General features: G+C 29.6%; 1 protein-coding gene across 1 annotated transcript; it reads right to left on the bottom strand.

Annotated features, from left to right (window-relative positions):
* Positions 1-4329: 4329 nt before the first annotated feature.
* On the bottom strand, positions 4330-55289 carry LOC129959877 (homeobox protein EMX1-like). Its single transcript, XM_056072773.1, has 3 exons — positions 54573-55289; positions 37356-37528; positions 4330-4578 (listed from the first exon to the last, which is right to left on the bottom strand). Exons 1-3 carry the CDS (start codon positions 55030-55032, stop codon positions 4330-4332), a joined length of 882 nt encoding a protein of 293 aa, XP_055928748.1. The 5' UTR covers positions 55033-55289.
* Positions 55290-60948: the final 5659 nt, after the last annotated feature.

The raw sequence follows: 60948 nt of genomic DNA, 5'->3' as shown, positions 1-60948 counted from the left end.
TACCAATATAGCAAGTTAATTGAAGAAACTGCAAATGATTTTCATTTACTGCTATTAAATTTATCACAACCAGAGAATGGAACTGAAAAATGGATATAATATCCAAGTCTATCAACGCAATGTATATTTTGCTGATAAATAAACTGTAAACTCTTTAATAACCGATAATTTTATAAAATCTCCAATTTTTTTTTTTTTTTCTTTTTGCTTTGTCATTCCGGAATCGACAGCTATCCCCAATGATTATTTATAATGCAACGCTTGCAACTAAATCCAAATAATTTTGCAACGAAGCTAATTGCATTCAAGCGCTGAGTTATAATAGCGACAGCTCACGAAATTGCAGGAAATAATCGAGACGCGATTTTTTTTTTTTTTTTTTTATGTTGAAAGAAAGGATTTAGCTTTTTACCTTCGGGCATAATAAAAACCATCAAATATTTTCTTCAAAATTAGATTAAATAATTAGTGAAAATCATTTCTACTGAACTAATTTCTTTTAAATATTATAATTACTTCAAAATAAATTACATAAAAATATAAAAGGCACAGAACAAAAGCTTTCATGTAAAATCTGTGAGGAGTGTTTACTTTAACAAATCTAGATGACGTCTTTACTCGTGTGCGTTGGTGACAGATTCAAGTTCAACAATAGTCTCCCAGGAATTTTTTACATCGTAACAAAATCTCTCATAAATAGTCAATTGAAAAATATAGAGCCGAGTCATATATTTACAGTCAATAGTGACTTATACCATATACAGCAATGATAAGCGATCAGATGACTATTAAATAGCAGGATTGAGCATGATAAGATCTCAGATGTTTGAAAAGCGGCGTCTATTGTCACCCCATCCCCTCCAAATCCTGCTTCATTTTTTTCTCTTTCTATATAGAAATCACATAAAAGGGTAGCCCCTAAAGCCAGGACTTTATATTCATACCGTATAAAAGGTGCTCAGTTTAGGTGAGTGTGTCTGAGATCCGTTATCTAAAAAATATGATATTAGGAGAATATAAAGAGTAATAGACATGTTTAGAGTAACTTACGCTAAAATCGCTTCTACTGAATCTCTTTTCCCCCCTGTTTAAGGAGGGGTGTAGCATTTTTGTATTGGAGTTGCGCTTAATGGATGGAAGTATATCCTGCGTGAAAAATGGGTATTATAAAAATAGCAGATGTCGTAAGGTAGGTGAGATTTGCACGGGCCTAAATGTCACTAGTGTTTTAAAATATGTTTGGCTGAGTTGGAGGATTGGATGATTTTTTTTTTCTGGAGGGGGGGGGGTCAGATTACTGGATCACTGTTTAATATTTATACTCATAAATAACCCTTTCGTAAATGTATTTTATTCAGTTTTACTTTTTAAGATCTTCTACGAAAAGTGCAATGATAGTGAAGAATTCGCCATGGTACTTGGCCTGAAGTACTTTAACACGTTGACTGCCACGTGACTCGTTCGTGACTCTCATTTAGCATCTAATTAGTTCACACCTACTAACCTACTATCTGATTAAATGACCCCTTCTCTAATAAAGTTAAGAGATAGCGAAGAAGAGATTTATTTAATTAGACAAATTATCCGAATGACAGGTGTAAATGATGGCCAAGAACATATCATTTGTGTTGGTGGGACATTGTATTATTCAATATAATGCAGTTTCCATGTCATATTATATTGAAGAATATTGTTTGATATTATATAATATTATATAGTACTGTACAATATCTCAAATATTATTCAATACCATACAATATTGTATAATTGTGCTACTAGGGTACGGAATTTTGAAAAGTAGATCATCCCTTCCTAGTTACCTACTTATAGCTTAAAACCAGAGTATAAAATGTATAAAAAATGTAATAGAATTCTCTACTATACAAAGAAAGAAATTGCTTAGAAAACGTAGCAGGTCGAACTTGAAAAGAATTTGATTTGAGCTTTAAATTATAAATTAATAAATAAAAATCTCACTTGATATTCTGTAATATTGATATTGCTTAAATTTTATAAAAATTAATTAGGTTCAAATTACATTTAAGATATGTTTTTCTGTTTTGTCTAAAATGAATGAAAATTTGTCGTCAAGTAGAATATTCGGTGAAGATATTTTATAACATTTAAAATACTGGCAAAAAATATTTTTTAGCATCATTTTTATTTTTAGAGGATGATATAATATATAAATTAATTTCTATAGGTCTAATTTTTTAATTAAACCTATATAAACACATCTAAATTTTAAAACTCTAATATTAAACTATTTCTCATTATCAATCATATTTTATTTTAAAATATCGAGAGTTTTTCTTTTTCCTTGATTTCTATGCGTTGTCTGCGACATTTAAAAAATCAAATAAAATATATAATATAATCCAGCAAAATGCTTCGAAGCAACCTAATAGAGACTAAAATTATTGAACAGAGCCGAAAATAAAAAAATAAAATAATGATATTAAGTCTATATATCTTTGAACTGAAAGAAATGACAAACAGAAACCTCTAAGAAATAACGTTATAATATTTTATTTACATATTTTTCTTTGTACTCGGTCATCTTTTGCAACATACATTTAAAATGAATTATCATGTAGTTTATAAATAATTAAGGAGTACATTATGATACTGAACAGTCTTCACAGAAGGTAAAAGTCAACTTTCTACATAAAGAAATATAAATAAAATATAAAAATGCACAAAGATGAACTTTGACTTTAAAAGAGTAAAAAAAAAAAAAAAAAAAGTAATGATGTGCTGACTAAATATTTGACGATTTTCATGATGCTGAATTGTTTCAATATGTTGAATTTTCTCACCCTCCTTGTGTATGATACTGTGCATTTTTTCATACATTTTAAGCATTCTGCAACTAAAAAAATCAGTTTGCTTTCTTTTGAAAGTACTTTATTTTTGCATTAGGAACTTGGATCGCGATTTTATAATGAGATACTGAAGAAAACACATATGAGAGTTGAAACAATATACACAAAAAAAATGTAATTTTATCAAGTAGAATATTAACGCTCGAGCCTCGGGAGTTTCATACTTTTTCTGTTTAAAATCGTGGGCTGTTACGAACTGTTCTTCTGTATTACCTCTTTATAAGTAACTTTATAATAACTTCGACTTCCAAGTTAAATTGGAAGTTGAATGGAAAATTCAGACGCAATTTTTACGTTTCCCGAAACAATAAAATTGGAAACATTCCTCAAGAGTTCAATTACAAAATTCCTTATGAGCTACCATGTTAGTCCTTCATTTTTCTTACTTATAAACCGCATTATGAAGAAGCAAGATAAATTAGCACCCTCTGATAATATTTTTTCGACACATTCTCTTTCTAAAAGATGCTATTTTATAAGATTAAAATTGAAGATCTTATCAATTGCATTATATCTTTGCTACATAAATGTAGATGATACGAACTTTTCAGCTCTCAGATGCAATACCTAATATTTCATTGAGATATTTCATTTATAGCGTGATAATGCAAATATCAGCATTTCATTCACCACAATACAATTGCTTGAAGTAACAGCCGGGTTTAAAATGAAATATGCATACTTCTTATCTCTTACCTTTGAAATAAACTTTGAAAGTATTTTTTAAAAAATTTAAATAGTAGTATGTCATGAAGAAATGACATTTAGCTTGTGAAACGAAATGTCTGCGATGTCTCTTTTTCAATGCGCTGATAAAAAGTTTATTCTTGTATGTGAATCCTTTTCATATTTACAAAACTCGAGATAAGAGCTCTTCAAAAATGGCAAACGTAACAGACGATCTCAGCAATACATTGGTGCTGATGTATGTGCAGTAGGATTTTACTTCAAGTATTGCCTTCATCGCTTGAATCCAGATTCAAAATTACCAAGTTCAATCCATATATATATATATATATATATATCGTGGCTTCAAAATGAGACTGTAAATTAACAAGTAAAATCATAAAAAAATTATGAAGAATCATAATTTCATCATTTTTTACATAAAATTCATTGACGTATTTTGTTATAATAGAGTCAATTCATCTCCACGTATGCATGTCAATGCAAGATGTGCGATGCATTCGAATCCATCTTGCAGAAAAGATAAGGAAGCGACGTCATACTACGGCGTATATTTATGCAGTTAGATGGTACGCGTATTTGCTCTTGGCATATAACATTTATATTTATATGTGCATTGGCTTGTGGTTTTCATGTAAATTGACCTCAATGCCAAATCGATCTGTACAGTAATAGATCCAAAAAAGATTTGAAATCATCCTATCAAGACAAAAAATCCATCAAATAAAATCATGTGATTTCTATAAGGATTCTATTTTCAAGGAATTATTTCTTCGTCATTTCTGTCTTCCATGTTATATGATGTGTCACTGTCATCGTCATCGCATAAACTAACACTTTCGCTTATTCCAGATGGTGATAAATTAGATTCTGATGCGGATGATTGTCTGTACTGTGAATCTACATTTTTACTTGCAGGAAGGACATTATTCTTTTCGTCCCTTTCTCTGTCTTCCATAACTTGTCGTTTTTGTTTTGTTCTTCGGTTCTGAAACCACACTTTCACCTGTAAATAAAGAAAATGTTTTTAGATATAAATTCAAACGTCAGAATTCATTACAGTTATCAAGGGTTGCAATTTTCTTTCTTTTACACTTTTCTTTTTAAATTTTGATAAAGAGAGTCGGTCCATACTAAATTGATATAGGTGAAATTTACTTCGTTAATTTAATATAGACCACCATGCATCTAGCAGGCGGAAAAAGGAAGTGACATCAGAGCACAGGGAAGTCATTTTGCGGCTAAATGTTAGATGAATCGATCAGTTACATTTGACATATGAATGGGACGTCAAATGAAATCATTTTGTAGACTTACAAGAATTAGAAATAAGTATCATTTCACATATATAAAATGTAAATTGTATTTTTTCTTTTTTGTTCCTCGAAAATTTATCATTAATAAAATCATTTTAATAATTATTTTTCTTATAAAATATTGATGTATTTGCTTGTACTTCTCTAATCTGGAAAATGCCACATATTTTTTTATATAAAAAATAAAAATACCAGCATCACTCAATTGTAGATGTAAGGTATTCTCGATAGCATTCTCTTCCATTTTTTTTAAAAAAAGTTTCTGTTATGAATTAAAATTCATCTTCATTTCCAGGTAATACACGATTGTTAAGTACATATTTGCATTACAGGCTTCAAACTTCGAATAAATTATTAAATATATGCAATTTATTGTGCAAGAAATAATAATCATAAAAATTTTCAAAAATTCTACTATAAAGATTACCATATTTGTAAGCAGTAGCGGAATTTTCTTTTCCCTCTAATGACTTTTTTTTGCTCTGGAGTGCTGAAGCTTTTGCTTGATTTAAAAATAATTCAGTACAAAGGTATTGAGAGGAATATATGATTTGATGTATTAGTTTATTTTCAAATGTCGTAAATTTTTTAAAATCATCATTGATTTTAAAAATACTTATTCTATGACAACTCCTTTCAAATTTTAATGTTTCTTTCAGGCACGTAAATTTTTATATTAAAGGATTATCCCTTCTTGTGACATAGCGGGATGTCTTTTTGTTAAAGCGGAATAAGTAATGTACCTGAATCTTTAGAAAATCTTGGGATGAGTGAAAATTTATCCCATTTTTATGAAAAAATTATTTTGGAAGTAAAAGAAAGTTTGAGATAAAATTTCACACTAAAATTATTTTTAAAAAATCTATGTAAGAATATTTATCGATAAAAATATAGTTAAAAGCACAAATTCTATGGTATATCAATAAATGGTAGGTGTTTATTAATGCAAAGGAATTTTTTTCACTATTAAAAATTAAAAAACGCCAAATTTAGCAAAATGAAATATGCATGCTGCCTTGAAAGACCAAAATTAGAGAATGTAGATATTCTCCGGTGAATGTTGATGAAAAATCAAATATTTAGTTATAACCTTTTCCATTCGAATCATCGCTAGTGAATGTCGACTAACACGGATGAGATCTGGTGAAAGGTGAAACGAGAAGCCAAGAATGCACAGTTATAGAGGTGAACAAAACAGTTGAAGTTGTTACAATAAATAAGACTGTATAATGTTAATAACATAATTTTTGTGTAAGTTCATTATTGATATTATATTCTTTTCTCATTTAAAGTATACTGTTTGTTTTAGGATCAACAATTTATTTACGTGTCCAAATACTTAAGCACACGTAAGCATGTAAATGTGCTCCTGTTCTGATAAATAATGTTTCCTCTACTGTATTATTTTTCCAGTCCTGATAAATAAAAAATTTCCGGTAAAATTTCTCCTGTTCTGATAAATAACGTTTCCTCTCCTGTATTATGTCTTCAGTTCTGAAAAATAAAAAAATTAAGAAATTCGTGTAAAATTTCTCCTGTTTTGATAAATAATGTTTTAAAAATGAAGTTTAATTTAAAATTTGCAGTTTTGTCTTAACGTAACAGAAATATTTTTATTCAATATTCACCATTAATGAATGCTGAATGTCGACATTTACCGGTGTTAGTGGAAATAATATTTAGCAAATATTTCCCACATACACCAAGCAATTATGAGAATGCTGACATTCACCGGACAATATTGACATTTGCTAGATATCGGTCTTTTACAGAAATATGTATAATTATTTTTACAATTAACTCTTATCAAATATTGCCCAGAGATGCTTTAATTTTGTTCTAAAATTAATCAGTATTGAAAAGAGGAATAAACATTATTCTTTAAATGTTTTACTAAACATATAGAGCGAGAATATTTTAAAAACAGAAATATTAGCTTGCATAGTTCAGACAGTATTTTCACTATTTCAAGAATATATGATCTAGCTATTATAAATCCTAGAAAATCTGAATTTTTTAAAAAAATAAAATGTAATTGCTGATGTAAACGAAAGAAACTAAGGTGGGGATTTTAAGAATGTGTATTCATTTATGATCAAGCTTTGCACAAGGTAAGCATATTTTGTTGGAATTCTAAAAAACAAATAAAGATAAACTGTCTCAAAAAAACTATAGACATTTTATTGCTCAACAAACTAATAGAATAAACATTATAAAACCCGGTTAGTTAGTTATATTAATGTCCCATTTAAAAAGCAACGCTAGGGCTATTTTTGGACGGACTTCGTAGTGTTGAACCGCAGTCAGATGACGAGGACCAGTTGTTGCCAGTCAGATGACATCTGAACTGGAACCCCTCCCTTCTCCAAACTTCCGCTCCATATTAACGTCAGGACATTTGGACCCGACGGATTTAACGTGCACCCGACCCTCTTTCACGACGGTTCTTCGGTGGATTCGAGTCTCGAACCGGGGCCTTTTAGTTCCGATGATGTGCCTCCCGAAAGCTCGGACACAAATGTTTTGGATCATTAAGCGTTGTATTCAAATGACGTTTCATATTACTAGAAATCGTGAGTCTTTTGCGCCCTTGAAAATTTGGAAGTTTATTTCCCAGTCGAAAATAATTCCTAGTTTGAGAAAAGCTATTTTAGGGAGGGGGGGGGGAGGTCGTTTTCTACCAATATTTATTAGGTGTCTAAATCCTCTTAGAATGCCCACGTTCTCGCTTAATTTAATAGTTTCATCCTCGAATATGCTGACCATTACTTCTCATCTGCCTGTTCTGTAAATCCAACTAACAGAAGTTTTACAATTGTGAGGGTTGCCATATTGACTTTTAAAGACGAAATTCGGAAAATGATGCCTTTTTTTTATCAATAAAAGTTTAGTCTTTAAAAAATGCTTCATTTTGCTTTGATTTTATAAAAAATGTGTAAGTTTGCTTAAATTTGCCTTTTTTAAATGCAATTTTTATTTGGGAAATTTTTGCTTCAAATTTATTGAAATAATTCTTAACTTTAGTATTTTTAATTGATTCTAAAGGAACTCATTTTCCTTATTACGATACTGATATAATATATATTTTATTCTATCATGTGATCAATGTCTAGCCTTACGTTCGATTTGCTCGCATTTATATTAGTCATCTAAAATGTTCTTATATATTTCAAATAAAATATAAATTAGCATATACAATTCTTATAGATTTCTCTTCTAGACTAAAAAAAGTTTCTCTTTCTACCTCTAGAATGCAAACAGATAGGAAATAATAAAATGCATCAATGGGTAACGATAAGTGAAAAAAAAAAATTGAATTTAATGCAAATACACAGATTTAGTTTTTAGCAAAAACTCTGAAAGCTCTACATTATATTCTCTATTTTTATTTTGTATATTCAAGATGTATGAGTTCATTCTTCTCATCCTTTTTAAAGTTCTAGACTTGTCAAAAGATGATTCAAACATATCTAAAGCAAAGTCTCTCCAACGTTCATGAATAATAATTAACAAATAAAGTCAGCAGGAATGAATTGATCTTTTCTTGTTTTTATGTAATAGTGTTGTTATCATCCAAGTTCCCGTTTTATTTATCTATCTATTTATTTATTTTTGAATAATACTGATAATTCCAGATGTCATTTTCACCAAATTTTATTCAGCAATTCGAATCATTTTAAACTAAATATTGTTCGCCCTTAAAAGATATTATTATGTTCCCTGCTTTATAGGAATTTTTTTAATTTTCAACTCTTTGCTGGAATGAAGTCATGTTCTATGATTCGAAATTCTGTATATACAGAAGACCAGAATTTTTTAAGAATAATGAAGCTGCAACCGGATTATTAGATTTTATTTTGCATATTATTTTCATCATTAATATACATGATCCATTTTATAAGTATTCATTGAAGTACGGTGACTAAGTTGAAAATTCGATTCTGGGAGAAAATAGGGAATATTATTTTATTCAACACTTTTAAACTTTCTTTGTGTTCTCCTAAGTTTTAATACAACCCATTTAATAAATGGTCAATATTAAAATTTGCAACTTTTAAGCATTAACTTTTTTTCTTTAAACTACGTTTAAAAAAATTGAATATTTTCCATGGCACTGTTTACTTAATCTTAAAAACGCTACTAATTCTAATTATGCATATAGATTACTTCAATTTTTAAAATACTTTTGGCTTTTAATTATACATTTTTTTCATAGGTTTTTTTAAAATTTATTTTATGCTAAAATTAAAAAATATAAACAGTTTATAACATTTTCCAAAATACATCTGAAACGTAGTCATGTAGTCACCTTAAAGAAAAGCGTCTCTATTTAATGAAATGCAGAGAAAAGTCAACGTTTCCATTAAATGATCAATATTTATTCTTTTTTGGTCTTATTTCCCCATTCTACTCTGGCAAGCCTAACGCCTGTTTAAAACATCCGACCCCCTACCCCCCCCCCATAAGCCACGACGCACGATTCTCGTCGTAAATAAGCATGGATTTGTGTAATCCAATTTATTCAACACACCACTGTATGAAGGAAGGCTCCGAAGTTTCGCCCAGAATAAAGAATAATTTTTCATCACGTGTATTTGTCACTACACTCTCAAAGCTTGCTTACAAATCTTAAAGATATTTGTTAAATGATTTATATAGTAATCTGAGGGGGGAAAAAGAAAATAACTAGATTAAAAAAACTAAGATGAAATGATTTTAATTTTATAAATATTATTGTAGTCGGGATTCTTTGTAAAGTCTGCTCATTATGCGCAAATAAGAATTCTGAATTCTTTCTGTTTAAAAACATAGTCGGCAGAGTCCAACATTAATCCAGAAAGCAAAAGCCTTAAGATTGAACAGTAAGTAACAGTTGCTGAAATTTCAAAATATTATTAATGATTGTGTGAAATTTCAAATGTTTAAAAGGTCAAGATTGATAACCTCCTCAGAAACAGTATTTTAGAGATGGTGATATACTGAGAAGATATCGAAAGAGACGAAAGCAAAGTAAAAGTGTTTTGCAATTTCGAATTTTTAAAAAAATACTTTATGATTTTGAGATTTTTATCAAAATTCCTTTTTTTTATTGTTCATATTCTTTAATTTCTGTTTAATTTATAAATCCAAAACTGATTCATTCGTTTATGTTAAAAAATATTCTCAATGAATTTCGTGATAAAGATTTGTAAATAGCACACAATTATGCAAGAATTTCTAATTATCTTTCTTCTCTCAAAATAACTTCAAATATCTAAAAATAACTTCAAATATTCAAATGTTGATATGTCAAATTACGCATAAATTTCCCCAAAAGGTGTAAATTAATTAATTTTATTAAGATTAATGGTAATAGATGATTTTCAAAATGAATTATTTGTATATTTTTTCTGCAAATTTCAATAGCTATCAACATAATAAAGCTTTATAAAATTATTTCAGCCTGATTAGATCCTCTTTTATTTTTATATTAAATCAAATCATCACGAAAGTTTCTTAAGAAAAATTAAATTGCAAATTTAATTCGAATGTGAAAACGTAATCAAATATTTACATTACTCAAGAAAATTATTGAAAGTATTATAAAATAATTTAAGTACATTTTAAAATTTTATTTATTAGCTGGTCCTTAAAGCTGTCTTTTAGAAGTAAGTCGATTAAAAAATACGGCTGTTTCGAAAAGATCAATTTTTTATTTCATTCAAAAGCGTTTGAACTAGGGATATTTTCCTTTTTAATGATTTTATGCGCAGTATGAAACTGTTTATCTTTCACAGTATCTGTCAAGTTTTAAAGCTGCACTTCCCTTTCCTTCATTTTTTTGCATAAAAAAATAATTTCAATCATTTTTTTTTACAAATCCATATTATTTCTAAGGGTGTTTTTCCCTTGTAATGATATTAGGTTAGATAAGGATGGTAGAGGAACAGGAATCAGAAGAAGATGGGTTTGAGTTCTATAATCTTTCTGGTCAACAGTAAAGATTAAAGATTCTGTTCAACTGTTCTATAATCTTTTTGAACAACAGTATTATTTAAAAGCTCGTAGACTAAGCGCTACATTACTGAATTGCCGACTCCGAATCAATTCAGTTTTTCTGATTTCTCCGAGTGAAACACAAATTTGGATCATTTTCCCTTGAAAGTTCTTCGGGAAGGAAACTTTCTCGAAAAAATTGGAACCAAGTCTTAGGTGCTTCCTTGATGCTCCTAGGTCACTTTGACCAATAAACCAATAAAAAATGCAGCATTTATCCTTTACAATGTACCCTTGACTAGCTATATCTCACGAAATAGATCCATTACTAATTGTCATATTTCGTAAATATATAGCCGTATATAAGAAGACCAAATTTTAAACTCGAAAAAATTATAGTTGAAAGCCTATACACAAAAAATCGAGCTCTTTTTTTTTTTTTTTTTTTCCCTTCTTCTTCATTTAGCAAATCATCTTTTTACTATCAACTTAACATCAGATAGCAAATATACAGATAGTTTTTATCAAGGCCACCCAAAGTGCCAGATTCCTCGCTTGGAATGCCCTTCTAGAACCCTTAGTTTTCGAGAAAATTGCGAGAGAAAAATATGATGTCATACTTGTGTCATACTGTCATACTGAGCCATATTTAAAAAGCTGCACCTCATAACTACTGCTATTCTTCGCATGGTGATAATGTAATCGTTTCGTGAATATTGCGGCATGTACTTTATCTAACTGGTATAATAATACGGAATGCCTGGAAGTACCTTGGAACTATTTTACGAACTGTCTTGGAAGTATCCCTTCACTATCCATTGCGCCGTCCATATCTATCCCAAAATCATCCGGAAGTTAGAACAATAGACTGAGAAATACTGGAAATATCGACCCGACTCACATCTCCAGGATGTTGGCGGAAGAATTCGCGACTGGCGTATGCAATACAGAAAAATGCAATACTCCGCAGGCGGAAGAAACTCCCGAATTGTGCATGGGCTCACTAGTCAGAAAACCGAATGCGAGTGGCAGTACTATGTAGAAACTATTACAGGCCGAGAGGCTGTATCCATTTTCTGCACAACAGTGAAGACCAGTGATTGAATGGCTATTGCAATAACATGAAATGCTTTCATTGCACTTATCTTGTGAACGGATGAAGCATTCTTCACACGTGATGGGGTCTTCAACAGTCACAATAGCCATTAAATGGTCAAAGTCCAATCCTCAGGCAATTCGCCCGTAGAGATATTAGACCCGCTGATATGTAAGTAAGTGGGTCGGCATACTAAGTAATCGCATAATTGGACTATACTTGCTGCCCGAATGATTCACGAGGCATTCATACTTAGTTTTCATGCATGCATGCTCAGTGAAGTAACAATCGATTTCGTGGGTGACTGGCACATCTCAGCTCTCTTGCATGTAATAGCTAGATATAGACTAAACCAGGTCGATGTATTAAGCTTGAAAATCCTGTTATAGGGCCGCCACGATCGCCAGATCTGGCCCTTTGGACTTCTTTCTATAGAATCATCTAAAGGGATTGTTCTATAAGGACTTAATTACTGCAGAAAGCAGTTGCTCATCTTCATGCTGCATGTACTTTTATGGACAATATGCCGCTGCAGTATGTGCAGTCAGCTATTTCACGGCGCAAATATGATTGCCTCGATATATTTGGTGGACATTTTGAATATCCTCCTATGTAAACATATTCAGATAACGATGTTAATGCTTCCAATAAAGTTTTTCCCCTACACCGTATATAATGTTAGTTTTCTCATTCATTTTTCTCCGAAATTATGAGTCGTAGAGGTATAGTTCTTCTAGCAATTTTTATGTACTCTTAGGCGAGAAATTTGCTATGCATAGTTCGGATGGTTTTTATGGGACATCCTATATAAATTACAAAAAAATCTGAAATAAATTTTAATCAGCTTTTATCTCTCGATGTAGCTCCAAATATCCAAAAACAGCTGAATACTGCACTGTCATATTATGCTCAAAGAAGACTTAATGCTTTACCATAAATAGTAACCTCTCAAGCTGGCGGTTATAAAATAATTACAAGAAATCATTTCACCAGTGATTGTTTTATAATGCTTCAAGTCATCTAAGAAATTTAGGAAAAAGTCGCTAAAACTAAAAAAATTTCGTAATAACTATACAGTTTTATTATTACAAAATGGTACTACATTATATGTTAATCATTATTTAAACACTCAAGATATTAATGACACTAATATACCATTTACTCTTAAATGTGTGATGAACATATTCAGGATTGTATATCTGGATACAATGATGCCCCGCAAAGCTTTCTCCGCGCTGTCAACAAAAATTTTCTTCGAGTTTGGGGCATGCTATTTGCGTGATGATAGGTTGAAAAGGGTGGGACGTATCTCCAAAGAAGAAAGTGGAAAACTGGGAATGTTCTTGATGTTTGTCAAAGTTAACTCAAAGCACAAAAGGAAAAGCCAGGTGACAAGGGATTACTTATATTCTGTTGATGGTGGTATGTTCAAGAATGACTTGTTAAGCTAAGTATCGTTAAATCTTGCGAGCTACTTGTACACTGTGGTTTCAGACTGGGTGGTCTTTTTTGTGAATTACAGCTGTCTAGAGCTCTAAAATTTGCCCATCTTGGTTTGAGTCAAGGACCAGTCACAACAGCCAGTATGACTTTTTATTAAAAAAGTGATATTTGTTTCAAAACACTATAAAACGTGAAATCGATTTTTTTTTAAATGGAAGCAAATTTTTTTTTACTTTAGTGTCTCCGAAATGACGCAATCGAGCAGTATCAATTTTACACCATTCAGTAAGATATTATTATTTATCGACGCTATCATCCTTTACGAGATCAGGAACATTTTTCTTTCTCGATTTTATTCAATTAACACTTTTTATACAGGATGTCCATCATTCCAAAAGCACGGGATAAACTTTATGAACAGATCAGACATACAGATACAAGTAATTTTCATTAGTTAGCGAACTAAAGAGGGAACTTTTGGCAGTGAATTAACGATGAAAGAAACGGATGCATCGAGAGCAAACGGATACATTAATAATCAAATAATCAAAATAGCCAAATGCTTAGAATCCCCTCAACTTTTGGTGGGTCCAAAGACTTGAGATTTGTTTTGAGGAATCTTCAGTTATTTAATTTTGTGTTTTTCTTTTTGTTTTATAAGAGCGATATGCTAGAACTTATTCAAATTAAAATAAAATATTTTTTTAAAAATGTTATTCATAGAATCTTTTAAGGCTTTTTTTTTTTTTTTTTTGTCATGATTGAAGATCAATTTGGCTTAATGTGTATGTGTGTGGTGTTTTCCATCTTCTTCTTTTTGAAGTTAACTGATTGTCAACAATTCTGGCAAACTTTATATTTAATTATATCCATTTTGTTGAAAAAACATTTTTAATTGTTTATTTAATTTCTAAGCGAATTTAAAACTAATCATTATTGTTTTACCATTTTGTGTAGAAGGCTTTTTTAATTAATTTTTTAATATGCTAAATACTGTAAACAACCCCTATGAAGTTGAGTCAGATTCAAATGTTTTGTGACTGCAGTTTGACAGAATATTTTTGATTAAATGCTGATACTTAAAGATTAAATTGAAATCACTGAAAAATATCTGATCTTGAAAGTGGGGGAGGGGGGACAGAGAAAGAAAGGACTCAGAAACTTGTATTGTTTAATTGCTTTAGGGTCCCTGTATGGTTTAATCAGACTTTGAATATTTTACATAAAGTTCGCATTATAGGTGTAATGAAATCCTAGCTTACAACAGCACTGCAGCCCAGCTGCACATATGAAGCGTATATAGCTTCGGATATCAACTCCTTTAAACATTTAGGGTATTGAAATCCGTTGATATTAACAGAAATCATACACTTCATTATTTAAACAAAAGAATAATCAATATTGCTTTTAAAATGTTTATCATTTTTTTTTTTTCTAATTTCATCTCATGTCTTCATTTCTGAATTTTCAATGGCTCATTTATTTATGTCCACAATTATTCATAAAAAAAAAAAAATACTGAATTTCTGATGTTACTTCTTACCTGTTGTAGCATAGCTATGATAGGAAAAAATATATTTTTAATCCGATATTTATTTAGGTTTATAAGTCGAAGAAAGGTTTGATCCATATTTTATTTTAACTAAACAGGCGATACAATAGTCACCATCCCGATTATTTATGAGCTTCCGCCGGAGTTAACAGCAATAGCATTTCTTCTCTTTAACAACCCGTAAGGTTGAAGCACCAGCTGCGCTCGGATGCTTCTTTTATTCCTCCCCCACGAATTTCAGCGTTTAGAGGACAAGGATCAGAGTTGCCTAACCTCTGGCACGGTGTTTTTTAATTGCTTTAATTGAATGCCCCTCGCTAGGAATAGGAAGTTGAGCGCTTCAGATTTCATTGCTCCACTGTCTTTTTTTTTTTGTTTTGTTTTGTTTTGTCCCAGCAATCCTAATGGTTCGAAAAGTGTTTTTTTTTTAAATGTTTTATATTAGTTGAATTTGTTGACGTTGAAAATCAAATTTTTCTTGCTCTAGACTTTTTGCGTCAGTATAAGACTGAGCTGCATGTTAGCTCAGTGTTTTAGTGTCGTTGTCTTCAGTGCTACTTCTTATTTTAATTGATCCATAGATACTTCGTGTTTAGAACAAGGGTTCTAGAATCATGATCCCCAATCCCAAATAAACCGCCGGATTATTAAATAGGTAAAGTAACCTACTGCCCAAGGGCTTCGTAACTTTAAGAGCCTCCAATACCCTGTGATTTCCCCCCTCACCATTATCTTTAAGGTAATTTAATTTATAGGTGCAGTATGCGCGAACTTATTCAAACTAAAATCAAATATAATTTAAATTTCAAAACAATATTCTTAGATTTTTTTTTCTTCGAATTCTTACCATCAGGAAAGTTTTCAAATTTTCTTGTAGATCAGTGCCATCCAATTTGTTCTGTAGTTTCAATAATTCTAACAAATTTTGTATTTTGATTGTTTAAAAAAATTAATTTTTTTGTATCATATTTGTTTTAAAAAATTTTACTTTTTAAATGTAATTTTTTTCACTTGGTGAGATAAATGAAACACCCTCTTGAAGGTGAACCGCGGCTAAATATTTTCTTATTTCACTTACTACTTAGAAACTTAATTATTGCCAATTGCAAACTTCTTATTAGAGAAATCAACAATAATAATAAAAAAAAAGTTTTGAAAATTAGGAAGCGGAAAGGGGGATTGAGTCTGTACAGTACACTCCCGATTATCCGCGAAATTGGGTGGCACGGTCGCCGCGGATAACAAAAATCGCGGATAATCCGAAAAAGCTAAAAAAGGGTATAGCAAAAGAAAAAACAGTCATTCCAATTTTGAAAAATCGTTTTATGTACAATGAAACGTAAAATAAACAGCAGGAAATGTTTAACTAACGCTTAATATTTTAGTATATCCCTCAAAACTAACCTAAAATGCATTTTGTTAATGAAAACAGAAAAGTGCTTTGTACTTACGAGAAGCGTCAAGGAAAATTAATACATATGTACTGTTTTTAATACTGTAATATATTATGTAATTACAAAAGCATAACTGTAAAACTACACCTTTTTGAAGAAATCAGTCATTTGTGTTTGCTTCTTGCTTTGGAAGCATCATTTTCTCTTTGCTTGGAAGCAAAAAAAAAAAAAAAAAACTTGGTGCGGCAGGCGCGGATAACCCGCCCGCGGATAATCGGGAGTCTACTGTATTTTCTTTTGAACCATCCCTTCCCAAATGCCATTCTGCTTCATAACTTTAAAGTAATGAAAGCTTCGAAATCTTGATCTTTTACTCGATTCTTAAATATCAATAAGCAGAAATAAATGAGAAAACACTCATTTTGGGGCATTTATTTAGATATATCAAATAGCTACAATTCTTACCTTTATTATTTATAAAAATTGCATTCGTGCACCCTAATTTCCATTGTAAATCCATATTTAAAGACGCCGAAAAATTTTCAGTTAAAATTTTGTGTTGGTTTAAGAATAAAGTCATGGTTTGTTTTGTTTTTGTTTTTTTCCTTTCATTCATTTTTTTAAACTTTATATTCTATACGAGTGTAAAAGCATTTAACCAATTCTTTACAGCGAACTTATTCCTAAAGAAAGATAGGAAATGATCTGCAAATAGTTACAGAAATTAATAGAAAAATCAATATTTATATTCAAAATTAATTATACGGCACCCTCACCTTCGTGATAAAGAGGATGAAAATATTTAAGCTCATGTAAGCGTATTTAACATTAAATTAGGTTTACATATTTTTTCCTTTTATTAACCAAGTTAATCATCTTTAACGGGTAATATGTTTACTAAAATTATTAATAAAATTCATTTTCAACTTGCTAATGAAAAATATGGTTCATTTTTAATAAAATCGATTGAAAATTTAAAAACAAATTAAAAAAATAAACCGTGCAAGACCCTTTTTCGTCTCATAGGATCATGTAAATATTATCATAAAGAAACTTGCATTTGCCCTTCAGAGAGGGTAACTTAGGAATTTTATTAATCACTAATTTTTATTTAAAAACTAAGAAATATAGCCTTATCAATTCTGTTTATGTATTTATCTTATTTCAAAAGCAGTAAAAAAATTGAATTTAATATCGAAGCATTACAAAAAATCAAAAACAAAAGAAAAATACTATGTTATTGGTGTGCTAACTAAATGTAAACTCTGTAGATGTTTAACGCGATATGTGTAAATGTTTAGAAGTTGAATAAACAAATGAAAATACTTAATGAAATAGTTAGCCAATACTTTGAAGTGCATCCTAATTTCAAAACATTATAAATATATAATGTTGAATGCGTGATTTTGTAGCTCATAAAATTGATTTTTAAACATTCTTGTCACTTTGCTTCACAATGAAAATGGATGCTATTACATTCACGTTTGCGAACGTGCTAAGAAAGTTCAAGGGTAACTCAAATATGTCAGCATTATTTTGCTTTCAAATTGCCTTCTTTACTTATAGAAGTAAATTATTATTTCAAAAGTATTAGCTTCAAAATTATCTACAATTATTCATTAATTCATGTGAATAAAAATGCTAACAGCAACTTCAAAAAATATTCTTAAGAAAACCTTTTGTGTGTATGTGACTTACGAATGTACATAGAATCACGTTTTTAACTATCCATCAAGACAGAATGTCAAATGTTTATCTTAGAGTTGTTTCCATTGGTGCACTCATGTAAATTCTTTATATTAACTGATAAATGCTACATATTTCACTGATTTTTTTTTTTTTTACTATAATCATTTTCTTTATCTTACCACTTTACACTTGGACGTATTCCAGTCCATTATATATATTTATACTTATCTTTGTGCATTAATTTTCGTTTTAAACCTCCTATTTTATTAAAGCACTCATTTATATCGTATTTTTACTATTTTTCTTTACTTGTTCGTGTTTTTCCTATTTATGCAAGTCCAAGAAACAAGAAAAGAAATCAAGAATTTTTTCTGCCATTAAAAGTAGATAGGAGCACTTCAGAATTTCAAAAGCATCTTTAATAGCATTGAAATGAACAAATTATGATCAAATAAGCTTATTTTTAGAGCTTAAATATACGACTGCATTTATATTAAGCAAAATAAAGCTGTTTACTTTAAGATTAATCAAATGGGATAATTTTGCATAGAATACCTAATGAGAGAACAAATTTTTAAGATTCTCTTCCTGTTGGAGTTAGTTTATTCTCCAATAATAAACTGAAATCAAGAAGGATAAAAAAAACTTTCGAGAAAGATTTCAACCTCCTGTTTCTTTGAACTTTATAATGAATCAATTTGTGCTCATTTGACATACTTCAGTTGCATTGAAGCAATATAATTTGAGGACACCTTATGTTTCTTGCTAAAAAAGTAGGGGAGAAACTTGATGTTATGACACAGTGTTTTTTTTAATTATTTTTTTAATGTTGGATAATGTTCATAATTCTATTCATCGTGTGATTGAATTTCGATCACATAATAATGATTGATTTAGATTAGAAATTGCGTTCAAGAAATCGGAATATGTATTGATACATAATTTTTTCCGTGGGAGTGGCGATTTGCGATTAATTTTATTTAAAAACGGCAGGAAGGCAATTTAAAAGGAATAATTCACAAATAATGTAATCAAAATAAAAGAGATCTGACAGTGAACTAGCACATATTCCTCACAAATATCAGTGTAATTTACACAAGCCGATACAATCGCTTTTAAAGAAGAGACATTATCACAAAATTCAAAATAAATGTTAATTATACAGTGAAATAGAAGCTACTGCAATTTATATGTTGACTAACAATTCATGACTGAATCAAAGTTATTTACCTGTTGTTATTTTACTTCGGTAACAGAGAAGATATTTTCAACAGTTTTCTGGCAAAAAAAAATATATTATCATTTCATGGAAATAAAATCAATAATCAGATTTCTTTATCATTCTTATGTTACCAAAAGAATTTGTTTGATTTGGGGATCGGGGATAAATGATGATGACCGGGATAAATGATGATGACCTTTAAAAAGACGATTGTAAGGTTGAAGGGGAAAAATATAATTGATTTGTGATTAGGGACTTGCAGTAAAAGTAAAATGGAATTAATGATAAACTAATCATAATTTAAAACAAGCAAAAAAAGCATCTTTTTAAAAATAAAGGGCTTTTAAGTTTAAATTCAGGGGTGCAATGTAGCCGGCCTCCACGCGGTGCACCCTGGTTAACACTAAATCTGCTACGGCTTTGCCTCCTCCCTTGTGTCTGAACTGTAAAGTTCGGAAATATTGGAAGGATAGAGATCTAATGGCATCATAGCCAATCTTCTGGGCATTTGTAATAAATAAATGAATAATTCAAATTCATTCAGATGGTTAAATGTTTTATATTTTCTATCATTTTATTGCATTTATTATTTCTACAAGTGAATAAAAGAAGCGGGCAGACAAGAATATGTAAGCGCGGAAATCTAAACAGTTTCAAAGATGATACATACTTTAAACAGTTCATTTTTAATTGTTTATGGGACTATAAAACTGCTTTAAAATTTGATCGGCCAAGGATGGTTCTCATCTTTTTATTCTTTTGTTTACCATTGTAAACCTAAACTTGACTAAATTTGAATGTAATTTAGGCAAGTTTCTTTCAAATAAACTTACCAGTGTCTTGCCTTAAGACTGTTATTTTTAAAGGACAGAAGTTAAAAGATAGAGAACCGAAAATGATTTATATTATATCGCCTCTATTTAACAAACATATTTTTTAAATCATGATTTTACAGGTATATATAATTTATTTCAATAAAAGCAGTGATCTTTATTTAGAGAATTATTAAAGAACCTGTTATAATACACCCTAATGGACATTGTATATTTGCTACAGTGAATAGTATATCATTAGAAATGAGTCGTTTATGTCTTCTTATGTTCTATTCGCCCCTTCGAATGGGTTGAAAAAATTTGTATGCTCTTAATTTCAAATTTCTCCACTCCCTCTTCAAGCTTTATATAGCTCTTCTCAAATCATAAATGTTGAAATTTCGTATCCAAACTAGCCATAAAAGGTTTAATACAGAGAGCAATGACGGAATTGAAATTTCGCAATTATATAGTTTTTCAGGAACAAAAGGTTTATGTTCTAATTCAAGGGCCAAACTGAAAATTGGATCATCATTATAAATTCAATTAAATGCCCACTAGATAGATTCACTTGTAAATGAAAAGGGCGCGTGCCATTGCTGTAAAATATTATCCGATTATATCTAGATGGGATGTTAAATTCATTCAGACCGGTTTTTAGAGGCGATTCACTCGTGTGAAACAGATGTTGCAGTTTATCAAACACACTGCAGGGATTCACGTTCTGTTGCTTAATGAGGGAAGTGTCTTTTGTATTCCTCCAACAAGTTATAATGATTCTCACTTTTAAGCGGAAGACCATAAGCTGAGGTCATGGGAAAAGGACAATCAGGGTCCCTTCGCTGCCAAATATCACTGAAGAGATTGTTTGATCTATTTGCTGTCCAATTTATTTATCTATTTTCCTTTCAGTCTTTATTTCTCACCAGTTAGATTTATATTTAGAGCGAGTTTTGAGGATTCGGGGCTCTTTAGGACAAAGTTCTGACATTTGATTGCTTGTATTTGGGAATAACCCTCAAACTTCCACCCAAAAAAAGCAATGCCAAAGACCAACAAGAGTACAAAGCAACCTTAAATAAAAATGAGTGGCAAGAAAGGCGTAATAACTTTTTGTGTCACTTTTTTATAAAAATTAATTTATTAATTAATTTAACTTATTTTTGTATAATAATGATTCTTGGAGATTCCCCAAAACATTTCGTAAATGTGTGCAAATTTTCTGAGAATTTTAGATGAACATAAATCAAACTATTTCTTCATTTATGAATTTCATCTTCAGACATCTTTCTTCGTGCCACTGTTACTTTGATAGGTTATCTTATGAAAGATATTAAATACTGTAAAGTATTATACTCATTTATTTTTAAAAATTCAAAATCCATGCATTTTGCTTTTCACTCACAGAACTTTGAACTCGTTAAATTAATTTTTTTTCTATTTAACTAACCAAAATGCATCCAATTAAGCATGAAAGCTAATTAGCAAAATGAAATGGAACACGGAAATATAAATGGAAAAAAAATTGTTCTCTTTATGATTCAAAACCAAATGCAAACTTATGATGCAGTTTAACTCTTATACTTACAACTTAAGTGGTAGCTTTGTGATTCTTCTATCACATAACAAACTACTAAAAGTAATCTGCTTTTCTTAATATTTTATTAACCATTATCCATAGATAAGAAGTTCTCATTCTAAATTTCAGCATTATAAAGTTTAAAAATTTCAAGATTAAAAATCTTTTGAGGTGGATAAACAACAAGTACGTAACAAAAAACAGAAGTATAAAAAAACTTTTAAAAGTGTTTTATTTTTATTGAATATTATTCTAATAATGCATTCGCATCCGAAAGCAAAGCAAATGAAATCACATTCTATATTTTACTTTTAATAAGCTTATTTATTAACTTGATCCTATGGACCCTTTTAGTCAGTTGAGAATTGAATTAAATGTACCTTTAAATAATTCAATAGAATCAGTTATCTCCTCTCAACTAAGCTGTTATATACGATTCTTCTTATTTTACTTTAGACTTCATTAATCTATCACAACATTATTTATTATATTTCAAACCTAAACATACAGTTTAAAATGAACCTTTTTAAATAGCAGATACTAGCATAAAATATGAAACGACTTTCTTTCTTTCTTTTTTATTTTTTTGGCTATATTTTTATTTTCCTAAATATAGTTCCTTTTTATCTTACAGAGTAAAGTAGAAACTAAACTATGCAGAAATCCAATAACATTGCATCATTATCTAATTATTGAAATCATTCTATGACTGCATTATAGAACGATACTTGTAATAACAAATTACATTTAATAAAGTGTAAATAATACACATCACTTGCAATTGCCATTTTTTTAAATCTTAGATCTATTTACATCATATGCATTAATTATTAAATGACAATTGAATGTTCATAGCATGTTTAGTATGTATCACACTCTTAGACCATTTACAATTTATAATTAACATGCATCATGGGCTAGGACTGAATTAATTTCATACTAGAAACTGTTTGCTATCTGTCACTATTCGTTCTTATCTATCTTCCGCTGTCTTTCATCTTTGGGATGTATATAAATTATTCTTTAAGTCATGTTTTCTCTGAAATGACGCAACTTAGCGTTCAACCAACCTCTAGATTTCTCATTACCGCTTTGTTTTAGGATGCTTTAATTCAAATCAATTCTAACCGCTTGATATTGAAATTATCAGTTATATAGTAAGCATTTAAAAAAAAAAAAAAAAAAAAAAAAACCTTTCTTACAATGCAAGACGGCTGAAACACGTTCGTCTGATGTGGAAAGCGAAATCACAGTCCCCTTCAGAATGTGAGGAAGAAGAGATGGGGGGGGGGGGTCAGTTTATATTCATTACAGAGGGGACATAAAAGTAATAGAATGACGCATCACTCTTATTCAAAGCACATTGTCTCCTTCCCATTCCATGCGTTTGGACTATTTGCGGCTGGATATCAAGTGTAATGTCACTCACTGAGACTGAAATGTGCCAGCAAGCTCTGATGATAACGGCTAATAGGATAGATAACAGATCATTTACGGAAAAGCTTCATTTGTTATTCCTCTTGTACAGGTTGTAATTAGGGGTCTTTGAAGCGTCACCGCTGTTAAATAATGACACCTATCTATTTACAAAGGGTTATTTAGCAGATAAATTCACTTGTAATAAATGTCATATTAACGGCTAATATGAAAAGAAGGAGAAAAGGGGGCTTCACTTCCTTTTTTGTTTAATAGTTATTAAAAACAGTTTAATGATGATATTTTTTTCATAACATTTTGTATTATTAAAGACTTGAAACATGTAAAAAGTAAGCATACTATTTAGTGGCTGGTGAAGACATGCAATGAGTTCTGACGAATCGTTAAGATGATTTTAAAAAAAATCTTCATTAAGAAAGTTAAATTATTTACTGATATTCACAGAATAGGATTTAAACATAAAATGTGCATACTTTTTAAAATTTAAAAAAAATCTTTAAAAAATACATTAAATTGAGTAAAATGATATTTTATTGTTATAAGTGTAAGCTAGTGTACTATTAGTTTTATAAATAGCCATAGAAAAAATTAAACTACAACACTGAAACAGCCAAGAAAAATTTACTCTAAGATCGAATTTGAAATATTACTACAATATTAACGTTTATTCACAGACTCAATATAATTGTGACATTAAAAATGAAAATGAGGAATTTGAAAAAAAATTTATTCATTGTAACATTACGGTTGATTTAATAATTTTGCCAAAAATAACATTTGCAACAGATATACTACTTATGATTATATATTATGCCTATCTTTTCCAAAATTTTTCGGCTCAAAATGCCTGACTGAATCCATAATTTTCCAAGGCACTAAACTTAACTATAACTTAAATATAACTTAAGCATATATTTTTGCAAAATAGTTAGTAATTTTTATTTAGATAAAAAAAGTAAAAAAAATTATGAAAATTATATAATTTTACTCGATGCCTCTGTAAAGAAATCAAGGCACCCCAAGGTGCGTTGGGAACCAATATATTACCCTAAAAAAATTGGTAATATTTCCAGAAAAAAAAACCCAGAGTATTAAGCAGGTGTTTTTTTTTTTTTTTCTTCTTCTTCTTTTTCTTGCTTTCTTTCTTTCTTTCTTTTTTTTTTTTTTTTTTGTTGTTGTTATTAGAAACTTATCATATCCCTCAGCTTATTTTCATGAATATCCATAAAGATTTCCTAATGCTATTAATTAAAATTAAATACTATTGATTCAAATTCAATATCTGTACACATTTCACAACTCTTTATTACGAGTATACCATCATCTTGCGACATTTCAGAACAATCAATAAGAATTGTTTGTCTTGAAATGCCAAGCTGCAGTCTCTTTCTAATTAGATTCTTCCAAAATTATAATTTTTTAAAACATTTTTCGCAACCTCAAACATTTTTCCACCCATGAAAGAACGTCTCATTTAATTTAGATGAAATTAGGAAATTTTTAAAGTTTTCCAAGAATCTGGGACATACTTTCCAGAAAAATTAGGAATGATTCCGATTTTTTTTAAAGTATTGTCAAATTAATTTAAGTATATACAGTACAGACTAAATAGTCCCATTTTCGTTTTCCTGAACAAACTCTATTGTGTAATCGATTTAATGTATGTGTGCAAACTAATTGCTACCAAGTGAGAATGATGACAACGCCCCGATCAGTGTGAAGCAACCCCTGTCGTGAAATAGCTGCGTAGCTTTTGGTTACTAATTCTAGAAGATTTGTCGGTCGGATGCCATCATTATAAAAAAAACTTTGCTTCTTTCTACTATTGGAAACTCAACAGCGGGTATCTCAGGAAACGCACTGCCAGAAACCGGCAATCTCTAATGAGATGTAAATTATACATCTCCGGTAACTCGATAGTACAATGTTACTTTAGACGTCATTTCTTGCCAACGCAGAAAGCAACTTGTCAGCAAATATAACTTCTAGTTTACTTGTCATTTCAAGTTTGCTTGTTGCTTATCTTGAAAACAGTATGTTGCTTCGAAGCACTTTTTTTTTTTACTTTCTATCTTCCAATTTTAAAGTCTAAATTCTGCTTTTTTTTTTTTTTTTTTTTTTTTTTATATAACTTTCTGTTTTGTAAAATCAACTTTTTCTGCATCGGGCAACGAGCGGCTAAGTATTGTTACTTTTTTTCCCATTTATAAAAATGTCAAAAGTCGCTTCATTATTTTTAAACATTCATTTTACATTAAAAAGTGCATCTTTTTTTATTTTTATTTCTTTAAAAACATGAAATGTTTAGTTGTTTTTTTCCGTTTAGAATATGAATTTGCTAAAATATCGGAGCTCTTTTCTTAAAACAATGACATTTTCTAAGATATATATTTAGTGTAAGTAAAAAAAAAAAATCATAAATACTGTTTAAAAATGTGATACATTTAGATTTTTATCTGAATCCTAAACTAGCTGTCAGTTCTTAAGTCTGCGTGCTGATCAAATTACCAAGAGATCGAAAACTGCGCAAATATAAATTTTCAATTTTTAAACATTAGAAGCTCTAAAATATAACAAAAAATAATAAAACTTTATTTATTATTTTTGTAAAGTGATATTATATTATTTTATAGAACTAAGGGTGACAAAACTTGCTAATGCTGCATTCTTTTTTTTTTCTTTTTTTTTTTTTTGCGATCCCTAAATTTAGATATACAACGCTAAATAATTTGTGATCCACAGTTCTAAAATTTATAATACAAAAAAATTCATCTAATTCGGAAAAATCATCTAAAATTGCACATTGTGATTAGATAAGCTGCTTTTACGGTAAATATGTTTTGTTGAATATTGGTATATTACAACCATCCAATTCTACCTATTAGCAATCTGAAATGATTGATTTACTATTATTTCTTTAAACTTGAATAATAACTGGAAATTTCTGAGATCATGAAAATAATAAACCTTAACGTGTTGTCATATTTTTTTACAATTCTTGATGAAATGCTGAATCTGATCCTGAATGATTTAATTTTATTGTTCCTATGAAAATATTACTTAAATTTGTAATTTTTTTAAAGTTTTTTTATTTCACTTGATTTACAAATAATTATTCTCCACCTTACTGCCCTTCTTACAAAAGGAGAAATGATAACATAAATATGGTGACAGATCAAAAACAATTTATGAAGTTTCATCTTAAATAAAAAAAAAATAAAGCAATGAAATAGCATTTTTATTTGTTTATTTTTTCGTGTATTATTTTAGCTGGTAAGAGGAATATAAAGCTAAAGGAAATGAAATTAGAAAAAACTTAAATGTTGAGAATTTCTTCTATATTGAAGTTATGAAAAAAGTAGCCAGATAATATTTTAAACACATCAACCAAATAACTTTTTCGAAATTATTTTTCTTTACCTTGAATGCATAACTTTTCGAAACACAGCACAAATGAACAAAATATTTCACCTAAATTTTCATAATTATTTGTATTTCAACTATACATCTGATTATGTAATTAATCAAACATATATTAATGGTTTTTAAATATACTATGAAACTTGCTGAATCATTTACTGGAAGTCATTTTATATTTACTTTATAATATTTTAAAAATGCGTGCCTACATAAACAATAAAAAAAAAGCTTTTCACACTCTCAAAACGATTTCATTGATAAATCATACAGAAATATCATTTACTTGGATTGAAAACATTAAAATACAGCCATATCCTATTTTTTTTTCTTTTTTTTTTTTCCCCCCTGTTGACGAAATCATTCCTGACTTTCAACTTTAAGTGTGTAAAACGGAAATTAGTTAAATATTATATATGGTGAATATATACTTTTAAGTTCTCGACCTCAAATATCACCTGAAAAATGCATACTTATTACCAGTTATACTGTCTAATTAGATATGAATAGACCATAATGATATTTTAATAATATGGTAATTATATGGCATTTCATGATCTGTTTTATTTAATGTCTTAACTAATGTAGTCGTTTCTAATTAATAGAACAAAGAACCCTCCTTTTTAGTTATGTATAGTATTGCATGGTCTCTCCTCTGTACCAATTAAATGTTACTTAACCCCTTTTTAGTTTCCATAATTAAACTGTTTTACATTTTAATGATTAAAGCTTTGAAAATGAAGCATGACTTTGTAGAAAGAGGTAATGCCTTTAGTTGCGCTTTGGGTTCGTAGAAAATTAATTTCATTAAACGTTCACTTTAATTTCTTTTGTTTGAACATTGTTGAACCATGTTTCATTCTCATCTGCTGCTCTCATGTGTGTCGGGTGGAGTTGATAATAATTGAACAAACAGGTAATCGACGCAAGTTGGAAGTTAGAAATGACGGATGGTAAAAGGAAGTTGTGGGTTGGAAGTAATTGGGGGTAGCCGTCGACCTTTAAATGGGACGAATCAACCAATTAATTTTTTTTTTTTTTTTTTGCTTTTTTTATAACGCCGCTTTGTTATTTCCATTGATAGAGAGCGGCAATAATTATTGATGCTTTGCATCTCTGTACAGTTGCACGCGCCACTGGGCCGTCATCAATTAACTCTGAGCGCAGAGGCAAGACGGTTGGAGGAGTCTTATTTAAGTCCTGATAATGGGTATGAATTATTAGAAATTCGTATCGTAATTCCACACAAGTGATGGAATTAAAAGGGACAAAAAAGATGTGATGGACTGTTGCTTGCTTGGTGCTCTTGTGCCTTGTTTTTAATGGACTTTTTTTTTATCTCCTCCAACTGACACGGCCCCGTTTAGGTCCATTAAATGATCTAGATAAACATCTTGGGGTAGGTGGCAAAACTTCCGTCATAAATCTTCCTGTTATCATAACGATTATTGCCGCTCAATATGACATGACAGAGAATAAAGAGAGCCATGCTATCTTAACCCTGCGTGCATAATAAACCACTGATATGTCTTTGGTTAAAAGTAACTCGCTGTCTGAGTTAATGGAGTCACCACTGTTTAAGTCCATATCATGACTCACAGTATGAAAACAGCTGTTGCTCTTTGAATGCACTTTGGAATGATTCTTCAATTCAGATGGTATTATCGCATGTATGATTTATTTTGACGTTTAGTTGAAATAAAATTAAAAGGTGTTAATGGATCTTATAGTTATCTTCAGGTTTTCCGTAAATACTTGATTAGTAAATGGGTGTGACTTTGAATATGAGTATAGAGAGACAGCTGATAGGTGCTAAAATGAAGCGGAGAGTTACATTCTGTGTTTTACTTCAGTTTTTCAATTGCACAGAGTGGAAGGAAATTTTTCTTTGAGGCAGTTTCTCATTACGTAAGATACATACGGAGACTAAATAATTTTTTTGGAAAATCAGAGAAATATTTAAAGTTCATTTATAAAATCAAAAGAATTTCATAAGAAAACTGCCGAAACTGTAATTTAAACTGGTAAGTGAATTTGACTCATATGTGCTTTATATCTAAAAACGAAAATGGGATGTGCATGGCATATTTATTGATAATGTGAGAAAGAATGTCATTTATTTATATAAATGGAATGTCATTTAGTAAAATAGTAGAATAAAATGAAATAGCAACGAAAAATTAAAAATATATATATTTTAACTAAATTACCAATTTTGCGGTTAATTTTATTACTCTCTGTCTGAGTTAATGGAGTCATGGATAACGGATATGAATTAAAGGATATATCCTCTCAAGCATATTCCAGACAACGGTGTATCATTTTAACGTTTCTGACTTCTATAGTTAAGAAAATACCTACAGAGTTGTAAACAGTCGCAGATTAAAATTTAAAAAAAATCAATTCATACATTTAAATTTTTTACTTCTCGAAACAGTCAAACGAACCCTTGTATTCAGTGAATAATTATCTGATTACTTTTCCGAGTCAAAAGGTTAAATTTGAAATGCACAATGACCTTGTTTAGTTAACAAAGGATCTTTGATATGATGCAAAATATTTCAGGCTAATAAGGAACGATTCTCACGAAAACTTTATATGTATTGTATCAAATAATTTTGTCGATTTGTATAGATTGATCTACTCAAGTAATGATAAGTTTAAATACTTACATAAAGACGCAGTAAATTAAAAATTAAAGTGCACTTAACGACTGTTCTTGTCAAATTAGATGCAAGAAAAAAAAGACTATAAATATGCGGCGTGTACTTCCTACTTTCTTTCTTTCTTTTTCATTTAAATTTAAAATGAATTCAGTTGTCTTGTATGTGATATATGCTTTCGTCTTGCTTGATTTAATTTCGCCCTCAACAGTAGACTTTTATCTCGACAGGTAACAGGTTAATTGAGGTCAGCATGAAGAACATTGTTTCTACTGCAAGAAAGGAGTGTTAGGTCATTTCTCTCTCTCTAGAAAAAGTGATATCTCTTTACTTCCATGTTTAAAATCTTCTGTTCGAATAAATGCTGATTTCCGACGACGCAGATCAGACAGCGGCCTAGGGTCGACTTCAGTCAAGTCGATTAAAAAAGTATTATTAGTCTGTCTGCCAAATAAGTTCAAATTCCATGAATGATAAAATATTAGGATAATAATTACTCTTTTTTTAGGTGAAATTGGTCAGGTTTCTTCTTCCTCACCTGCACTTTGTTATTAGAATTTATTTCTTATAAGCATCAAACGTCTGCTTAAATAATATTGTGTATCAAAGTGTGTATTAAAAAATCATGAGATATGTTAAATAAAAACATTATAATTTTAAACAAATAATAACGTATACATAGTTATTAAAATAAAAAAAATACCTGAAATAAATCATTATAATTTGTTAAAATATATGCTGAAATCTGAAAATAAACTAACTAATTAATTAAAAGAGGGAATTCATAATGCGCACTGCCGCTAAATGCCTCAATCTGCCACTGTTTCTAAGTAGATAGATGTTTCTAGTATATTTTAAACTCGTCAGCCCATGAGTGCCGACTCTCCTTCACGGATATAAATATTCACGTTATTTTTACAATAAAGATTCTAGTGTTTATAATAAAAGAATATCTATTCAAAACGCTGGCAAAAAATAATGAATGATAAAAAACTACAAATCTCGGCAGTAGTTATTTCAGAATATATAGAAATGAAAGCAATCAAGTTGGAAAGATGATGAGTTGTGAGGTATAGAAATACTGTAATCATTGATATAAAATTCCAAGTATTAATTCATTTTATGCATATAATAGAAATAGTTTTAAATCGAAAAGGGCCATCTTTCGATTTAAAACTCTTTAATGTTCGCTTTAAAATTCCAAACATTTCTTTCTACCCCTCCCCCTTTATGTATCAATCTTCCCTTCGACTTCTGAAATCTATGCAGAGGAGATATTGTTTTCTGATTACAACTTTCTTTTTTTCTACGAATTTTTATTTAACTTGATTTGTTTAATGATCAGTAAAAATGCAATATAATAGTCGATTCTTATTCTCGTTCTGATATCAAACTTTCAAATTTTATTATTTCTGATATACAACTTTCAAATTTTGTACATATATATGTTCTAAATAGCAATAGACTATATTAAAAAAATTTCGAAAAATTATTTTTAGTTCATTAATTAAAGAGGGGTTTTCGATTTTTTAAAAATGTTTCATTTGTATCAATGGGATTTTAAAACAATATGTAGACAGTTTTATTGGAAAATAAAAACTCTAAATACCTCCTTGCGTTTGAAGTTTACCATTTAAAATTATATTTTTGCTACAAAAATCTCATTGGTAATGGTATGATTTAAGTGTAAGTGACAGGCAGCAACGTAAACATGTCTTTAGCGTAATCCAAAGCAACCAATGCTGTAATATCATAATTGATATAGAGAACTGAAATTCAGATTCCACAGAGATCTTAAGCTGAAAAATTAAATATTACTCTCAAAATTAAAAATGAATTATCGCTTTCAAATAAGAAATGGGTGGGCATGACAGGGCGAGGAGTACTCGTTCATAGGCTGGAATAAGTCTAACACACCCAGCATGTAACGTTAATTCACATCAGTATTCAGAAAGCAATCCACGTATATATCCCATTTTGCTTCGAAGCAGAATTGAAATCTTGCTTCAGCAACAATAATCGCGATAATTGGTAGTAAAAAATGAATAATTATGTATACTTTTGAAATTCCAATAAGATAAATGTATTTAATTGTGATATAAAACTCCAAGAATCAAATAGATCGTGAGATGTTATTCGAGCATAAAAAGTAAAGAAAATTATCGAAAGTGAATTACCTTGAAAGGACAGTCGTTTAAGTAAATGTAAAATATTTTAAAGGCATTACAGACTAACGGAAGTGAAGTGAGATTCAAACAGCCAAAATAAAATAATTCTGAATCTTAATATGCCTATCACAAATAAGGCATTACGTCATTAATCAATATAACTGTAAAATAATACATTGAAACTGTAACCTAATCCTTTTATGAGAAAATGAAATAAAGACGTTTAATTATTCTTTAGATTTGATACTGAATCTGTACTTATTTCCAGGAATGAGATAATTACCCAACAGGAATATTAACAAAGTACTAATAACAAGTTGTGGTTATTTTTTCATACTATAACTTATATTTAAATTCTTCCAACGCATTGTTTCCTTCCATGCAATGCAATACATAATGTATAAAATATATTAATGGCATTTACAGAGCAATAGGTACATCAAAGTCACGAAGAAAGTACTCAATCTGAATTATTACTTTTATTTGCTAACTACTTCTAAGGTAGAGAGCTACTTTCAGAACTTCATCCTTAACGATTAAGTTTAATTATAGCTGACGTTTGAATAGGTTCAGATCTAACTTTAAGATTAAGCACGCCTATATCAATGAATACAAAAAAGTGTGAATAATAGAATATATAAGATTTACTTTTTCAACCGTCAATTTTCTTTAGGAGATAAATGGGAGCTTCCAAGGGAAAATAAATGACCATTATTTCTGGATGGTCATCAAAAAGCGTAAAACATCCCCTGTCCTCGTCAAAGAAGTCTTTGAGAAGTAAACAACCCGCAGGATTTAGCACCATAGAAGTGTGAGACTGAACACAGCAGGCCCCCTTGAAACAGTTGGCTTGCCATTTCATTCATTCAGAAACCCAACTGTGACCACTACCTCAACTGATAAAATAGTCAGTGGAGAAAAATATATCGTACCTTATCTGCTCAAGCTAAAACCAACGCAAGACGCTGAGGGTGTGTGCAGTCGTTTAATCGTTCTTTTACCTTTATAGAAGCTACTTGGTTGGGCAGTTAAGGAAGAATGAATACTTTACCTTACAAAATGATCATATGTCAAAGATAACATCAAAATCGGGTTTCACCTGCGCATTACGGGGTTTAAATAATAACCCTAATTTCGATTTTATGTTGCTTTTGAAATAAAGGAGTATCTGGACAAGCATTCTTTGCAAATTCAGATTTTTTTTTGTAACTATATCACATTGTTTCACTTGGTTTTAATGTTGGAAAAATTTCATTTAAAAAATAATGCCCAGGTGACGCTGAAATTCATTTTATGCCTGAAGGTATTATTGAAATTACATATATATCTGTTGCTTTTATTAGAATATTTTAAGAATTTGAAACAATCTAGTACTTTTATAGCCAGTTTTGGCCATCAGTGCTTTTGTTATCAAAAATTGAATACAAATTTCCTCCCTAAATTTGGACATCTCTTGTGCTACCATGTGTAGCTTTCGCAACATCTTATACTAGTTTCCTGATATAAAGTCAAAATCAACCTCACAACAGGCAGGAACTTCACAATACTTTCGGAAGATTTTTTAGCTAATGTCTTGAGAGTTAAGAACAATTTTAGCTTTTAAGTTGTAACTTGTTTTTTTCGTATTCCAAGACTCTTGCCTTTGTTGTCTTAACTGCTCTTCCTGAAGTTTTTGTACCTCCTTTTGAATTAGCATATCATCCAAAAGCAAAATTGTTAAAATATTATCTGTAGTTCTATGCGACTTGCAGTACGTTTGGAATAGTTTATAACAATTCATGTTGATCAAGAAAACCGCATAAAATAAGAAATAAATGTGCTTAAATATCATAAAGAAAAGGATAACAAATACTTGAGGCTCGATCTTATTCCGTTTGAAAACGTCACCATCTTAAAAATTTTATTTTGGTAAGATTTATTCGGTATTCGATATAAATAAATACCGATTATCAAAAGTGCCTTGTCTAAGATAGTCATGTATAATTAAAAATAATTAATTATATTGAAGATAAATGAACTATAAAAATTTATTACTATTTTTAACTAATACAAATATGAGGTTAAACCAAGTAAAACAACCTTCCCCTAAATTTTTCACAATCTATAAAGAAGATTAAAAATCAAACAAATGCGTTCCGAAACTTGCAAAAATTGGGCTTTTTTAGAATTAAATTGAAAGCTGCACACGGAACAGCTCAACAATATTTAAATTCTTTTTCAGCTAATTAACTGAAAATAAGTTAAAATTTGGAAATTTTTTCTCAGCAAATAATGAATTAAATTTTAGATAGATGTGTCTCCTTCTTCCATAAAAGAGATCAAAACTGTAATTTGGGAAGTTATGCGTGGAGCCTGGAACAAGCTTTGGGGAGTGAGTAGGGTATTGGGCGAGGCATAAAAAATTAATTAATATTAAAATACAAATAAAAAATTCAAAAATGAAATAGTTAAAAAACTTTGAAAGAAAATACAATAAAACAAGGAAGCAAATAATATATTTTGGTATCATTTATACTATTTTCCCTTCAAGTGGTTTCCATCACATTAATAAGTGGCAGGATGACCATGTCCTATGAACAGTAAGAATTAAGGAAAAGAATCATTCAAAAGATAACTTTCTTAAAGATTAAATTAAGATTTTTTTCTTTTTGATATGAGAGTATTAATTCAAAAGTAATAGATGAGACAATACATTCACTTGAAATCTGGGACAAAATTCGGGACTGCCAGTTAATCAAAACATCTGGTCACATTATCCCTCCCCCCACTCCCCCAAACATCCATATTCTGGATTCTTCATTTTAATCTCCACCTCGCTGAAGAGATTGTGATCTTATTCGACATGATTTCATTCGCGATGTTTTTGAAAATTTGATTTGATATCCTACACTGCATAACTAATTTTATTGGAAAGATTGTTCTCTGCACTTTACAATTTTCTAAAAATCTTTAACGCTTAATATAATTATTTTGGAAATTAATTTCACAAAATGATGGAAGGGAGGGGAAACAGCAGGGAAAAAAATCCATGAAAATTGTATTTAGTCTTTATATATAAAAATTTAATTAAAGCGCGCAATTTCAGCATCTAAAGAACATATGCTTATTAGGTCCAATGGTCTGTTGTGTAGAGCGTTAAGGATATACAAATACAGTAACCTTCAATTCTTATTATTATAATCTATAATATAAATAAAAATATCACTTCGTATCTTCTGAATGAAATGTGATGGCTATAACTATTTTTTACCAGAAACAATATTTCGTCAATCAAATAAAATACAGAAAGAAAAAATGTTTTGCTTGTAAAATAAAGATAACCATGAAAGCTAAGGTTGAGGCAAAGTTAGTTTAGCATTGCTCGCTCTAACAAATCTTCCTCGAAATTATAAATTAATAATTATGTACTTATAGTTTATTAATATTATTTTTATGATGTTATTGATATTTGGACATGGTTTTTCTCAGTTTTTCTACCAAGAAAGCAAAGTTACAGCAGTAATTCAATGTCATAAAGTGGTTAAATTACAGCTTTCTAGATGAATCGTTCATAGTAACTATGTTTGAAGTATACATAAAAGACAAAATTCGCTCAGGTAACCTCATCTCATAGAAAAAGTCCTTCTAAATCTCATGCTATGTCTAAAATTTTTGAAATATATCTCTAGTCAATAGTGGTAGTATAGGGGCAACGACCTTGTGAAACATTGCGCCCTTTTAAATATTCGTGATAACATTCTAATATATTTGAAAAAAACTGATCTAAATGAACAAGATTTAATTTTTAAGGCCAATAATCAGTGTGCACTCTAATAAAATATATTTAAGCCATATATGGTTATGAAAATTATTTCAGTTTATGAAACAATATATATATATATATATATATATATATATATATATATATATATATATATATATATATATATATATATATATATATATATATATATATATATATATATATATATATATACATTCAATCAAAAGATTGTACATGACTATTCGAATTTTCAAGAGATGATAAGGAATTCACTAATATATTCAGGGAGAATCCTAAGTAAAAAGATATGCAAAAAGTAACATCTTAATAACTAAGACACTAAGACGTTTCAACTCTTGCATTTCAATTAAGATAATTTTGCAATTAGTATGTTACAATACCTCGGTCCTACAAAATTAGGCATTCGTAAAAGGACACTTAAATTTGCATATATTAGTTTCCTGACACCTGTGACTAATAAGAAGTCTGTTGAACTTGTCAGAAAATTTTGTTATGATTTATAAAATTTGATAATCTTTTCATCGCATTGCTTCTTAGACTATCAAACTTCCCTACATGTATCATCAAAGGAATTTAGAGATGTCTGGAAATGATTGCTTTAACAAGGATAGGATAAGGCCACTAACGCCAACTAATTACTATAAGGGACTCATAAACATTTTCCTAGTGAAATAATTTAAAGCTCGACTTACGAAAGAAATATAATTTGGCGAATGTCTCGGCAAAAAGGTAAAAGGAAACTGTTCAGGAAACATACTAATAATCACACCATTTTGCATGCCGAGAATACTAAACCGTGTTTAAAGAAAATAATTAATGCGCAGATCACTTTCAGTGATTACTTACATGTAAAAGAATCTTGCAGTTCTTGTTTTGAGGGACTTAATTATTTACTTTTTTTAATTGTTGCTCATTTTAACTATATTATCCCATAAATATTTGTTCTTTATGTTATTAGTATTTAAATGCTGGCATTTCTGCTCGTATAGACAAGGAAAGTACTCAAAACTGATTATTTTATGATTATTGCTGCATTAACTTTTATAAACTGCACACTTGCCAAAAGATCGCTCAACCAAAAAAAAAAAAAAAAAAATTATGACTTAATAAATTTAATACAGGGAAGACCACAGTTTTAAACAAATATAAATTTATTTTAAAAATAATTAGAAAATTGTTTAATTTGAAAGATAAAGGATGCTTGAATAGCTGCGTTCTATCACGGAATAAAACATGGATAGCAAAAGAGCTAATTTTGAAAGATAAAATATTGTTTTTGCATTTTTTTTTTTGCTTAGTATTCGCTGTTTGTTTTCAAGGCGAAATTGTTTTTGAACGATTACAATGCTATTCTGTCAATGGAATGAGAAATGGAGTGTAGATTTTTGGAAGAAAATTTCTTTAGTATATTTATGAACATTATCTGTTTATCTTTTAGTGGGAACTGATCTCTGGAACGTCTGTACTAGAAATGAATTATTTGAACAAGTGCCAATTGAGGCAGAAAATCGTGTTGGTTTTTCTATTTTCAAATTAAGAAGGATATACATGACTTGAAACTTTAATAATTGCTTCATTTTTTAAATTATTATAATATTTGAACAAAGGGCTTCTAGAATTAAAAACTAAAAAGAAATAGTCAACATAAAGGAATTAAATTTATATTACATGAACTTAATTATAGCGCCTAATGCAAATTTTTTGAGATAGAAATGCTATTCTCTCTAAAAAAACAAAATTTAGAGAAATTTTAAATTTTGATTGTCATACTCGAGACAGAAAATAGAGATTGTATCTATTAATATTTTTTTTTCTTTAAGAAAGTAATTCCGTGTCAAAATATTTTTACACTTATTTATTGAAGACAAATCATTAAGTAAATTAAGAACAACTGAGTTTATACTTTAGATCATGTTTCTCGAAATCGTACTTCGTTTCAATTCCCGACATCAAAACCAAGAATTAAATGAAAAATTCAGCATTTTTCAATACATATTTCAATTGTTAGGTATTTCACGCGCTTTTAATATTTTTTAGTGCGCGGAAAAATGAAATTTGCCCCTCACAATAAACGCTTGTTTTTAGGAAAGCAACGATGAAAATAACTTTCATGTTGATTAAATAATGTCAAATGCATATGATGTCTGTGTAAAAGGGCACCATAAAAAAAATCATTTCTGAGAAATAGTTTTTCTTTCAGATATGGAATATTATAGCTAAGGTAATAACAATTACCTGTGTTTCTGTAAGTCCTAAGCTCTCGGCGAGCTGTTTTCTTTCATTCCCTGTAACGTAGTGATTTTTGTCAAAAGCGCCTTCTAGTTTCATGAGTTGGGAAGCGGAGAATGCTGTCCGAATCCTCTTGGCTTTCCGAAACGGTGGCAAAAGGTAACTGGGGATGTCCGGGCCTGTAGTGAGAAAACATATCGTTATTCGGGTTGTATTAAAAAGATATCAAATAAAGGGTTTCAAACAAAAAGTCGAATTTTAAGATAATCGCCCTCATCTAATGATAATCTCTAAAATAATTATGAACATCACTATTGCTTATATTTTATGTTCGTAGTAAAGAGCAATAGGGTCTCGACAACAATCCAATGAAGTTAATTCGACTCAATTTTAGCTCAGCTCCATTTTAGTTTTATAATCCATTATAGTTCTTACACAAGAAAGAAAATGACATCACAACTCAATATACAGTAATTGTTAATTAAATTTTAGATGATATTCGCGGTTAAGTTTATCCCGGAATGCGTTGTATGACACTAATTTTATAAAACTAAAACTGATATGACACAAATATATTTTTGGTTGATTCATCTTAATCAGAATAGCGATTATAATTTATTGCAGTACACTCTTTATGGAAACTGCTTAATACTTCGTTACGTGTCACGACAAACGAGAGACATTTAATGACCCTCTATGAGTTTTAGGGATTAGTACCAAAAATCATGTTTTTTTTAATGGCAAAGGGCGATAATTTAATCTAAGGTTATTAAGTAATATTGTACATAATCTTTAAAAACATTTATTGCTAATCACTGTAATTATAAAAAAAAATTACACAAACGATTATGCATTAATAATCAATCAAAAGATATGATTTGAATAATATTTTTTTAGAAAGATGCTAACAATGCTAGTAAGCAATAAAAAATGTTATACAGCGTTTTAATGGACCCCATGACAGAAATATCTGGTTAATATGTAGCGAATATATTTTAATCAAATACTTTCTACCGTCTTTATAGCAACCTTCTAGCGTCTGTATGTCGTTTCCTGCTTATGTTCAATAGAAAAATAAAATCTCGGAATTCTTTACTAAATTTTGAGCTCATGAATATTAATTATCAAATTCTTCTTTCCTTCTTCGAAAATATCATACAGCTGTTGTATCTTCTTTGGTATTAAATAATAACTTAAATGCTGTTAGTTTCTAGAAAGGGATTTGGTCGCCAATTTCTCTGAATTTAGCTTATTTACGTCTCGCTGGAAACGACATGAGAGTATTTTGAGATGGATCTCTTAATTTTGAATAATGGCCAGATGATGTGGGGTTGACAACTGTCTCCTTTCAAACATCCGCTCCAAATTAGCGGGAAGACATTTGATTCCAACGGATGTAACGTGCACCCGATTCGCTAATATGGTACTTCTTCGCTGAAATCGGTTTCAGACCTGGAACCTTCCAACCCTGAAGCCGAAATTTCATCAAAAGGTCACCGCGATTTGCCTTCTTTTCTAAAATCAGCATCAAATACAAAGCGATTAATAATGTAAAAGTTTCTTTAAAAAAGAGACTTTTTACTGCGAGAAAACGCGTGCAATTTCATAATACCGGAAAAATAATTAACAGAATCAATTAAAAGCAACTTAATAATTCAAACTGAACTTATAGAATTGTGCTCATATTAATGTACGCGGTGGTGGGTAAAATACACTTCATTATTTTTAACGATATTATTTGAAGGCCCACCTTTTTTTATATTTGTATGTCTTCTCTTTCAATGGAATTTCTGATTTCTGATTTTTCACCCACTGCAATTCATTTAAATGATTTGTTTAACTCATTTTGTAATGAATAAAATTATTCAAATTTTTTTCCCAAGTGGTTTAGGTTTTTGAAAAATTTTATTTCATTTTACTTGTTTCATGTTTACAACGATGGGATACCTTCCGACAATGAATTGATTGATTTTCAGATTCTGTAATACTCTTATTTATGAATTATAAATTAAAACCCTTAAAAGTAATATATCATTAAAATAAAAATTTCTTTTAAATACAAAGATAAAAATTTGTTTTTGAAAGCCGTTTGTTAAATTTTGCATTATATTTGATTGAAATAATTTTCTTCACAAACGACGACCTGCCATTATAATTAATAAGTACATTTTGCGGTTACCAATGCCTCCTGAACCAAAATGCATTCCAAAAGCACTCTTTTAGTAGTTTTGCGGTGCCATGATTTATCTAATTCCGTAAAAACTACTAAACCTTAAAACCCTCTTAACATACCCACTAAACCTCTCCCCGGGATCATCGTTTTTTTATTTCATTACGTTTATTCGGATTCTATCCTGACCCACCTGCGAAACTTGACACCTCTAACACTTCATGAACAGGTCTGCAGCGAGTAAGTGGAATGCAACAACGGGACTAACCTCACCGTTTATAGCTCATTAAATTGGATTGTGGGGAACAGTTTGACGCGAGGACTTACGCATCCCGGCTGATGTTTCATCCGACCATGAATTATGCATTTCCCATACTTGGCGGTTGTAACATACAGGAAGGAATTGTATTGATCTTGTTCCTAAGGTCACGTTTTCATAAGAGCAGTAATCCAACATTTAAGTTGTGTTTGCCTTGTTTGTTGATACAGAGACTGAGCAGATTAGCCGCTTGTCCCATAAACCACTCTCCTTATATTTAAGTGTTATTAATGTTCCATAGTCAACCCTGGATTAGAAAACCCACCCTATTTCTTGAATTCTCTTCCCACTTATCTCTGTTTTTATGTTGTTAATATTACTTTTTGAGGTGCCAAGTATATGCATAAAGGTTAATCAGGATTGTGGGGGATCTTTTTATTTGTAATGGCAATAATCGGTAAGAAGGACAACATACGGAGTATACAAAGCCGCCTTATCCCATGGGCTAGTTGAGTCAAGATTGTCTAAAAATTTATTATACTGATTTTATTTCAATTTTGAACAAGAATTATTTAATTATAATAGAGTGATTTTGATTTAAATTTGTTGAAATTAAGAATATGATTAGGGTTTGCAACTAGACAACTATGTTGTGAAAGATGGTGTGAAATCACATTTAAAAAAAAGTCCCAAATTGCAAAATTGTGTGGTTTTAATCACAGAAAAGGTGCCATTTTTTTCTCAATTATTTTACTAAGCCTATATTTACTTTGGGTGTACAAATTTCTAGTTACAGTTCTAAAGGGGCATTAAATCATTCTAGATCAGGGTACTAAAATTTGTAAAAATTACCCTATATGTACAGTTTTTAAAAAAACTGAGTTTTAATAATTCGAAATTTTTTTCAAATTAAATTAATTGCATCTTTGGAAAAGGATTAAAGCGATTAAATTTCTGGGATATCCAGTCACACTAACTACTTCAAGGATACAGACACCTTTGTGCACGTATAGATTTTCTTTAAACTCAAATTAATGAGAAAAAAAAAATTTAATCTGCTGAGTAAAAATTTAAAAAAATAAATAATAATAAGTGAATAAAAGACTATATTTTTTGCCTCATTTGAATGCTACCGTTGCAAAATAAAAATAATATTATTGAATAAAAAAATTGCTTTTTTTTATCATTTAAAAAAAATCCGTGCCTGAAGAAGTTAATCGAATAGCAATAAAAGATTCCAAAATATTTTTTTAAAGTCCATAATATATAATTTGAAGCATATAAACTATAATTATATAAAAGAATCAAGAGTGAGGGAGGTCTTTTTATCTTTACTAGAAATATTCGGTTAGAGCTCCTTCTGTGCAATCTTTTATCCATAATCCTTAAATAAAAAAAAAGTTTAAAAAAAAAACATTTTAATGGTAATAAGTCTTTTTTCTTTCTTTCTTTTTTTCAAAAATTGTATCATTAAGAATGATAAAAAAGAACGAAGCCTTATTTTAAATTAAACGAGTTAATTATACGATTAATATTTCTAAGAGTGCATTCTGAATAGTTCATTTCTCGGATTTTCTTTTAAAAATTTTCTGTAAAATTGGAATAATTTGAACATTTATAAAAATCTAAAATGGCATCTTTGGAAGCGATTAGATAAGCGTTTGATATAATTCTTATGCTTCAGGCAACGGAAAAACACAAATCTGAATTATTTCATAAAATTGGCGAATATGTAGCCGTGCATACAAAATAGCATTTCGCTTCTCTGCATAAGTATCACGGATTAGTTTGAACTGTTATTTCGATGATAGGATACAATAAATAGCAGTTAAAAATGGCCGCTATTGCATAACAAAAGAATGAAAAAAATCTCTTAAGTTAGAGGAATACTAAATTAAATAACCGAATTAAGTAACATGGTTAATCATGTGATTAATATTTCTAGAAGTATTTTTAAGCAGCTAAGCGTATAAACAAAAGTATAAAAAAAGTTTTTTTTTTTTTTCTCATTTGTAGCTGTAATTTCCTAAGAGGTATTTCTTGTCCACTTATTTACTTAGAGCTTCTAATATATTTGATTTTAAAAAAATTTCAGCTTTTAACTTTTCAAGAATTTTCATTAACTTTGGATTTTAATGGCATGAACGTCAATAATATAACAAAAATTTAAATAAAATAATTCTTTAAATGGATTCCTTAATATGGCTTATCAATTTTACATATTCACTTTTCATTACATTTATTTCATCTTTCGTAGAATCAAATTATAGTTTCAAATTTTATAAGCAGATTATGCTTATTTCTTTTTAAGAACTGTTAAAAATTTGGGAATTACAAGATGTCTCTAACGATCCAAAAGATTTTTCAAATTTTCAACAAAATTTAATTTGTGTTTATTGTAACAAAAACATTTTACCAACAAGAGTAAGTAACAAAATAAGAGAATTTGATAAAATTAATGTAGACCATTTTGCTTGAATTTTTAAGAAAAATTATGAGGAAAAATAAATTAGTTCATGTTAAAATTTTCCTGAAGTATATTTTTAGATCTTCAAATAACCAAATTCAAAACTGAGTCCAATTATCTTCAATAGTTTATGAACATATTTAAATATTTATAAATGAAAACAACAAAAGGATTGCTAACAAGTTAGATTGGAATTCCTTTTTTTTTTTTTTTTTTCGACAATCAATGAAAATATTTCTTACATTCGTACTTCAAAAAAATAAGATACGAAAATTCGATTTTTTTTTAAATTTTGGGAATCTTAAAAATAAATGTTTAAGTCATTTGGGCATTTTTGAATATAAAAAATACCGTGGATTGCAAAATAAGATTGGTGTGAAATAACTAATATTGATTCACATGAATATAAATCAACTCAATTAATTTTCTGACTCTAGATTATTGTTTGTAAAAGTTAAATTTACTTTCGTAAAGTGGATGTTAAATTTTTAAATATATATTAAAAATAATTTTTGTAAAGTTGTTCATAGATTTAATATAATTTGACAACATTCTGGCATACATTTTGCGTAATTTAATGAAACTTTTCATAGACTTACCGATGATTTAATAATTTTCCCTTGATCAATGATCAGTGATCTTGATTGTAAATGGCCATTGACATGAAAGAGAAAGGTGTCTTTTGTTTTACATAATTTCCTCTATTCTAGATAATATTTTAAAAGATGTCAAATATGAAACTATTTTAACGGGGAATCGGATTTCGATTCAAATTTTTATATTAATTAACCAATAGAAGAAGTCTATCTAGATAAAATGTTAAAATTTGTCTAATTTGTTCTAGGGATTTCCTGTCTATTATTCCTATCTAATATTCTTCCTATTGCCGGCGTTCTAGCATAGGAGTAGCGTATCTCCAGCGTGATCTGTTCTTCATCTGTGTTCTATTTGTGAGGTGTGTGAATGTGCTCCCCCTGTAAAAAGGGGTTGAGCAAGTGAATGTGAGTTTCATCTTCATATGAGCTAGAAGTCAGACTTCTGCTCTCGGGTGATCAGGGGTCTTTACCTTCAGAAGCTACTGCACCCCCTTTCCGTTGTAACGCGGACACGACATCATCATTCTTCCTATTCTATTTTTTTACAAAAATAAGATGTCATTATAATACGTATGGTTAAAATACAAAATTAATATGATACAATATTGTCTCAAGCTGTTAATAAATACAATTTGATTGCAAAACAAATACTAGATTTTAGAAATTCAAAAGATTTTTATCTCGCGATAAAAATGTTTTATCTTCTTTTAGTTGATTCTAATCTGATAATGAAATATCACGCATAACGGAGAAAAAGTTTTCAGCTTTACTTTTGATTTATCATACTATAATGATCTTCAACACATTTGTTAATTTAAGCATTGTCATTCGCCTTTCCTCCCAATATTTTATGTCATTAATATCTTTTTAATTTTTAAACTTATCAGCTGACTTAGTTTCAAAATTTCGTCTAAAATCTAATCCTGCGTTAAATGTTTGTTTGTTTTTCTTCTTTTGCTGTTGTTTTCGTTTTGTTAAGGTAACGGATGAATTCGGATTTTAATATGGATAAATTTAAAATTTTAATTTATAAAAATATTTCATGTAACACAAAATGGCTCTATACAATCAATACACCACTAAACATCAATAATATTATCGGTTTCATGAAACAAAAAGTCATTTTAGAAGGGAATGATACTTCCGAAATTTTTTTTTACCGAATTCTAAGTATTTTTATATTGGAAAAAAAAAATGAAGAGACAAGAATGGCCTATCCCAAGTTTTGAGATATGAAACAAGGATTCAGTAGTTTACAGAATCGTCAGAAATCAATCATAGCATTTCAGCGACACTTGGGCAACAGGTATTTTATCACAAAGACATCCTTTTCTTTTGCGATAGTGCGAGATAGCAAATTGTTAAAGAAAAAGAAATGCTCTTTATGCTATCTGAACTGCGTCTTAAGTAAGGATTAAATATTGAATGACACCTAAAAAATGTTGTTTTTGAAAATTTATGACTGTCCGCATTTTTTTCGGTTTTCGGCAAATTTTTTTGATAGAAATCTGCGCGGCCAATTGAATGGATAATCATCTTGAATGAAGAAAAAGTTATTTTCCCCCCAAAAAATTTAAATATTTTGATTTTATATAATGATTTTTAACAAACAAATATTATTAATTAATTTGTTGTGTGGAAATTATTTATTTATTTGTGTGATTATTAATATGTGAAAATCGATCATTTTCTCATTAGTGCGCAACTGAGTAATTCATAAGATGATGATAACTGTTTCTCTAAACTATAAAAGAATTATTCATATTTAGTTTTTGAATAATTAACATTCATTATCTTCCAATTTAAATACAACGGTTTTAAAAGTTCAAAACTTTTCACACTTTTAACCTTAAAACGTAGTTTATTTATTTAGTTTTTTTTATTGGAATCTAAAATATTTAATGAGTTTTTAATGAATGCCTAACGCGAGGTTCTTTTAAAGAATTTTTTAAAAACATTTTAGATTACGTTCAATGGACGCATTTCAATTAACTTCTGATTCATTTCAATATATCTTTTCCTCTTGCTGTAAACATATTTCTAACGTTTTGATAGAGATTTTGAATGACCAGAAACTGTTCGTAAGTAATATAAACACACATTTTATTTCCAACTCTCTAGTTCAAGGGAAGAAAAGATATTTATAGTTTATTAAAACTCTATCTCCCTTTAAGAATTCAGTCACTGGGATTAATCCTTTTGCATGCTATAAGAAAATAATTCCTTCACTTAATTGCATTGTTTCATTTCTGATTTAACTGATTATTTCGATTTTGACACTTCTAAATGGTTGAGAAAATCTTTTTATTTTTAAAACTTATCACGCTTATTTTGTTCAGTTCTTGTATTCTCTTTGAGACATTTTACTCTGACAAATTTTATATTCATTTTGAACATTCTCTTTTCTACTGATGTTCCTCCGCCACATGCTTGCTATGAACTTTTAAACCTCGGTCTAAGCAGAAATTGCATCTAAATTTTTCTATACAATGTTGAAGGATATTCATCCATAGTATTGCATATAAATAACAATTAACATAATTGTACTTTATAGCATATTAATTTTCACTGCATCTCGCTTGAGGAAGTTCGCATTTGTAGGAGCAGCAAAAAGTTGAATAAAAATAGCAATAAAAAATTAGAAGAATGACATAATAACGATGTAAATATTTTATACAACAAATAACATTTTTGTTCTTGGCGTGTGGTTTAATTAAGGATTTTCAATTTCATTCTCTCAAATCAATGAAATTTCAGAATAAGCAGCAGCTAATAGAGATAATCACTTATCTTTTGCCTCAGTTGTAGGTGATAGATAAGAGGTATTATCCTATTACTTTGTTAAGTTGTCCTATTACTTTGTCGTCCTTTAGTTCCATATGAATCGAAAATGATTTAAATTATATTTCTAGCATCTAAAATTTAAGGCTATTAAAAACAATTTTTAGAAATGTAATCCTATACAATTGCTACAAAATATAAAGGAAGCGCAAGATTAAAAGAGAAAAATTAAAAGCAGGGAACTCAGCTTTAGAAACGAATGAACTTGGAGAATGAATCCTTCATTGGTTCCTTTTTCCTCCTTTAAATGTCTAGTCAGACGCTACTCCGCTACCGTCTACATTTCCTCAAATGAGACTTTACAGGCCGAATGAACAAGTTATAAACTACATTTGTGGAATTTACATTTTCTAAAATCCTAAGATGTAACAGAAAACGTTACTTTTTTTTTTCACTTACAAAACTGATTTATTGTTTCAGATAGAATAAAAAGAATATTTTGAATAAAATTCCAAAAAGTGAATAAGTTGATGATTAAAATAGAATTATAATCTAGATTATAGATTCTTCGTCTGAGTAAATTTAACGAATATGAAATCGAAAAACTGACGCTCTGTATGAATGATGTTGATTATTCAACGAATATCTTCAAATTGAAACCGTTTGGATTACCTATGTTATAGATTGACAGCACTGTAGAAATGCGATATATTGACATGAATTTCTTTTCTACATATAACAGATTTGATCATGGCTACAGATCCCATATTCTGTGAACAAAATCTCAATGAATATATATGAAAAATGAATGTATGAAACATAGAATTTGGATTCATATAGATTAGCAAAGTTTATGTCTTTGAATGGTTTACGTGAGTGTGAAGTAAAATTTAAAGTGAAAATAAAACAGAGTTTCATTCATAAAATTTCTAAAAGGTTTTATTCACATAATGACGCTTTCATTGATTTTATGACTCGAAAAATCTCAAGATAAGGCCTGTTTTATCAGGTATCACCAAAATCCATCTTTCATTTCAAATGTGGCATATTGCACCTGAAACATGTCTATAATCTGAAGTCTCTCTGGACATTCACTTTATGTTGTTACACGCGTCTCAAATGGCAACGTCTCAGTATAATGTACATAATTCAGCGTGTTAAGAGCAGGGCCGGATTAAGTCTTCTACAATTTATAGATTTTAATTTAATATTTATATACGCAGTTTCATGTAACAATTTGTAACAAAATGAAATTGCAAAACGCTCTTTAGAAACTGATCAATTGCAGATCACTTTCCAAAAAGTTGGTTTTAGATTATCGTGCATAAAAGGATTTAGAACTGAAATTTAAAAGTAATTTTTAAAGAAATAGTGAAAAAGCATGACAAAACCTTTCTAAATATCATCTAAATAATGTTTAATAATAAATTTAACAACTTTTAAAATTATAAAACACATCTTTTTTTTAAAAAAATAGCATACTATGAAATTTGCGAATGATAATTAATTAGTAATATTAATAGAATAATGTTCCGAAATTAATTTAATCAACACTTAATTTTAATTTGAATAAGTTCGATAATCAAGCCTTTGTAATGAAATAAAAGCACAAAATTAAATAACTTTCAACCCCCCCCCCCCAAAAAAAAACTCTCGAAGGCTTGCGACCGTCTAGGTAGTTGCCTACTTTGCCTAGTTAATAATCCGAACCTGCTTAAGAGTTACATATTTATATCAGAGATTGCTTTCAATCATTAATTTCGTATAGTGATAGCAAATTACGAATGCCCGCAAGGAACCATACCCTAAATTTAAAATGAATAATTGCAAAAGCTGTTTCAAGAGATTGTTTAACAATGCCAGGACCATTGCTTGAAAATGATAAAAAAAAATCTTATTTAAACGAAGATATAATTAATATTACTACCTGCTATAATATTTAAATATTCTTGATTTATGAAGTTTACTTTTGACTTTCTAAACTTATTAAATTGTTTTGAACGACATATTTGGTTCTTTCATACAAAATTTCTATCACCTTTTGACCTTGTTAAACAAGTCACAACAAATTTTTATACTGATTATAGCTCCGGCATTCTCACTTTATTCTTAGACAGAATTTTGAGAAAATGAATGATAGCTCAGGCTTCATCATCATCATTTAACTATGATGAAAATTTTCCGATTCTATCTTGATCTTAGCTCGTTGAGGAAAGCTCCATTTCCGGATGTGCCTCCCCCCCCCCAATTTTTTTTATCCTTTATTTCTAAGATTTAGAATCGGGTTGCGGTGGTCTCATGCAGAATATCGACTTTAATGATGGGAGGGAGGGGGTCGGCATTTGAGACCCGTTTTCATGGAAGATCCGCCGTATGTACACGTTTGATGCACGTTCTCGACAATTTAGAACAGACTTAAATAGCATTCGTTGGGCTTCAAAAATCAGTAATCAACTTAACTAAACTTTTATTTGAAGTAAAAAAAAAATAATAATTTTTATTTCACTTATCTCAACTCAATGGAGGAAAAAAAAAGAATGATCTCCAATGAATATTCGTCTCATCGTAATCTGTAAATCATTTTAGAAAAGATTTATCGTGAAAATAAATCTTTAAGTGCCAAAAAATGGGCATACATTGTCATCATATCAAATGTAATAAAATTATTTGAAAGTTACATCTTTATGCTGTACCTGTTTTATTTCTTTTCCAATGAAAGTGGATTACAAACAGCATCTGGAAAATGTTTTGGGAATTTCTGATTAGCAAGAATATCTTTAGTTATGATCCTAATAAAAATTAAATGTTGTACTACTGGTCTTAGAAAATAGCTTAAATGGCATATATATCCTATTTTGCTGTAGCAAACTAATTTTTTATTACCTCAAATGTAATTTAATTCGCCTTCTTCTCCTTCCTTCTGAAAGATCTTGAGTTAACTGATTAAAGAAAATGACTGAAAAGTGGAAAGAAACAAACGTGACTTGAATACATTCCTTTTTATGCATTCGGAATTACAAGTAATGTTATTGCATCATTTAGAGTTGATTTTTTCCCCGCTAATAACTTTTTCAGATGATCTTCCTTTTAAACAAAAAAACCGAGTTTTTAATTCCGCGATTAATTTAGCTCTTCCTTCCTTTTTTTATGAAATAGAATTACTACACTCTGTTCTTATTCTGAAATCTGGATCGCGTTTCTCGCTTACTAATGAGAATATAGATTTTTTTTTTTGCTGTTCATTAAATTCACAATTGCATTTTCTTTTTCAGGCTTGCTTAAAAGTTTTTCCCTACCAACCTTTTCCTTTTTTTTTTTTTTTTTTAAAGATTTCCAAGCTATGATTCAAATCAGACTTTGTAAGTTGTTTTCACTCATGACACTTTTTCCAACAATAAACCTTTTCTGAAATTAGTTTTTGAATCACATTTTTTAACTCTCCTGCTTTGATTGTGCATATCTTTTAAACATATCAGTATTGAAAATTATATCAGACATATTAATAAAAAATTTAATTCCCTAAAAATAATTAGCCATAGAGTGTAAAATAAAATTATTTTTCAAATTAAATAAAAGCCTTCTATGTTATCATAAGATATAGTACGATATCTTCACTATGCTTTTCGATATTCTGAATGCCGGAGGACATAGCGAAAATATCATGAAATGTTATTGGGCAGTTTGAATTAATTGGGTTTGAAAATTCTAAAGAACTTTTTTGCGGCATAAATTATAAATATTTCATTTAAAAATGACTCACGAGTAGTTTAATAATTATAAATATTATTTTGTAAATAGTCGTTAATTCAATTTGACAACAGTGATATGTTATGGAATTTTTGAGTTTGTTGTTTTAAAAGATACTAGAATTCGAATGAAAATAAGTTGATGTTCATTTGGTAATATTATTTATAATGTAGTAAGATTTCGTTTAATAGTAAGTTTGTTTGCATTCCATTTTTATTGATTCCCGAACGCAACAATTAGTGAACCTGCTTTTACTATGACTACGGATAGCGGACATATCTACGATTGAAACAACTCCTGTTATGGATGCCGAAGCGAATAAAGTAAGCATCAAAATTCCACCATTCTGGCGAGAGAAACCCGACATTTGTTTTTATCAAGTAGAAGCTCAGTTCTTCGTTTAATAGTAATTAATAGTAATATTTCGTTTAATAGTAAGTTTGTCTGCATTCCATTTTTGTTGATTCACGAACGCAGCAACTTTTTTAAAAAACGGTGAAAACAATTAATAGTTGTTTCAATACCATCACAAAACATAGTGAACCCCAATAAAAATAAACTTTTAAAAATTCACTATTCACTATAATCTCATCCATCACAATAGCATGTTCAAATACAGACAAAATCTACTTAGTACAATTAAATAATAGTATTTTTAAATAGTCATTTGGCACTACTTTTCACATTATTTGACGCGTTTCATTTTTCACTTTATTTTAACCTTCCTTCCAGCCGGAGTTCTCAACATTTTAAAATTTAGTACCCATACATAAGAATTTAAAATATGCAGACGATCATAAAATCATTTTTCTATTATGAATTACATATCCCTAGTGTTCCTTTAAAATGGGACGTTAATATAACTAACTAACCTATTATGAATGAATGCATTCTAAATGGAATGATTATAATCAAACATTTGAAATTGTCATTATTCAATTAAATTCGTAAATAGAATTTTTTATCGTAATGAAATAAGATAAAAAAATCTATTTACGTACTAATACTATTCTATTCTATTAAATATCATATATTGCATTGATATTTAATAGCAATAATTAGTGCAATATTAGCGATGAGGATTAATGCGAACCTGCTGCATTGGAATCGATTTCGATAGATCGGACTCATTAATTACAAAAGTAAGCCAGATTTAATTTGTAGCCATGCCCTATGTTTATTTTTAATTAAATTCATGGGTGAAAATATATTTTTGTAAAGATATGATGGATTGAAAAGCATCAAAATTTGCATCCCTTTACAGAAAATATATTCATATACTCTTTTCGACCCAAAACTGTATAAGTTATCAATGCAATTTCTATCACATGAAATATGCGAAAACTGTTGTGTTTCTTGAACTGAAATATTGTCTAGCATATATCATAACATGCAGCTATTGCCGAAAACTTAAAAATAAAAAAAATGTGTCTGAATAAAAAAATATTAAACCAAAATATTAAAAGGGGCGTCATTGCAAATACATTTTAAATATTTAATTAATTTGTTCAAGAATTATCCGAAACCATTCTATTTAGCAGATGACTATGAACAGTGCTACAACATAAACAATTTTTCCTTTTTTGGACTGTAGTAGGTCGTGTTAAGTTACCGAGTGCATCGATATTTGTGGTAATATCAGTTTTTTAGAGAGGTTGTTTTAAAGATTTATTCATTGATACGCCTCGTGAAATGGTTATAAATAATTTATTTACAGACGAATGTTATTAGAAATATGTTTCTAATCTTCTAAAGAGAGCGCCAAGTTTTTATTCTCCAAAACAAATATTTTCCGAAGTCAATATAACCGTGGTTACATCCTACGAGGTGAAACAAATGTTGTTCGCTTTAAGACCTTTTATGAAAAATTAAAATTTCAGCTTCAAAAAAAGCATAAAAAGATGTGATAGTAATAACCCATGAAACGACAATAAATATTCTTTGCAAAAGATCTCTTTTTCAAAAGAATATTCAGTTAACGAGCTCTAAAAAGTTATGACACAATTTAAAATAACATTTGCTTGTAAGGAGCTGTTGGTTAGGAGCTGCAAACTGTAACAGTCAACGACACTCAGGAAGAATGTCTCTTATTTTGTATAAGGAATTAAATATTTTTAAAAAAATATTTTCAGATAAGTTTTGATTCCATCCTTGCAAGGAATCCATACATTGCTTAAGTACTTATTTAGTAAATACTTCTCATAAAAAGCATTAAATAATAAAGCATTTTTATCTTTTCCAGGGATGACATGAATTTTCACATAAGCTATACCAAAGACTTCATTAAAAACATTTTACAAATATTTGCTTAAGTAATATCGATAAAGATATTTCATATGTGTTTTATACATCATTTAATCTATTTTGCTATCTTGAATAATTTTTTTAATTTACTTATTATTAAAATATATATAAAATATGTTATTAATTTAAAAATTAGAAGGTAAAGAAGAAAATGATTTTATATTTGCTCTTGTCGTCATCAATCCAAACTTTTTTCAGAATACTGGGAAAATAAAATAATACTCTTACTTTTATACTTAATTTCATTTGTAACTTTTTATATTTCATTATATGATTAATTTGGCTATGACTTGATTGCATTTTTCCTGCCGATTTGACTTGTTTACTGCTTCCTTTAATCCATTATGGATTATTAAATTATTTCGAAGGGTATTACGCACAGTTCTTACACTATAAACTGTTGATTTAACTATAGCATGAATCCAAAACTTGTCATTGTATAAATCAGCGCATTCCCTCCTCCCACTTCCTAACAGTTTTTAGTCATTATAGAAATAATTTTGAGATTGTATCTATTTCAAATGCATTTTATGAAAGACTGTTTTGAACTACCGCTTTCGAAACTTGTCTCTATAAAATCGCCACTGCAAATGAGAATGAAGAGAATAGATCTGTCACTTACTATGCAGGTGTTAACTTACTTTCTGAAGTATCTAATGCCAAGAAAATACTACACATTCTAAACGCCTTACATTTAAAATACCATTCTAACTATCTTCATTTTTCTTAAATAATAAATTCGATATGTTTGAAGACATTTATCCGATATTCTTTATAAAAGATGAATGTCAAGGAAGTATATAAGTGATAAAATATATCAAACAACATTTCTGAAACGGGAAACAGTCATCACGTTAAGTTAACAGAAGAAAAAAAAAATTTTTTTTAGTCTTTCATCTACATATTAATTTATTTGCACTAACTGAATATTTATTTACATGGCATACTAAATAGTTAGAAGGAAAGAATAAATATTTATTATTCATGGATCTTAATTATTTCAAAAGAATTTATAAATGATAAAGTAAAAAAAAAGGCTGCGTCTTGAGATGATCTTGAAAAACTCGTCAATCTCAGTTCCCAGTTAATCTTCCAGCTTAAAGATATTCACTCGAATTCACAAAACATTTTTTTTCCTTGAAGTATTAAACAGGAAGAGAAGCATAACATAAATAGATGCTATCTATTTATGTTATTCTAAGAAAAGTTTATGGAGTTATTTTTTGATGTTCATTTTACATTTTAGTCCATTCTTTTTTTTTCCTTCAAATTTACAAAATATAATATTTATTCCCTCCTATCATATTATCACAAGAATTTTCACGCACGTTAATGAAATTTTAGTACCTGGGCTAAAGTAATTTGATTTTCCATCACATTTCTTACTTAGAAGCGTCTATAATCCCAAGGAAATATCTGGTTACTAATTGAAGAGAGGGTAAAAAGTCATCGGTTCTCTGAATAACGCTTAAAAATTTTGGCACATTGGCACCTTTTTAAAATAATCATATTTTCATGCCTAATATTTATGGTGCATGTATATAAGTTATGCAAATAACATTACATGTATACAAGTATGTAAGTTCAGCATAACTCTACTAGTAGTTTTGATCATTGTGAATAGTATTATTGCATTAAAAGTAATCGCATTACACTTCACAAACTGCATATAATATTCCTTAGTCTAGCGCTCTACAGCATAATTAAAGAATTAAATTTGATGCATGCAATGATATTACCTACAACTACCTATTTTATCAGTGATAACACGAGTAACTTTTTAACTATCACACTTATAATTTAGGACTTTTTCACTGATTGACTCTGCATGAATATTTTGTAACTGATATAAACACATGTTTATGTGACATAAGAAAATCGATGACTTCTAATTACAAGCACTAATCATAAATCATAATAAAATAAAATTTTTATTTAAGAAATAAAATAAAATCATTATAGATTTTTTGGTGCCAATGAATCAGTGATGCTCTTGGGTTACAGCTCGTATAATTCATTGGACGAGGCGAACTTGAGAATTTCCATTTCTATGCAATTTATTCTTTGGAAACTATAAAATTCCATACATCAATTTCTCTCTTCTTTCATCAGTATAGATTCACTGATATACAAGTTTATATAGCATACCAAAATCGGTGACTGTCTAGTAACAAGCCCTAATCAAGTGTTAAGCATATTTAAAATCCTAATTAGATAAGTTTTCTAATCCTAATTAGATAAGTAATAAGACCTGTATAACTCCCTACATCATTTCTGCCTTCTTTCATGAATATTTAACTGTTACTCTGATATGCATATTCATGCAACATAACAAAATCGATGGATGTCTTGTTATAAGCCATAATCTCATTCTTAAAATATTTAAAATTATAATTGAAAACTTTTATTTCAAAATTAAAATAACAACAGTATGGAAAATGTTTTGATGCCCATGGATCAGTGCCAGTCTCGGGTTACAGCCCATATAGCCCACTCCATCAGAGATCCTGAGAATTTAGACTTTATCGCTACTCATCTCTTGAAATAATTTACATCATTTCTGCCATCCTGCATCAGTATCTATCTGTTGCAAGTTCCCAAAAAATGTAAGAAATCTTTGCTTACCTGGAAACATATGGTAGACTAGCCATATATATAAACTTACAATTGAATAAGTTTTTATTTTTTAAATAAATTAAAATCAATACAAAAATTTTTGGTGACCTTGAATGAGTGCCGCTCATAGACTACAGCCCATATAGCCCACTGGATAAAACGACCCTGAGAATTTGCACTCCATTGCAATTCATCTCTTGAAATACTTTTCATCAATTCTGTCGTCCTTCATTAGTATCTAACAATTGCAAGTCCCCAAAAAGTATCAGAAATCTCGGCTTACCTGGAAATCTGTGGTAGAAAAGCCTCTGCCTCGGCAGACACCAAGGATATGTCTGGAATCCATCGCCTTGCAGGATCATCCCAGCGAAAGTCGTCTCCATGCCAGGAGAATGAGGCAAAGTCCGTTGAAAGAGAGCAGCCGTTGGCGGGTTAAAGAAACCAGTCCTGCTGTCCCTCGTGCTGATGACGGCACTCGGAGCCGTCGGCCGCGCAGGAAAAGTGGGGATGGGGATCAGTACCGGTGGTTGCGGAGATTTATCGTGATTCAGCCGGTTGCGAGCATCGGGACTTTCAGAAGTAAACTTTGGGATGCTATAGTCTTTGGCTGAGAGCGGAGAAGGATCGTCTCGAAACACAGTAGAATCTGTATCACTGGTTTCTTTGCCCATGAGGGCATCGATAGAGAACCGTAGTTTCGGTTTACTCATGCCCACGATGGGCGAGTTAGATATTGTAGTCATGGGAGATTGGAAACAAGTATCTTTGGTTGATAAGACCTAGGCGAAGAGCCGGTGAAGAACTAGAGAATCATATTGCAGGTTCGTATTCCATGATGATTACCACATTTTGAGGCAACTAGCAAATAACAGCAGAGGTGGGATGAAACAGGAAGCAATCTGTCCACCTGGGTATAATATTACAATCGATTTTCAGGCCGCATAAAACAGAAGTTTGATTAGCAAAAAACTTTGAAAGGAGTTAATTGTCACAAATAACACTTAATCACGTAGGAATAGCAAAAAACTGTCGAAGATATAATTTAAAAAATTCTTTCATTGTAAAACATGCTTTTTCTCAAATGCACTTCTATATTACCAGGACTAACATGTCATTTTATAACTGCAGATATGACTTTCTTGAAAAGAAATTCAAAGTATTGTTAGTCAGTATTGAAAATAATAACAAATGTTGCTTTCCATTCTTTACAGTTAACTGTTGCTCCGCGACATATCTAGTTTCTTACTGTTTTATTCACTCAATATTTGTTTTTCATTTATCCACTAAATTTTATCATTTTTTAATAAGCTCAATCCAAATTCTCAAGTCAAATAAAAAAGTATTTCTATCACTATTTTCATCCAATAACAAGTAAACAATGGGAGCAAAAAAACTCACAACAGCGCAAAACGAAAACTGTGACCGTGTTTCTCGTGAACGAAACCTGGTCTGTTGCGGCCGCTTCGAGTTATTTTTTCTGCACCTATAATTGCACCCTCCGAACACCATTGGAGACAGCTGTAGGCCTCTATTGGATGGGAGTCGTCACGTGACATAGGAGCAAGGAATGTGTGAATTGAACAAGAAGGAGGATACATGATCTAATCTTATTGGTTGAAAGTTCTGTGAGACTCAATAGATGGCGCTCTCGGTTGGAATGACGGCCGACAAGAGACTTTCCGCTGGTAATGTAAATAAACAAATCTATCAGTTCCTTCAAAGCGCAGGCTCCGCAACAAGAGATGGAGGAAATGTTGTACTTAACGCATGTGTAATATTTGACAGCTCTATTTAGTAACAACGAGTCATTGGTTGTCAGTTACTTAATGACCCTTTACATATTTAGTTAGTTGCCAGTAACAAACGGTGCGTAAGAGAGAAAAATTCATGAAGATGTTTTTAGATTCTCAACTACGTCACAAAATCCTGAATAAGAACATTTTCTTTCAGACTACAATATCTATAAGTGAATGATAAAAAAATAATGAAACTAAAAATCCAAGTTATTTTATTAATCTCAAATTATTATTCCAAGTTAATTATTAATCAAAAATATTTGAATTGCAATTAAAACATATTATCTTGAATTTCTTTTAGACCACAAAATTTTTTCCTGATCTAGATTTCTGAATCTTAATGATGCTCTGTATGTAGATGCCAGTATGTAGAAAAACGAAATGCATTAGCTGATTCATGTAAATTCCCCCTTTCTTTTTCACTATACATTTGCTTAATAAGTCTAAAAGTTACAATATTTTTAAATTGCCTGTTTTTTTCTTAATTTTATTTATATACTTGTTTTGAGAAATTTAGTAGAAATAAATTTTTCATTAGTTTTCCCTACAATTAAGTTTTGATTGGCGAGCTTTTTTGAGGTCGAATCTCAAACTAATTCAAATCGAGGCCAAATTCATCAGATAAATTTAATTCTACTGAGCACATTGATACATGATTGTATTATTTATTTAGTTTTTCTTTTTTAAAATTATTTTTGAGTAATTAGATCACCAAGTAAAGAATGAATTTACTTATTAAATTTCTTTTTACTTGAAGAAAGGAAGTTTATTAAGAATTGTTATGTTTGTTAATTCAGATGAACGCCCTTATTAGAAGGCACATTTAGAGCTTTATTTTGATTTGCCACTAAAATTTTTAGCAGTGGGTAAAGGACATGGATAAAACTTCATACAACAGCTTCTTTAAATTCCCAAGACACTCCAACGGATCCAATGAACTTTTATTTTTTTCCTATAAAAAGAAAAAACATTATATCGTCAAAAAATTCGATCTCGAAATTTTGACGAATCTCCACAATTCAGACCTCCATGAGTAAAACAAAACATCTTTTTGGAAATTATGTCTGTCTGTCTGACTGTGAACGCGATAACTCAAAAACGCTTTGAGCTAGACGGATGAAATTTCGTATAGGGTCTCTATTCGAAATTTGTAGATATCTACCAAATTTTGAAGGAAATCCATTGAAAGGAAGCCAGTCTGTCCGAATACAAGTTAACACGATAAATACAAACCGAAGAGAGCAAGTTGGGTCAAATTTGGTATATATATTTAAATCTAAATGTTTCAAAATTGTATCAAGATATTGATCGTCTGTCGGTCTGTACTTTCACAAGCATGTAAACACGATAGCTCAGAAACGTAATTTTAGTTCTGCGTCAAATTTTGGATTAACTTAGTCGGAAAAAACGCGCCCAAAATACGTATTCGGTTTTCTGGTACTTGCATATTAAGTACATCCCGGCCATAAATCGCCGAAACAAATCGCAAAGATTGAACTTTAATAGGCCCTCTCGTAGCTATTGTTCACGATTAATATTGCATACTATTAATAAAACACTAGTACAGTTATTAAAAAGTATGTGAAAAAATTTCAGAGAAACCACTCCCACTAGTTTTTAAGATTATTTAATAAGGAAATAATTATCAATCCATTAAAATTTATAAATTTGTTAATTCAGTTTTAAATTCAAAATTAATTTCTGAATTATTTTCCGATATTCCTTACACCCATTTATGGATTTACAAACCTATGGTTGAAAAAATACAGATGGTACAGGGTTGTTTAAACTAATCCGCTGTGAATTAAATTTCTTTCATTCCTTTTTCAATATAAAGATCAACGAGTCAGTAAATATTTTTACATGCTTTCATCTGAAAAATTCCATAACCAATAAAAGAAAGGAGAGAGAGATTAGGGTTCGTACTAGCTTATATTTATGCTCATTAAGAGAGTATAATTGAATTAGTAATTATACTTTACAATTAAGCTTTGCATATAAATTCTAAAATTCTTATGTGTTCTGTTTCATTTTCAAATTGAGTTTAAGCATAATGTAAGCATTTTCATAACAAATTAACTAATTATAATCATTTTTTCCAGTTTATTCGTAATAACTTAACGAAAATTATTTCAAAATAGTTATGGTAATAAATAACTGATTTCTAAAAACTAATTCCTGCAATTTAGTTTAATGCTGTTAGAAAAAGGTAATTTAATTTCCACTTGGTATACAGCTGTTCAATTTTGGAATCCACTGTGTATTTTGCAAGGAGCATGGAATGGATATGACAGTGCAATGTTAGATGAAATGAAGGGCGAGCAAAGATACGGTAGTCCTTAGGCGAGCAAAAAAAAAAAAAAAAAAAAAGAAGGGTTTTTTTTTTTTTTTTTTTTTTTTTTGTCTTTTACCAGTACAAAATACAAATTCACATGCACAGCGAAATATAACATAAATGTATATAAACAAATTTTAACTTTTTTTAATGAATGGAAAATTTTATAAAATTAATTAAGTAAGCAAATTGTCGATTTTAACGAAAAACTTTATGCGCAAATAGGAAAACATTTTTTACATACATTGATTAATATACATTTTAAACAACAATAATTCATTAACATATTAACACATATAGTTAAATACATATTTTAATCCATTATGCATTTTGATGATGGAAATAAAAAAAGTTTAGTTTAATATACAAGTGTTCTATTGTTGTGTTGCTCTAATGACAACTTGGTTCATCTAAATAATATGTATATATGTGTTTATCATGGAGCTGTGATGGCTCAATTAGATACAATGTATAAATAAAGACTGAAATAAATTTTATTTGATTTCTCTTAATTTAAATGGTGTTTCTGTTTACAGACTGTGGTAGCAATAATGAATGCAATCTAATAAGAGACAAAAAGAGAGAGCTGAAGATTGCCGTGCTACCGTTTCTGACACCAATCGATTGTTATCAAAACATGCGTCGCCACTAACCCAGTGGGAAACTTAAGAACGGAGCTATAGGCGCACAAAAGCCAACCCGGTTACAATGCACGTTATCTTAGATGACGAATAGGATTACATAGCCTTTGAATAGCTTTAAAACCCACTTTTCTTTTTCAACGTACTCCAGGGCCATTCAGGATTTTCAATGAACAGCCAGACATAATCAATTTTATTCCCTTCGGGGTTTAGACAAGTGGCGAAACATTGAGAATTTCTTTAAATAGTTGCTGTGCAGATGGCTAGAAAGTCAAAGGAGTGTCTCTAACAGATATTGTGGATGTTACTTTGAATATTCTTCTTATCTCGGAATTCTTGGTTTTTCCACGGGTTTATTCTTGTCTGTGGCTGACAGTTTCTTCTGATCTTTATCTTGGTCACATTATTAATCTTAAATGATTAAATCTCATTTGTGGCTTCCATTATGTCTCGCAGTTCTGAAATGATATCTTTGAGCTACTACTATTGCCGTGTACCTTCACAACTAAAGCTCATAGATTTTTTTTGCGATTTCAGTACGATTGCTTTAATAGGAAGCCAGCCTGAAATAGTTTTAATTGAATTAGATAGATAAGAAACTAAATACATTTTGATTTAAAAAAATATGATATATACTCACGGGCAGGTAAAGCTGCTTAGGATTGCCTAATGTTGAATTTTCAAGTATCAGGGATGTGGGGGAAAAAAACGCAATATTTCTTATTTTTATACTCATATATTAAATTTGATTTTTTTCACGTTCATGAAGGGGGAATTTTGTAATCAATTTTTCACTCCTTACCTGATGTGCTCTGTCATTTTTTACGCTTGTCTGTTCCCGAGGATAGTATATTATTTTAATATTTTCATAATTTACTTATCAGTTCATTGATTACTACAACAAAATTTTGATTCCACAGCAACGGCTGCAACTACTAATGATTTTCAGAAATAATTGGTATCAAGATTTCACAATATTTGTCATAAGTACTTACACATTGAAAACTTAATAGTTAAAAGTAATTAAAATAAAAAAGCTTCATTTATAATATTCTAAGAAAATCATAAATGAAAAATATTTTTATTTAATGTATTTTACATTATTTACATGATTTTACAGGAGCTACATTTAAAACTGATTAAAATATAATTTTTTTATTATTGTTGTTGTTGCATTCTTATTGGGTATATTTTTAGTAATTACCAATCTGTTTGTAGATGCTGCCAAAAATCATCAATTTCTGATTATTTCAAATCAATTAATCTTATTTAATCAAAACTACTTGAAGAAATTCCGTTATAATTTTCCAAAATGTATCTATATATCGAGCTAGGCTATTCTAGATCCTACCATCTCTTTGGTACAATGCCAATAGAAATACAGACTATCTTTCTGTTTAACCGTATTTTAAAACTGTAATCTTTCATAGTCATATTTTGGAAGCTATATCCATTTATCATATTTTTTTTAATGATAAATCGCTTTTATCCAGTTACATATGTGTCGAGTTAATCTACATTTTCGCAAAATTATTTTGGATACTGATTGTGGTTGTCATAATTTTTTTTTTCAAAATTTTTTCAAAATTTCAAAATTTGGCATGATATTTCAAACGTGAAGCGATTATACGTTTAATTTAATGAAAAAAAAATATTAGTGATGAATGCAAGCATACACTTACTAATGAATGCTGCAATATACATTTCAATACAACGTTACGATCTTCTATTTCTGCTTTTCAACGCTTGGAAAAAAGCTACATTATCAGTTAGTTGCCTAAAGATTACTCCTTTTTTCCACTAAAAATTGAATTTATAATACATTAAGAACATTTTAATTCAAAGATAAATTATTCAGCAAAAAAAAAAAAAAAAAAAAAAAAAAAA

Source organism: Argiope bruennichi, chromosome X2, assembly GCF_947563725.1.
Source record: "Argiope bruennichi chromosome X2, qqArgBrue1.1, whole genome shotgun sequence".
NCBI classification, from domain to species: Eukaryota; Metazoa; Arthropoda; class Arachnida; order Araneae; family Araneidae; genus Argiope; species Argiope bruennichi.
Note: the sequence above shows the minus strand (reverse complement) of the source record. Positions and strands in the feature narration are given on the sequence as shown.

Bases quoted from the DNA above. Each gene is read 5' to 3' on its own strand.
- LOC129959877 (XM_056072773.1), bottom strand. From the start codon at position 55,032: ATGACTACAATATCTAACTCGCCCATCGTGGGCATGAGTAAACCGAAA. The intron at 37,529-54,572 runs GTAAGCCGAGAT...TTCTCACTACAG, and splicing joins TTTCTACCACAGATTTCCAG to GCCCGGACATCCCCAGTTAC. The intron at 4,579-37,355 runs GTAATTGTTATT...CTTTATTTACAG, and splicing joins TAGGACTTACAGAAACACAG to GTGAAAGTGTGGTTTCAGAA.